The sequence below is a fragment of the Gobio gobio genome (genome assembly GCF_949357685.1).
Source record: "Gobio gobio genome assembly, chromosome: 22".
Classification (NCBI taxonomy): domain Eukaryota; kingdom Metazoa; phylum Chordata; class Actinopteri; order Cypriniformes; family Gobionidae; genus Gobio; species Gobio gobio.
In genome coordinates, this window is record NC_137118.1 from 36,579,584 (window position 1) to 36,640,531 (window position 60,948).

Sequence of the window (60,948 nt, forward strand, 5' to 3'; positions counted from 1 at the left end):
TAACACAGTAACAACAATCAACATTTCCACACAAATAGCCATACAAGCATACAAAGCGACAACACAAAACCTTCAGTAGGTGCATGCAGGAATAAACAATAAACATACATTAAACAGCCAACATTATGTTAATCTCAATAAAATATTAAAAGACGCAGTTACAGGTTAATACAATTGTTACATACACTACATTGTACATACCAGCACTATAGAAGACTGTTAATAAAATACTAATAGAGTATTCCATACATACCCAAGCAACGAGCAAAGGACATGGAACATGTTAGCAGCAGGTTAAATAATAACAACAGTAACAGTTAAATTAACACTGAACTCTATTGCCAAAAGTTTTGGGACGCCTGCCTTTACATGCACATGACCTTTAATAATATCCCATTCTTAATCCGTTGGGTTTAATATGGAGTTGGCCCACCCTTTGCAGCTATAGCAACTCCAACTCTTCTGGGAAGGTTTTCTACAAGGTTTAGGAGTGTGTTTTGGGGAATTTTTTACCATTCTTCTAGAGGTGCATTTGTGAGGTCAGGCACTGATGTTGGACGAGAAGGCCTGGCTTGCAGTCTCTGCTCTAATTCATCCCAAAGATGTTCAATCGAGTTGAGGTCAGGACTCTGTGCAGGCCAGTCAAGTTCCTCCACACAAAACTCGCTCATCCATGCCTGTATTGACCTTGCATTGTGCACTGATGCTCAGTCATGTTAGAACAGGAAGGGACCATCCCCAAACTGTTTCCAAAAATTTGGGAGCATGAAATTGTCAAAAATGTCTTGGTATGCTGAAGCATTAAGAGTTCCTTTCACTGGAACTAAGGAGCCAAGCTCCATCCCTGAAAAACAACCCCCACACCACAATCCCCCCTCCACCAAACTTTACACTTGGCACAATGCAGTCAGGCAAGTACTGTTCTCCTGGCAACCACCAAACCCAGACTCGTCCATCAGATTTCCAGACAGAGAAGTGTGATTTGTCACTCCAGAGAACACGTCTCCACTGCTCTAGAGTCCAGTGGAGAGGCGTGCTTTACACCACTGCATTCGACGCTTTGTATTGCACTTGGTGATGTAAGGCTTGGATGGCGACTTCTGCACACTATGCACCTCAGCATGTGCTGACCCCACTCTGTGATTTTACGTGGCCTACCACTTCATGGCTAAGTTGCTGTTAATCCCAATTGCTTCCACTTTGTTATAATACCACTAACAGTTGACCGTGGAATATTTAGCTGTGAGGAAATTTCACAAATGGACTTGCACCTATCACGGTACCACGCTTGAATTCACTGAGCTCCTGAGAGCGACCCATTCTTTCACAAATGTTTGTAGAAGCGGCTGCATGCCTAGGTGTTTGATTTTATACACCTGTGGCCATGGAAGTGATTGTAACACCTGAATTCAATGATTTGGAGGGGTGTCCCAATACTTTTGGCAATGTAGATTAGAAATGATCACGTCTGATTTTCTAGAAGCCAGGCTTTGAGACTTTGTGTAAAGGAGTGATATGTGGTACAGTTTCTTATTTCAGTTGGAAGTGTGTTCCACAACTGAGAAGCTCTTATGGAAAAGCATGATTGGCTGAAGGAGGTGGACCTAAAGGGATTACACAGTCCCCTCTCTGAGCGGATCTTGAAGATCTTTTGTTTAAAATGTTCTGCTTAGTAAAAATACTAAGTGGTGGAGGAATCTTTCCATTTAGGATCTTAAACAGCAGACAGGCATCAGTGTATTTAGTTAGATGTCATATATTTGCATAAAATACCGCAATGGTGGTAAGTATTGGGTTTTCTGTCTAACACTTTGTAGGCCTGCTTGTACAGGGAGAGAATGGGCTTCAGTTTTGGTACCTTAAGCTTGAGGCCAACTTGTCATACAGTATGTTAAGTGGGGGATAATCATTGAATTTATATTTCATTTTGCTGCTGTAGTTGTTGTTAGGCAGTTTCATATGTACCTAAAATTAGCCAAGTTTTTAGTTATTTGCAATACTTTCTCCACTTGTTTTTTGAAGGATAAGGTGGAGTCTTAGTAAGGTGCAGTCAGTTGCAGAGTGAGTTATAAAATGTGTATGATTTACTTAGTCTGTGCGTCTCTCAACAGTGTGCGGCAGCAGCGTCTCTACAAATAGATATTATATTGCAAAAAATTCAATATAATATCATAGAATCATATAATTTTCAGTGGAGTATAAAGACCTTACATAATGAACCGTTTCGTTTTATTACCTTAGAATGAGCCATTTCTATCTACATACACCGCGGGTCCCCTTACAGTGAAGTCGCCATTTTGTGGCATCATGTTTCTACAGTAGCCCTAAACGGACAAACTGCTCTACAGAGTGCTAACTACTCTCTGCTGTCTCTGATGACGACATCTTTGTCCTGTGTGCTGCTTCGAAAGGGAGGGGTGAGCGGTGGACGGTTGCAATTCGCAACCTCACCACTAGGTGTCGCTAAAATTTACACAGTGCACCTTTAATGCACAGCTAGCCGTGGATTATCCCGCTTATACCATGGTCGTTTGCCAGCAACATTGACAACTTAAAGCTGTTATTGATCTTTTCAGCGCAATATTTGACCAGAACGGTAAAATTGATGGTTATTTTCGTCAGTTACAGCTCGTTAGATCTAGTATTTTGCCCAATTTGAATCAGACACTGAGATAAAGTAGTGCATAAAGGGATAGTTCACCCAAAAATGAAAATTAGCCCATAATTTACTCACCCTCAAGTCATCCTAGGTGTATATGACATTCTTCTTTCAAACGAATAAAATCTGAGTTATTTTACAAAAGTCCAGGCTAATCAAAGCATTAGAATTGGATTCATAGTTGCTCTGTTTTTGAAGTCCATAAAAAGTGCATCTGCCCATCAAATAATGTGCTCCACGCGGCTCCGGGGTGTTAATAAAGGCCTTCTGAAGCGAATCGACGCATTTGTGTAAGAAAAATATCCATATTTAAAACTGTATAAAGTAAACTTTCGGCCGACCGCCTTCCCTGTTCAATTTATGGAAAAATTGATGAAATTTCGAAAGACTAACGCGGCGTTCGCATCATGAGTTTCACTTTCAACACTTTTCCACGGAAGGCGGTTAGCCGAAAGTTTACTTGATAAAGTTTTAAATATGAATATTTTAGCGTCGATTCGCTTCAGAAGGCCTTTATTAACACCCCGGAGCCGCGTGGAGCACGTTATTTGATGGACAAATGCATTTTTTATGGACTTCAAAAACAGAGCAACTATGAATCCAATTCTAATGCTTGGATTAGCCTGGACTTTTGTAATATAACTCCGATTTTATTCGTCTGAAAGAAGAATGTCATATACACCTAGGATGACTTGGGGGTGAGTAAACTATGGGCTAATTTTCATTTTTGGGTGAACTATCCCTATAAGATTACATTTATTTGAATAAATAAATTATAGCGTTTATTTGAACTAATTATTGTGAGAGAGAGAGATTAATTTCTGCATCTGTTGTGTCACAGCGAAGCTGTGAGTTTAATTACTTCAAAAAAGCGGTAATGTAACCCCCTCGTTGCTGAGAAATATTATGTAACAATCCAGTAGCGAAGCTATTTCATTACTAAAAGTTACGGGGCAGCGTTGATAACAAGTTTCGGTGCTTCTGAATGTTTCTGTGTGTGCGCAGTGCAATCTCCGCTCTCTGTGCGAGGAACTACCTGTGCATTAAACGATTTATTGCACACCTTCCAGCCAATCAGAATCAAGTATTCAGACCATGGTATAAACTTTTTAATGGTCACAAAGTAAGTTTCAACCCAAATGTATTAGGTAGTATGACATACTGGACACAGCACAAGACTAATCAATGACAAGCTCCTTTAAAGGTAGTTGAATGTAGAAAGCCAGTTCTTGCGCTATATGTTTTATTTAACAAAACCATTAGGAAATCACAGATAAAAATATGCAACCTAAGTTGAATTGCCTTTTGAAAAAGTTTCTTTTTCTTGCAGGAGGGGAGCTCGTCCACCTGCCTCCGTACCTGCGGATGGACTTTCTTTTGAACCGGGGTGTGTCGGGAGCATCTCGTGAGGCGGCGATGGGCCAGGCCTGTTTGGAGCCGCAGAAGACCCGTTCGCTGAAGCGCCCCGGCCTGCTGGAGCCGACGCCAATGGAGGTGCCGACCAGCAGGGACGTGCAGCAGTGGCAGCCGGGCACGGCCTCAACGCTTCCGCAGAGAGAGGCCGGAACGGACTTGGCGCAGGCTGCCAAAATCAGCACCTCCCAAGAATCACTGCTGGACTCCAGAGGACACTTAAAACAGAACACCAATCCCTACGCAAAGTCCTACACACTGGTATAACAAAGACCGGACAAAATTAAACATCAAGAGCAAAAAGTGAACTCTTCATGCGCGGTTGTATATATATTTCCACTTCTACTCCTAACAGTTTCTTTATTTTAAGCTTTTTTAAACAGTGAATTCACTTCTTAAAGACGACTCCACACCAAGAGATTGCCAAAATGCTTTTATTATTATTATTATTATTATTATTATTAATTACGATGACTATGATGATTTACTAATTTACTTATTTTAGCAGTTAGTGTGCACAAACTAATGACTGGGAACCCCTTTTAATATTTTTTTTACTGAAATTTCTTTGTGTAATTAGTTTAAGATAAAGCGTGAGAGTGATTTCCATTGGTCCACAGTTGTCACCGTTCTGCTTCGGAGAAATCCGTTTCCCGGGAGTGCATGAGAAAGAACCGATTTAAGACGAAGATGACAGTATCGACCGCGGGTCCAGCCCAGAATTTTTTGACTACAAAAATAATCAAATGTGAAGATTTCGTATTCTTATGAGTATAAATATATAAAAAAAATATATATATAAAATGAGATTTTTTTTTTTATTTGTGGGTATTACAGGGAACTTTTTTGATTTGGTTAATAAAGTCCTTTAGTCATGTTTGCACATATCTTGTTTAACCTAGAAAAGCAAGTCTTGATTGATGATTATTTGTGTTCCATTCTCTAAATGGTGCAATATGAAAATCCATGAACCACGTTTGCTTTCTACTGTACTGTATCTCGCCCATGACGTGAGCTCCTGAGAGCCGGAGCGAATGAAATGACAGATTCAGGTGTAAATCAGCTGCAGTGGAACCAAGGGTTGATTTAGCAGGCTGCATGGGGGGAGATCGGACCACCTACTGCACTGACAGCGTGACTCTTTCACCCCCTATGTAGTGCACTAGAAAGGTGTCTTCGAGGGCACGCTCTCTCTTGTCTTCATTAGATTTATTTTTGCTGCATTGCAGAGATGCCGCACTACAGGGAAAACTGAGACAATCTAAAGAGATCCCCTAAAAGAATAACAATTATGATGATATTAATAAAGAACCACAAGCAGTTCTATATGATTATGGGCGTATGGCGGCAATTGTTATTGTTGCCGCCCTGCACCAAACTGTCTTGCAGGGAGAGTTGTGATGAAGAATTGAGATGATATTTCACTATATTTGATTAGATAAATCTATTGTCCTCACTATACTCATTTACAAATGTTTTTTTTTTTTCTTCACCTTTTTTAATTTTTTTCCTTTTTTTCGACAGAGTGCTCACAGTTGTGACACTCCAGAAAAGATTTTCCATGATAATCCTGTCGACTAATAAAAGGTTGATCCCCAAACGAATCTGGCAGTTTGGTTAACGCTTTTCATTTTGCTCTGGGATATAAAGGGATCTGAGTGTGTGTGATGAACGGTGGAAATGAACAGCTTAATATCTATGGGATGGGATTCCTGCACTTAAAGTAATAATTCACACCATTTATGTCGTTACAAACCTTCAACATTTCTCCCTTGGTGTTCTATAGTACAGAGGAAGTCATACAGGGATTGGAATGACATGAGAGTTGAGTAAATGATTTTCATTTAGGGTGAACTATTGCTTTAATCACAGCAAAGACAGAATCGCCGTTTATCGGATCATCTGGATGAATATCCTTCTAGAAACATTTGGTTTGGAAAATCATACTTAAATGAGAGACCGAGAGCTCAGCAGGAACTTAATGAAAGTAAAGCCGCACGTCCTCCTGAGAGGAAGCGGAACTTTCCTTTTCTTGTCCGTGTTCTTCTCCTCAGGTGGCCCAGAAAATTAGCAATGCAAACAAAAGTTAGAAATAGCCCACAATGCAACTGAATTGAAACACAACAGAAAAAGTCCATAACACAATGAAAGTGCAACAGAAATAATAGCTTATTTCCAATTGTCGTGTTGCAAATTATGGGCCCTATTTTAATGATCTAAGCGCATGGTCTGAAGCGCAGGAGCACTTAGGGCGTGTCCGAATCCACTTTTGCTAGTTTAACGACGGGAAAAAAACGGTCGGGGCGCCAAGCACATGGTCCAAAAGGGTTAATGAGTCATTTAGGCCTAACGTGCAATAAACCAATCAGAGTCTCATCTCCCATTCCCTTTAAAAGCTAGTTGCGCTCGCACCATGGCGGATTCATTTTTTACACGGCGGAATTTGTGAGCGGAAACGCTGAACGCTCCAGAGAGGAATCCTTTTATTTTTAATATTTGGCATGTTTGTGTGCTGCTGTCCGTCCCTGTGTGTTTAATAAGCAGAGTGTATTTGCGTTGTGTACCCGCTTATAGGCGCATATTACTAATTAGCCCTTTAAATAACACAAAAAAATACTGCGCTATTGACTTTAGACCAGGTTTTTTTTTTCAACCCTTCATCCGCTGTGATGTGGAATTTTGTTGCGTTTATTTCCATTTTTGTTGCAAAAAGTTTTTTGTGATGATAACGCAAAATATTTGTATTAGGAACATGAAAATTGTTTGTAACACAGCAAGATAAGCTCTAGAATTTCTTTTAAATTTGTTATTATTTATTTATTTTTACAATATGTATAGGCCTATTTGGTCACAGAATTTTCTGATAAAATACCAGTTATTTTCTAGTGTTATTTGATATGATTACACGGCTCTGTGGAATACTTGATTCTGATTGGTCAATCGCCCCATCCAGCGGTATGTTATTCCCGAAGTCAGCGCTTTACGCATGCTAGGAACGATTTCTCCGCATGGAAGTTTTGCATTTGGTGAGCTAATGAAATATGTGACCACATAACCAGTCATAAGTCGCACGTGTATATTTGTGGCAATAGCCACATTGTATGGGTCAAAATGATAAATTTTTCTTTTATGCCAAAAATCATTAGGATATTAAGTAAAGATCATGTTCCATGAAGATATTTTGTAAATTTACTACCATAAATATATCAAAAAATTATTATTAGTAGTAATATGCATTGCTAAGGACTTCATTTGGACAACTTTAAAGGCGATTTTCTCAATATTTTGATTTTTTTGGCAACCTCAGATTGCAGATTTTCAAATAGTTGTATCTCGGCCAAATATTGCCCTATCCTAACAAACTTAACAAACTTTCAGATGATGTATAATAATAAAAGAATAAATAAAAAAAAGAATAAAAACCCTTATGACTGGTTTTGTGGTCCAGGGTCATAAACTTCAAATCAATATTTTGGGTACAGTTTTTTAATGATGTCATCCGGACTCGTTCTCTCTCGTTTACAAACCTCAATATGTTGAAAAAACCACCATATGCTGGTTAGGTATGTTTTGAAGAATGGCAGCTGGTTTGAGCTGGTTTATGCTGGTCCTTGGCTAGTCCTGATCTGGTTATAAGCTGGTCCTGATCTGGTTATAAGCTGGTCCTGAGCTGGGGCTAGTTTCTCATGACCTGTTAAGGACCAGCACTTGACCAGCTTAAACCAGCTCATGACCAGTTAAGGACCAGCTTAAACCAGCTGCCGTGCTTCAAAACATACCTAACCAGCATATGCTGGCTTTTTCAACAGATGTTTTGAATAAACAGAATAAACCCCTTCAGGATGATGATCACTCTATCGATGTTTATTCTGGATAAAAACCGGCTGGATGTTCATTATCCCTTACTTAATATGCAATTCTCCTTTAAACAAGATAAAGGGTTTGATAAGATTTGAATATAATACCACAGTAATATCAAGCAATAGGTTCTGTTTATTAATTGTACTTACTTATTTATTAGGCTCCAATAGTGGGTTTGTGGTTAACGTTACTTGAAGAATTAGTCACAGGAAATTTGTGAGGGAACCTACAGTATGTGGATATTTCTCTTCCTAATGCTAATTCTCTTCCGGACTTTATAGGATTACAAACTCTACCTGAAGGAACATGGAGAAAAACAATGAAGTATGTTGTTTTCATCTTTTGTTTGCCATTTTAATTTTGTTGTGCCCCCTAGACCATGGTACCTCGCAGTCTGACGTTTGGTGAGCGAATTCCCTCACGGCCTTCAAAGAGCGCGAGCAACTCTCTTAAATTGACGTATTGATTCAGAGGCTTTCAGGGAAGAGCTAGAGACAGGGCCGGCCCGTGGCATAGGCGGAATAGGCAAATGCTAGGGGCGCCACTCATCCATAGGGGCGCCAAAATGTATTACTGATACTATTTTATTAATATTAATTTGAAATATTACCAAATAAAGCGCAAAAAAAACGTAACTAAGTCCCCGCATCTTTCCGGTCCGCCTCATCAATCTCCCCCCGCCGATCTACTTGAAGTGCGTCAGAAATACAACGCGCGATCAGTTTATCGTTAGGGGAATTTGTTGTGTCGCGTCGCCTCTCGCCGCATCCAACGCAGACAGGGTTGCTTTCATTTTTTAGGGTGCTTGGCCGTTCGCGCCAGGTGTTGCCTGATTATTTATGACGGATGGCAGAATTGAAGTGTCTAAAAAAAAAGACAGAAGCCCTCTGATGCAGGGAAGATAAGGGATACACTGCTCTTCTTACGTAGTATTTGTGTCTTGTTTCTAGTCTAAATATCTAAAATTCCTAAATCAAGGTTGAAGGTGCGTTTACTAGATAAGTTAAATGACAGAAGATAGTTTTCTTGTTTTCTTGAAAAATAAAATCAAAATGAAGTGAGTTTTTGCTTAAAACAAGCAAAATTATCTGCCAATGGAGTGGAAAAATAATATTGTTTCTGATTGAAATCTTGTTTCTGTCCCAAACAGAAATAAGATTATTTTTCTCACCCCATTGGCAGATAATTTTGCTTGTTTTAAGCAAAAACTCAAGACATTTTTCTTGTTTACTTGAAAATCAAATCAAAATGAAGTATGTCATTTTACTCATCTAGTAAATGCACCTTGATTTAAGAATTTTTAGATATTTGGACTGGAAACAAGAAAAAGATTATAAATAAGAAGAGCATTTTTTGCTGTGTAAAGACAGAAGTAAAGGGATGTAGGCAAATTAGTTGAACAGTTAATGAACAGTTTATTTAATTGCATAGTAGTAAAATACTAATGTTTGCTAATTAATTCCAGTTATTTTTACCTTAAACTTTATGCAAGCAGCTGTTCTGGGTTCTCCAGAGGCCACAGCCAGTGTGATTTTGTAAAAAATAAATAATATAAAAATATTAAACGCATGTAATATCACTTTTTTAATAGCCTAATGTTTTTACTCTGCAGTTGTGCAGTTTTAAGGGGGTGTAGCAATTTTAAAATGTATTTGCCGAAATTAGTAATGATATTTATATACAGGTTTATTTAAAATGGCAACATTTTATGTAAAATTCACATTAAATATCAAAATTTCTCAGTTGAATTCCTGGTGAAAGCATGAATGCTCATAGTTTAGTGGAAGATTGCTGCCATACTGGAAAACAAACACTTTTGCTAGTTCTCAATGAATAGTTTGTGCATGAATGTTAGATGCAATTACTCTTGCTATTTGTGTTTAGGCTGTAATGTGGCATAGGTGTAATATTTGTACAGTTTTACTATCATCAGCCTTTAACAAATAAAAAAACAATAATAATATCATGAACATAATGATGGGGTAGAATGGACTGGACATCATATAAAACAACAACAACAATAAAAATAAAACATCAATGCATTACAAAAATAAAACAGTACGAGTGTTTCCACAACTTAGACTGATAATGTGTAGTGCTAAACCTTGATACAAGGGGCACCAAGTAAAATCTTGCCTAGGGCAGCAAATTGGTCAGGGCCGGCCCTGGCTAGAGACAGCCGCTCTTCCTAGAGCACTTGGACAGAAATTGGTTTTATAGTGCTATGTCAGCCCGGTGGGTATGGGGGAACACGTTCGTCATTGTGACAACTATATTCTCCATCTTCGTCTGAAGTGTGCAACAAATTAAGCGTCGCTGGCACATATTTATAGACGGTCTCGCTCAGCTGTTATTAACCACCGTCATAAATAAAGCTAGAGTGGGCTGAATTCTGATCTCCCTCAGAAACACACAGCTGTCAGCAACACAACACTGATGGCATCACAATCAACAGAACTGGGCAGAGTTCCGCTCTTGGTTGAGAATGCATGCTTACTTAATGAATACTATGCAGAAGCCTATACCGCCTACTATTTTTTAAGTAGCCTATAGTACTGGTAAGTGAAGAAGGCAGTATTCTAAAAAAGTAGTGTGCTATATGACCTCGCCAGGTTGCAAGTGATGTCTAGTCTAGTTGTCATTTTGGGAAAAAAAAAGGTTATTGTGCATTTTTAATAAATGTGAGTATGATGAAATAATAATGATCAGAAACATATTAAAGTGATAGTTCACCCAAAAATGAAAATTCTTAATTTAGGCTTGCATTTACATCTAAACATTGATCAGCTAAACGTACAAAGCACTCGAATTTGGTAATATTTGAGTGCTTTAATGCGCAAGAACCAATGAGGTTCATTCTGGTGTGTCACTCAGCACGTTTGAGCTTCCACAAGAACCAATGAGGTTCACTCTTGTGTTACACATCACGCTTGAGCTTCCCCAAGAAACAATGAGGTTCATTCTCCTGTTACACATCACGTTTGAGCTTCCCCAAGAACCAATGGGGTCATTCTTGTGTGTTACACATCACGTTTGAGCTTCCATGAGAACCAATGAGGTTCATTCTCCTGTTACACATCACGTTTGAGCTTCCCCAAGAACCAATGGGGTCATTCTTGTGTGTTACACATCACGTTTGAGCTTCAATGAGAACCAATGAGGTTCATTCTTGTGTGTTACGCATCGTGTTTGAGCTTCCGCAAGAACCAATGGGGTCATTCTTGTGTGTTACACATCACGTTTGAGCTTCCATGAGAACCAATGAGGTTCATTCTCATGTTGCGCATCACATTTGAGGTTCCGCAAGAACCAATGAGGTTCATTATCGTGTGTTATACATCACGTTTGAGCTTCCACGAGAACCAATGAGGTTAATTCTTGTGTGTTACGCATCGCGTTTGAACTTCCATGATAACAAATGAGGTTCATTCTCATGTTACGCATCACGCTTGAGCTTCCGCAAGGACCAATTAGGTTAATTATTGTGTGTAACGCATCACGTTTGAGCTTCCGCAAGAACCAATGAGGTTCATTCTCGTGTGTTACACATCACGTTTGAGCTTCCATGAGAACCAATGAGGTTCATTCTCATGTTGCGCATCACATTTGAGGTTCCGCAAAAACCAATGAGGTTCATTATCGAGTGTTATACATCACGTTTGAGCTTCCACGAGAACCAATGAGGTTAATTCTTGTGTGTTACGCATCGCGTTTGAACTTCCATGATAACAAATGAGGTTCATTCTCATGTTACGCATCACGTTTGAGCTTCCATAATAACAAATGAGGTTCATTCTCGTGTTACACATCATCACGTTTGAGCTTCCACGAGAACCAATGAGGTTCATTATCGAGTGTTACAGATCACGCTTGAGCTTCCGCAAGGACCAATTAGGTTAATTATTGTGTGTAACGCATCACGTTTGAGCTTCCGCAAGAACCAATGAGGTTCATTCTCGTGTGTTAGGCAGCACGTTTGAACTTCCACAAGAACCAATGAGGTTCATTCTCATGTGTTATGCAGCACGTTTGAGCTTCCACAATAACAAATGAGGTTCATTCTCTTGTTACACATCACGCTTGAGCATCCCCAAGAACCAATGAGGTTCATTCTCATGTGTTACGCATCATGTTTGAGCTTCCATGAGAACCAATGAGGTTCATTCTCGTGTTACGCATCACGTTTGAGCTTCCACAAGAACCAATGAGGTTCAGTCTCGTGTGTTATGCATCATGTTTGAGCTTCCACAATAACAAATGAGGTTCATTCTCGTGTTACACAGCACGTTTGAGCTTCCACAAGAACCAATGGGGTCATTGTCGTGTGTTACACATTACATTTGAGCTTCCATGAGAACCAATGAGGTTCATTCTCATGTTACGTATCCCATTTGAGGTTCCACCAGAACCAATGAGGTTCTTTCTTGTGTTACGCATCACGTTTGAGCTTCCGCAAGAACCAATGAGGTTCATTCTCGTGTGTTACACATCACGTTTGAGCTTCCACGAGACCCAATGAGATTTGTTCTTGTGCATCAAGCATGAACAGTTGAGCTTCAGATTACCATGTTGCCATGTTGGAGTGCTCTATGTACAGTATACCGGTATGTCGGGTTTGGAATGACATGAGGGTGAGTAATTTATGACCGAATTTAAATTTATGGTACTAACTCTTTAAAAATGGAAAAGGTTAAGTTGAGCTCATTGTATCATGGGATACAGTGTTTCGTGAAGTAAGTTCTGTTGTATACTGCACATATTGACAAATGTAGTAGGCCTATACTGTAGGTCATCTCTGTATATAAAATATAGTTGCATACTGTGTACTGCAGGTATAATAAGAGTAGTCTGCTAGTATGCTATTTGGGACCGCTTTACAAGTTAAAATCAAGGCTAATATACAACTTCCTGTTCATTAGCCACACAGGAAATTGAAGATCAAGTCAAGCACTTTTCCTTGGGAGATATTTAGAGATATTCAGAAATAGTATGAACATAAGTTTTGTGTACACACTGCTCACATCATTTCCAGTGTGTATTTTGTCGTTTGGAAGTGAATAATACAGATTAATACACATTTTATCTCAGTGTTTTTCTGTGTGAGCAATAGCTTTGGATCAGTATGAATCCCTCAGTGTTTTCTTTTCTTTCCATGGTACATCAGAGTGTAACTCCCCCTTCCAGCGCAAACCTAATGAACCTGTCAGACCTCAGCATGTGGTTCTGAACAGAAAACTCCCGTAATTAGACCCATTAGGGGAATATCTCTGAGCCTCGTTGAAACATCCTATACATGACTCACAGAGCTCAGCGTTTGCTGCACATACCGGAATGACACCATAATAGAGTCAAACACAGCATTTTATAAGATTTTGGTGGTTAGCAAGCGGTTGATGAGATGGGCTTCTGACTGCTCATTCTATTTTAAATGAGTGTTAATTCATTAAAGTAATTAATTGAATCACTTTCACAGATCAATAAACCAAGATTGGGATCCATAATGTATTCATCACATAATGGCTGTGTCTGAAACAGAAGTAGCTGCCTCATTGCCCAATCGATGACTTAACGGATAGCATTTTGAATGAAGGTACCGCCTGAGGAACTTGTTTCAGATTGGCTTCTAATCTGGAGATAACCAAGCATATATGTAATCGGCAGAAAAGACATGAGACCGTATCATACCATCAGTGTCGATCTATTTGTTTTTTTGTTTTTTTTGTATGGAAATCATAAAGAATTAAAAAATGTCGTGGATTTTCACTAAATATAACTAAATGTTCTAAAGTGAGTCCAAGACATACTGATTCAAAAATGCCTGAAATGCTGCATACTTGACTCATTGAATATTTTTTATAACAATAATTTTAATATTCCCTTACATTTGGATGGCCCCTGAAAATCTTACAGTAAAGACAATCAAGAAATGGATATATTGGCTGAAAAAAGTAAGAGAAGCAGAAATTACATCCAGTAGTAACAAATATTATAAGGGGGGGGGGGGGGAGACAGAAAAAAAATTAGTTGTGGTAACAATACAATATGTTGCAAAATAATGTTAGCTATTACAGTAATACAATTTTTTGTAATTCAATAAACAATATACACTGCGTGGAGAATTATTGGGCACATTGATTTTCTGATCATATTTTTCGAAACCACATTAATCTTAATAACTACTATTAATTTTGTATTTAATTATTTATAAGTGATATATAATTGTTCATGAAGGCTGGACATGAAAAACGCCTTATATTCAGGTGTGCCTAGTTATTAGGCATGTTTTCTTTTACAGATAAAATGAGCCAAAAAAGAGATTTAACTCAGACTTAAAAGTAAAAAATTATTAAATGCCCATGAGAAGGATGCAATATTAATGCAATACTAGAAATTGCAGTTAAGGTATGACCATTGGACAGTGAAAGGCTCATTCGGTCAGCAGGGTCAGGCAAAAACAGATGGCGAAGAAAAGACATGTTAACTGCAAAAGAATTAAGGTGAAGAATTAAGTGTAAATCCATCAGGAACCCTTTAGTCTTCAGCGCCACTATTTTCCAGCCGGCAGATTGGGTACCAAATCTGCCTATCAGTTTTGACTTCTTATATCGTTTTTTCCCTCCCTTCCCTCAACTTTATACAAAAGGAACCTGAGGATGAACCCGAAGAAGTTGGCAAAACTCAAATTGTTTTTGACAAATGTCAAATTTTTTAAAGTTAAGAAATTTAAAGTTTAAGCAAGCAGAACTTGTAGATTTTTATTTTATACTCACATATTTTAATTGCTCTTAAAGGTGCTGTATGTAAGAATGACAGCTAGTAGGCCCAGTTGAAATGGGTACTGCAGTCCAAATTTAAAATATTGTTTAATGTGGTCCCGTTCATAGAGATTTTTAGATAGATGTCAAGGCTTTTTAGATTCTGATCTGCGATCTCTGACCCAGTTTGTTTACTGGCTTCCATGGCAGCAATAAGCTGTGTTTTCCGCCAACTGGCAACCTGTGGTGTCGAAATACTATTGGGTAAACTGGCAAAGTGCGTTATCACACAGGCCAAAACAAAAACAGACATTCCGACAGAGAACGCACATTTCAAAGTAATATAACTGGCTGTAGCTTTTTTTTTTTTTTTTTAGAAATTAGTATGTGAACGTATTAGTATGTGAACGTGAATTAGTATCTGCAAACATATGATATTTGTATGCTTTAGTACAGTCAAAAACTTACATACAGCACCTTTAACTTCAAATATTTCAGTAAGCTATAGCCTACATTTAAATTAAAATAATTAACTTAAATATTTTTATTCATGGAAACTTGCTTAGCTTTGACTAGCTAATTCAATAAATGTTACCTTGCTAAGTGGTAACACAATGCTTTGATAGCATTAGCATAGCATAGCACTTGCTGAATGAGTAAGACAATATAGAACATTTAACATATATCTGTTCTCAAACTAAGCTCATGATCCACTCAACATAGCAAAACATTAAACACTATTAAATCTCCCACTTAACATTAATCTTGCACAAAAACAATTCATTTTAGCATTTACTCTCCCTTTAGAGTGTCATGGCAAAGAGAGCTGGGAAATATAAACCCCAGCCCAGTTTCAGTTAAATTTAAGTTTGTCTAAATTAAAAGAAACAAGTTCAAGCTCATACTTTCCTTATTTCTTATAACCCTATTTCTCACTAATTCTCAAGATTTCCCTACTCTTCTTAATTATCATAATTTCTAGTTCTTAGTGGGAGAACTTTCCATTTTCCCATAACTTGACAAATTTCTCAGTCCGAAGATTCATTGTTAACCTCTCATCATGTGGATTTCGTACACTATTCCCAGCCAATCATTCATTTCCAGTATTTCAGGTTGTAACCATTTAGCTTTTTTGCAAGCTATCAACAGAAACCTAATCAAATACTTATCAGATGTGTCTTCTAATTCAGGATTTGTAAGAGCAAAGTAAAGAGTTAAAAAGCTAAATTGGATGGGTACCTTGAATATACTCTCTAAACACTTATGGATTTATTGCCGATATTTCTGAACTTTAGAGCATTCCTAGAATATATGGCTATGATTGGCTTCATTCGAGCCACACATTCTCCAGCAGATTGCATTTTTGCTTTGATATCTCTTCAGCTCAGGGGATATTTTTCCGAACCAATTCTTTCCTGGAATGCGTTGTCTTCCACTGTGCTTTAAGAATACTTTTCCAATCTTCCTCTAGGATTTCAAAATGTCCCTCTATTTCCCATTTATGTTTAATATATTGGGTATTTTCTAATTTACTGTCTTGTAGACTTTTATATAATTTTGTAATTATTTTAGCCATGTCACCCGCTTTATATATTGAAATAAACATTGTATGAATACTATTGTTTGAATATTGAATATTTTAGGGTCTATTCATTCAGAACTGTCTGAAAATAAAACACGTTTGAGGACAAATTAGACTTTTCAAAGTTACATGAGAGAGAGAGCACTAAGCCATTATATAATAAATTCAATTGTCATTATGACTTTGAATACCATCATTTTGAATTGAAATGTGATCATTTTGACTTTGTTTGTCATAATTATGATTTAGCATGTTCATTTTTGTCAATTTCGATTTAGTATGTCATTATTGACTTTGCCATCATTTCGAATTTGAATGTCAAAATTTCAACTTAGTATGTCATAATTATGACGTCATAATTTCTACTTAGAATGTTATCAATTCGACTTCGTATGTCATAATTTTGGCTTAGTATGCAGTGTTGGGGAAATGTTATAGCGTTACTCTCTAAAAAGTAACTCATTCCATTACTTTTTATCGAATGTAATGCGCTACATCACTTTTGGGTTACTTTTTCTTTCCTTAGCTGGGCTTGCTTGCTTGTTTTTTTAATAACAATAAAACAAAAGTTCTATTTTTTGGTAAATGTAAAGGCCCTTTAACACCAAAAGTGAGGCTGAAGGAAATGCAAATTCACACCTGTACAATAAAGGCAGATAAATGGGAAACTTGCGTTATTTACTTAGTAAAAGTAATACTTTCGTTCAGGGTCCAATTCTCACTGTTAACTAGTTTCTTATTAGCATGCATATTACTAGGATATTGGCTGTTCCCTTTCGTTCAGTCACTACGACGTACGTTAGTGACTAACGAATGGGGGTTTCGCTTAGAAGCCAATCATCTTCATCGTATTCAACAGCGCCCAATGGCAGTGCCAATGCCATGGGCATGCGGAATTTGCATGCGTAACTCCGCCCCACCTCGTGGGTATATAAGGAAGTACGCTGCGAACATCGCATTATGTTTCTGCTTTGGAGCCAAGAGGATCTCTTCACTCCTACAAGCCTGATCTGAGTCATCGACAGCTTTCGAGACGAGCAGCTTTCCAGAGGCGTTGGTGTTACGGCGCGTTCCAGTGATCATCATACTGCCTGCCTGCTGATCTGCGCAGTGGTCCGCTAGACAGCTGGTGTGTGGTCCCTGGGCGCTTCGGCGTTCTCTGCGAGGCTTCCTCTCATAAAAGAGCTTACACGTGACGCGTCCTTTTCAGGATGTCTCGTCCGTGTACTTCTGGGTGTGGTCGGTTGCTTTCCTCTTCTGATGGGCACGAACACTGTCTGATATGTTTGGGCTTTCAGCATGCTCAGACAGCGTTCGCGGATGAGTCATGTTCTCACTGCGGGAACATGACCATCGCAATGTTGCGGTCAAGACTCCATGACCTTCGTACTGAAGTGAGAGTCCCCTCTACCACACCCCGATCTACTGAGTCCCAGAGGCCCAGTACTTCGGCTGGTGGTCAGGGTGACTTGACGGTTACGGTGTGGAACAAAGCCCCGACGCTCATGCCTCGGGCCACACCCCCGTCTTGCACATTGCAACCCGCGAGTGTTCAGATGCAGATCGCGGGGCCGGCTCCGGCCCCCCCGCGCATCTCATTTGGCGCTCCAGAGGAGGATGCGATGTCGATCACCGCATCACAAGGTGGGCTCGAGTCCTCTGGAGATGATGACTCGGCTGTGCTGCCGCCCTCGGGCGTGCCAGCATTGCCCGAGTCAGATCCAGAGCTGACAGCCATGTTGTCTCGGGCAGCCGCGAGTTTAGGGATCGAGTGGAACCCTCCACCCTGTCCCGAACGCTCAAGGCTCGACGATTGGTTTTTGGGGGCTCGCGCTGACACCCGTCAGTCCTTGCCCTCAATACCTTTCTTTCCCGAGCTGCATGAGGAACTCACGCGGTCCTGGAAGTCCCCGTTGTCTTCCCGTGACCGTTCGGTGACTTCCTCCGCCTTCTCCGTCCTCGATGGGGCGGCAGCTAAAGGGTACACTGGGGTCCCTCCAGTTGAACGTTCTGTTGCGATGCAACTGTGTCCTCAGAGCGCTTCAACCTGGCGTGGTGATCCTAAGCACCCCTCCAAAGCCTGTCGATTCACATCAACCTTGGTGTCGAAATCGCACAGAGCCGCGGGGCAGGCTGCCGCTTCGCTGCATGCCATGGCGATCCTCCAGGTCTACCAGGCCAGGATCCTCAAGGACATGCACGAGGGTGGAGTTGATCCGGGGCTCTTAAATGAGCTGCGTGCCGCCACCGACCTCGCTCTCCGGGCGACGAAGGTGACCGCACGCTCCCTGGGTCAAGTGATGTCCACAAATGTGGTCCAGGAGCGTCACCTGTGGCTGAACCTGGCCGATATGCGGGACACCGAGCGAACCCGGTTCCTCGATGCCCCCATATCCCAGGCCGGCCTCTTCGGCGGGGCGGTTGAGGACTTCGCCCAACAGTTCTCAATCGCCCAGAAGCAGACTGAGGCTATTAAGCACGTACTGCCCCGGCGGCCAGCTGCTGCCTCCACCCCGCCGCCGGCGCAGTCAACTCAGTCTGCTCCACGCCGAGGACGCCCTCCTAAGGCTCCCGCCCCTCCCACCCGGTCCAAGCAGCAGCCTTCACCCGGGCCGGGTCGCGGAGGAAGCCGTAGGAAGGCGTCCAAGTCCCCTCAGGCCGCCCCGCGCCCCGCTAAACGCCAGGCCAAGCGGCGCTCCTGAGACGGACGGCTCAGGGATGGGAAATTCTTTCGAGGAGATGGTAGCAGGACCACTCCTTCCCCCGGTGGAGGGCCGGGGGAGAATCCTTTGTTCAGCTGCTGGCCCCCGGGTCAGCAGCACCCTATGTTGGTCAAAGAAAGAATTAACACTCCCATCCCTGAGCCCACAGAGTCCGGTGATGACGGTGCGCGCCACCCACGGGTCCCGCCACTCGCATCCCACTCTGTCGCCAGCCTCCTGGCAGAGCAGACCCCAGTGGAACGCTGGTCCTTCCCTGGTCTCCTCTGTCAGGACGCAGCTGTCAACCGTGCCCCCGCACCGGGACGCCCCACAGCCTCCCATGTCCGGGCCGGTGACGCTGCATCGCTGCAAGCCCACACCGGGTACGTCTGTACACCGTATGACCCCGCTGGTGCAGTTTCTGGATGTCTGGCTTCAGCTTCCAGGGCTGTCCCGCTGGGTCGAGCGGACCGTCAGGCGCGGCTATGCGATTCAGTTCGCACGGGTTCCTCCCTGCTTCCAGGGAGTCCGTTCCACCATGATCGGGGCCAATGCCCCCGTCATGCGAGCGGAGATTGCCACCCTACTGGCGAAGGGTGCGATCGAACCTGTCCCTCCAGCCGAGATGAATTGCGGGTTTTACAGCCCGTACTTCATTGTACCCAAAAAGACCGGTGGGCTACGGCCAATCCTGGACCTGCGCATCCTGAACCGTTACCTTCACCGGTTTCCGTTCAAGATGTTGACAGCGAAACGCCTTTTCGAATGCGTTCGTCCACACGATTGGTTTGCAGCGATCGACCTGAAGGACGCCTACTTCCATGTCTCCATTTTGCCTCGACACAGACCGTTCCTACGGTTTGCTTTCGAGGGGCGGGCATATCAGTACGCAGTTCTACCATTCGGGCTATCTCTGTCCCCTCGCGTCTTTACGAAGATTGCCGAGGCAGCCCTTGCGCCCCTTCGGCAGCACGGGGTCCGCATCCTGAACTACCTCGACGACTGGCTCATACTGGGTCCCTCTCGAGAGCAGGTTTGCGGACACAGAGATCTGGTGCTCCATCACCTAGCCCGTCTGGGCCTTCGGGTCAACTGGGAGAAGAGCAAACTTTGCCCCGCGCAGAGGATCTCTTTTCTCGGTATGGATATCGACTCGGTCGCCATGTGCGCGCAGCTTTCGAGCGAGCGCGCGCAGTCTCTGCTGACTGCCCTTCGACAAGTCGAGGGCCAGAGTGCGGTTCCACTGAAACATTTTCAGAGGCTCCTGGGGCATATGGCATCTGCAGCCGCGGTAACGCCGCTCGGATTGCTTCATATGAGACCGCTTCAGCACTGGCTACGCGATCGAGTCCCGAGATGGGCATGGCGGTCTGGCACGCTCCGGGTACTAGTGACTCGGGCCTGCTTACAGACACTCACCCCGTGGTCGAACCTCAAGTTTCTACGGACCGGAGTGTCCTTAGAACGAGCTTCCAGGCATGTTGTTGTGACAACAGATGCATCATCCACGGGCTGGGGTGCCATGTGCAATGGACAAGCAGCCGCGGGCTCCTGGACAGGACCCCAGCGCCTTCTGCATGTCAATTGCCTCGAGTTACTGGCTGTACGGTTCGCCCTGCACCGCTTCCGAGCGTTGCTGAAGGGTCAACATGTGCTAGTCAGGACAGACAACACGGCCGTAGTAGCGTACATCAACCACCAGGGCGGTTTACGCTCCCACCGTATGTCTCAACTCGCCCGCCATCTCGTTTTGTGGAGTCAGAAGCGCCTGAGGTCCCTTCGTGCTGTCCACATCCCTGGAGACCTGAACTGTGCAGCCGACGAGCTGTCACGGTTTCAGCCTCTCCCCGGAGAGTGGAGACTCCACCCCCAGACGATCCAGCTGATATGGGAACGGTTCGGCGACGCACAGGTAGATCTGTTTGCCTCCCAGGACTCTTCCCATTGCTCCCTGTATTATTCCCTGACCGAGGGCACCCTCGGCACGGATGCACTGGCGCACAGCTGGCCGTCCGGGCTACGCAAGTATGCGTTTCCCCCAGTGAGCCTTCTTGCACGGGTACTGTGCAAGATCAGGGAGGACAAGGAGCAGGTCGTCTTGGTCGCCCCGCTTTGGCACGGCCAGACCTGGTTCCCAGAACTCTTACTCCTTGCGACAGCCCCTCCCTGGCCTATCCCTCTGAGACCAGACCTTCTGACTCAGAGACGGGGCACCTTTTGGCACCCGCGTCCGGCGTTCTGGAAGCTCCACGTGTGGCTTCTGGACGGGACACGGCAGGTTTGAGTAGCCTTCCACCTGCGGTGGTCGCTACCATCACTTCCGCTAGAGCTGAGTCTACACGACGTCTCTACGCGTTGAAGTGGAACCTCTTCGTCACTTGGTGCTCTTCCCGCCAAGAAGACCCCTGGAAATGCCCGATCGGGTCCGTGCTATCGTTTCTCCAGGAGGGGGTGGAGCGAAGGCTGTCTCCCTCCACCCTGAAAGTGTACGTGGCCGCAATATCTGCCTACCACGATCTCCTGGGAGACAAAAAGGTAAGTCAGCACGACCTGGTCATCAGGTTCCTGAGGGGAGCGAGGAGACTGAATCCTCCTCGCTCTCCTCTCGTTCCCTCTTGGGACCTCTCAGTAGTCTTAAGTGCTCTGCAGAGGCCTCCCTTTGAGCCTTTGCGGTCGGCCGAGATTAAGTTCTTGTCTATGAAGACGGCTCTGCTGACCGCATTGGCCTCGCTTAAGAGGGTCGGGGACCTGCAAGCATTTTCGGTTGACGAAGCGTGCCTTGAGTTCGGGCCGGCTAACTCTCACGTGATCCTGAGACCCCGGCCCGGATATGTGCCCAAGGTTCCTACCACTCCGTTCCGAGATCAGGTGGTGAACCTGCAAGCGCTGCCTTTGGAGGAGGCAGACCCAGCCTTGGCATTGCTCTGTCCAGTACGCGCTCTCCGCGCCTACGTAGACATGACGCAGTGTTTCAGGACCTCAGACCAGCTCTTTGTCTGTTATGGTGGAGAGCGGAAGGGAAGTGCTCTCTCAAAGCAGAGGTTGTCTCACTGGGTGGTGGACACCATTGTTTTGGCTTACCAGCAGCAAGGTCGACCATGTCCCCTTGGTGTGAGGGCACACTCCACCCGGAGTGTGGCCTCCTCTTGGGCTCTAGCGCATGGCGCCTCGCTAACAGACATCTGCAGAGCTGCAGGCTGGGCGACACCCAACACATTCGCCAGATTCTACAATCTCCGAGTGGAGCCAGTGTCCGACTTTGTACTCGCCCCCCCGAGGGGCCGGTAATGGACCACGCTCAGGTGTCTTCGCTTGCTCGCCATTCCACTCCCATGACTGGATACGTGCGATATTTTCCTCAGGTGAGCTCCCCGAGAGCCCTGAGCTCCTCCAGCACTGTCGACGCCGACATCAGTTCAGTCTGCCCTTTCGAGCCCAGACCCTCATGTCCGGCCAGGTGCTCCGTGTGCATGGTTCCCCTCTGGCGACCCCCACACGAGTATTCCCACCGTAAGCCTCCTCAGTGAGCAGGTGTCTTTCCCTTGGCAAGTCCCTGCCACCCCTAGGGTTAAAAATCCACCTTCGGCTGGTACCCTAGAGATCTTCCATATGCAACCCTCAGCGGGTCATACACTGTAAAAAATTTCACTGTAAAATAACAGTAAAGAGCTGGCAGCAGAGACGCCAGCAGTATACCGTAATTTTTACGGTAATCATACGTAAAATGACTTTACGGTAGTAGTCTGTAAACCTGGAAAACAGTATATTTCTGTATTTCTATAATTTACAGTAAAGAGCTGGCAGCAAAGACGCCAGCAATATACCGTAATTTTTACGGTAATCATACGTAAAATGACTTTACAGTAGTAGTCTGTAAACCAGAAATACAGTATATTTCTGTAGTCGCACTGTTAAATGATTTCACACTGTTCACAATGTAGTCGCACTGTTAAATGATTTAAATGCAGCATATTTCTGTGAGTATTTGGAAATTACAATAATATTGTTTAGGTTGTTACTTTAACTTCTCACAGTTTACTGTAGACAGGCACAGTAGATGTGCCTGTCTACAGTAATATGTGAGAAGGTCAATTTCCAAATAATTTCCAAATAATCAGAAATATGCTGCATTTTTTTTTTTTTTACTGTATTAGAAATACAATAGATTTAACAGTTTCATATCATTCAATATTGATAGCAATTAACTTTATTATTCTTGGGGCTAATTGCTTAAGATATGCATTATTGTGAATATTATGCAAAATAAGGAATACAAACTTCAAAATCAAATACCTTTATTCCAAAGAGCAATGTCAATGTCAACATGAATACAAAAACAAAAAATATAGAAGAAAATAAACATCAAAGAAGAGATTTCTAGTAGCAAACAGAAACAGCCTAGTGTCTGCTTTAGACTATGGCAATAAACTTAAAGGGTTAGTTCACCCAAAAATGAAAATTAGCCCATGATTTACTCACTCTCAAGTCATCCTAGGTGTATATGACATTCTTCTTTCAGATTCTTCATTTCATTTCATAATGCTTACGCTATGTCTGACGAACGTAACTGGTGTTAGATGTAGCGTAAGCATTTTGAATTGCGAGAGGCACAACACTTTTCCCATTAGTTGAAAAAACAGAAGACGATTGGCCGGAAGCTAGATAACTTACATTTATATATAAAGTTTTAAATATGGATATTTTTCTTACACAAATGCATTGATTCACTTCAGAAGCCCTTTATTAACCCCCTGGAGCCGTGTGGAGCAGTTATATGACGAACAGATGCACTTTTATGGACTTAAAAAACTGAAAAATCACTGCCATTATAAAGCTTGAAAGAGCAGGACATGTTTAATATAACTCTGATTGTATTCGTCTGAAAGAAGAATGTCATATACACCTAGGATGACTTGAGGGTGAGTAAATCATGGGGTCATTTTCATTTTTGAGTGAACTAACCCTTTAAATTTTTAAATTGCTCGTCAGAGACTGATCTTAACCCTAACCAAACGGGAAGGGTTGACTAGATAGTTAAAAAAAATTTATTTAAGACATAAGTTTGAAGACTTTTAAGTCACTATTAAGACTATTTAAGGAACATTAAGACCTTTTTGATTATATGAGCAAGAAAATTCAGCATACAAGCATCGTTGGCACGTTTTAGGGGAAAAAAAGCCCACAGGCTCATGTTTTTCCTCTTAAAATAGTCCTGTGAGTTAGATTAAAAGTAAATTTAGAAGATTTTCATATGTAATCTGCAATGTATTCTCTGCTGTCTGTAAAAACATACTTTCATTTAGCAGAATTGGCAACATTTGGAAAACAAACTTAAGAAGTAACATTTTGAAAATGTGCATTAAGGCCATTTTGAAACTATTAAAGTACAGTAGAACATTTTGACAGTATGCATCAATAAAAACATTTAGGGTTCATTTCATTTTAGGTTACCTCTTCAAATTGTCCTGTGAGGTAGGCTTGTATTTTTACCTCTTAAAATAGTCCTTTGAGGTAGGTTTGTGTTTTTACATTATGGATCCAGGAGAGATGACCATCACTTTAGTAGCAGCTGTTCCTCTCTGCAGCATTACTCCAGTGTTGCCACTGTCAAACAACAAAAAACAATCATAATAATAAATAAACTATAACATCAGGAATGTACAGTATACACTCCAGGCTAATTCTTATAAAGTTAATAATACCAGTTCTTTTGTGGCTTAATTTGGCAAGACTGTCAAAACAAAGAGAGCAAGATTAAAGAGCTCACCGATCTATATGAAGTTCCATTCAAAGTCAAAGAGATTGTTCAGTAGCATGGCGATGTGTATATTGACTGCAGAAGACTTCTTCAGGACGATCACACCTTTCTTCTTGGAGACAACCTTTCCCCTTTTGGCCTTTGTCCCTCTCGCTGGATTTATACCAATAAAGCGCCTGAAATCAAAATAGTCTAAGATCAGAGTGGGGTTGCAACAACATACTGTGTTGTGTACATTAAATTAAATGTCTTTTTTTGTCTTTCTTCATTGCACAAATAGAGTGGACTTGAATGACATATAGAAGTGACATCAAATAGAATTATAATAAAGCCTATAGTCCAACTAAATATCCAGAGTGTGTGTGTGTGTGTGTGTGTCTGTGTGCCTGTGTGCATGTACTAATACCATTTTACACCAAAAAATACAAACATTTTAATTTAATTTAATTTAGTTGTATATATCCATATAATTATGACAAGTAATGAAGGGGTTTTACCTCTGAATGAATTCCAAAGCACAGGCTGCCTGCGCATCTTGATACTGAAGGTTGAATATGTAGTGGCAGACACCTGTAGGGAACAAATACATTATGCTTACCATAATAAGATTTTAAGAAGAAAAATTATAAAAGGTCAATGAGTAAACACTAGGGGAGAGTAACCTAGAGGCGAATAGGCTTATGAAGTACCTACAGTCAAACTGCTAAATAGATTCGGCATTCAAAATTTAAAGGGTAACAATTTTATTTTTACAGATCTTGGGGAGTTCTACTGCAAATGTTACCAAAATTAAACAAAAAAACTACCCAAAAGTAATAATGTTTTGGCTATTCAAATCTAAGCCTCACTGTTAAATGACATGTTCAAATCCCTAGCAAGACAAGCTCCTGAGCATCAGTTTGATATCAAACATTCTTGGCAATAGGAATAAGATTTTAATTACCGTTTAATTTGTAGATGCAAGACCCGATGGATGTTGATAAAGGACACTCAATGATGTGCAGCACGTCATCTAAATTGTGCGTCCTCTTCTGGAAAATCTCCTATCCAAATGAAGGTTCCTGAAGTCCCTCCAGGAGTTAATGGCAATGGCAAAATTATTTCTGTATTTTTTTAAAGAAAATTGACCAAAAGCAGTAGCCTCAATTTAAAAGACTAACGTTGTATCAAACATCTGACCGTGCTCCAAATTCCCCAGTGAACACTCAGTTTCCAAAAAATACTGTAGTGTCCTGTAATTTAAAACATCAGCATACTGTTTAGGGCCTCAGTCCTGTTGCTCCAAGTTAAGCAGCCCACAATGCATTGCTAACTACAGTACTAAACTGTTTAACATGAAAACAGTATTTTAATGTTGCAAATTGGCTGTAAATTTACAGCAATTGCTTACAGTGTATGTGTATTCTCTAAGTCCTCCCTACGGTAGGCACCTTGGCATTCCCTCACTGGGATATGCTTCCCAGTGTACCTTGGTAATCCTGTGATAAGTGGGAGTCCTAGGGCCTTAAGTGGCGGGATCTCACACTTACGCAGGGCACTGGATGACAGCTGAGTGGCGCTGTTTTACAGGTTCCCCCATTCGTTAGTCACTAACGTACGTCGTAGTGACTGAACGAAAGGGAACGTCCGGTTACGTATGTAACCCTCGTTCCCTGAGGAGGGAACGGAGACGTACGTTTCCTTAGCCACGTCAGCTGTGCTGCCTGGAACGCGAGGAGTTCAGTCTTGGCTCCTGCAGCAGTAACATAATGCGATGTTCGCAGCGTACTTCCTTATATACCCACGAGGTGGGGCGGAGTTACGCATGCAAATTCCGCATGCCCATGGCATTGGCACTGCCATTGGGCGCTGTTGAATACGATGAAGATGATTGGCTTCTAAGCGAAACCCCCATTCGTTAGTCACTAACGTACGTCTCCGTTCCCTCCTCAGGGAACGAGGGTTACATACGTAACCGGACGTTTATTAGTCCTTAAGCACATATTAATGCCTTATTCTGCATGACCATATACATCCCTTAGTCCTACCCAATTCCTAAACTTAACAACTACCTTACTAACTATTTATAAGCAGTAATTAGGAGTTTATTGAGGAAAAAGTCATATTTAATAGTTAGTTAATAGTGAGCATTGCACCCTAAAAAGTGTGACCCAAGTAACTTTGAATGCGTTACTTATCTTGTTACTTTAAAAAAGTAATCTGATTATGTAACTCAAGTTCAGTACTGTTAGTATGTCATAATTATGATTTACCAAAGCATGATTTTTTTTTCTTATGTGGCAGAAATAGGCTTCCATATGCTCATCAGTGAAATTGTATGCAGCAAATGTGACAGTAAAGTGAGCGTTTTGCCCTACACCACTAATTGTCGGAAAATGTTGCTTGCTCTAGGTCAGAGTTGAAAGAAAAACATAAATGGTATTAATAATATCCTCTTGGGACCCAATAGACTATAGTCCACTGCAATGGAAATTATATTTTAGTGAATTTCTCTGACATCATGTCACAGTTTTAAGTCTGGATGTCCTGTAAAGAGCACATTCGGGGCTTTACTGAGATTCCAAATGTTTGGAGGTTTCACCAGGACAACAACTTCTTCTTGGTCTTTAAAACGCCTGATATTAATGTTTAGCACTCTTATGGAAATATGATAATATTTTGTCATTATAATTTAAATCTGATTAATTTTCAAATTGTTTGTTATAAATCAACATCTCAGGAAAATGTTATGGGGTTTCTAATCAAAACAGGGCATTGATTTCATAAATGTCCACTGTGGACGACAGGACTTAAATTATGTTTATCAGGCATTTTGAAGACACAACAAGTGAATAAGGAAAGAAATTACATATCAACATTCCTATGAAATATTAGATATTATTATGAAAATGTTGCCAACTATTACTCCCATTATTACACTTCTTTTTTTCATGTTGCACCAAGAACACATTAATATGCAAATTAGATGCAGTGTATCTGCATTGTATTGAATGGGAAAATCCAAGTGTGCCATTTTACCCACATATTGCATAAAGTAAAATGGTATATCAATGCATTTCATTATATCTTTCATAACATAGTTCAGAATCATCTTTAAACAAAGTTTGTTTTTAAAAAATCCTGAATCCTAAAAATAAATCCCATTGTTTTTGCCTATACATGCAATTTTATGTAATTGTATGTCCTGGTGTCAACTACAGAGGACATATCATAACATATGAATAAAAAAATAAAGCAAATTGTCCATTTGTTTCTTATGCTCTAAATCAATGTAATGACATGAAAAAAATACAAAAAAAATTCTGGATCCCAGGAGGATATGTTGAAATAATCAATCAATCAATCTTTGAATTCATCCTAATATTTATTCAGTTCACATATGATTATTTCCAACTGTTTGGTGTCACGAATATTACAACACTGTTTGTTGACAAAACATTGACTTGGTTAAGATGGTAATGACACATCACAAACACAATATCAGTTCAACTATATGCAGACAAAAAAAACAACAACAGAGGTGAAAGATTGAATAAGGCTGTTTGAATCTTAATGCTTTTAGTTTTAGATGCCGTAGGATGTTTCTCTTGAGCAACACTCTTGATGATTTGGCATTAAATACCTGTGGTTTCTGGTCTTAAACACAGGGAAAACACTTTAAGATGGATGTTTTCAAACACCTTGATGTTAATGAGACAAGTCAGTCTATATTTATCAAAAAATAACAAAATTATTTTAAAAGGGAAAGAGAAATTTATTGAAAAAATCTATGTTCTAGGGGGAACCAAAAATATCACATTTTATTCCTGACAGATAATGGCAAAAGGCAAAAATTGCCTCTTCACCTCTCATCTGCCCCCACCCACAACCCAACCACACCCCACCCCAATCAACCCATGACCCCCACATGAGAACAGAGCAGTTTATCTGACATGCAACTCCCTGCCCTAATGTGGCTTTGGGCCCGCATGGGGCCAGGGACGCCCTACATGGGCGTGATTATGATTTCACCGTCTGCTTCTTCTTCTGGAACTTTCTAAACTGCGATTGGATGGCGACGGCAGCCTTCTCCGTCTCGGGGGCGCTCATGTCGATGTCAATGTCCTCAGCGGGGACGTCCTTCTTGGACGGGTCTGTGGAAACGAAACATTGTGTATTGGATTGATATTGTGCACTGCATTTCTGGCTTGATTACATGTTATACTTTATACCTTTGTGCTCTGCAAAGGTTCTATATAGAATCTTAAAGGGTTCTGTCGGGCTTCCCATTATGAGATCATTTTATGAATTTTGTTTAATTCTGTAAATTCATTTTTACTTTATATTTTATTACTTAAACAGCTCATAAACTAGATTTTTTTAGTATTTCGAAATCATTTATTAGCATTTATTCGTTCTTTAAAATTCAGTCAAGATCCCTTTATAGAACCACATTGAAACTTTTTTTCTAAGAGTATATGAAATGAAAAGATTATTAAAGAACTAGTTCATCTAAAAAGAAACATTGATAACACTTTATTTTAAAGTGTTATTGTTACATGTACTTACCATAGTAATAACCGCATAGTAATAGGGTTACACATTATTTAAAAGTGTCTTTGTTACACTTTAATTATACATGTAAGTACATATTATTAAGTAATTACATGTACTTACTATAGGGTTAGGATTAGGGTTTGGTTTAGGGTTATAGTAGGATGTAATTGTGCATACTTTATAGTTATTACTATAGTACTATGTAACAATGACACTGTAAAATAAAGTGTTACCGTAATAAGTAAGTTATGCATAATTACATGCAATTAACCCTCAACCAAACCCTAATCCTACCCCAACCCTGTAGTAAGTACATTACTCAGTACTTAAATATATCATTACACTGTAGCAATGACACCTTAAAGTGTAACCGGAACTTTCTGTCACCATTTACTTACATTGTTCCAAACTCATGACTTTCTAAAGTCAACAAGGAGATATTTTGTAGCGTATTCACTTGATAACTTTCAAATAATACATTTAAAAATTTCACTTTTAATAACACTTTTTTAAGGTGACATAGTTACACGTTACTACATATACTTATTATAGTAATAACAGTTAATCATGCATAATTACAAGTAATTAAACCTAACCGTAATGCTATAGTAAGTACATGTAGTTAATTACTCAGTCCTCACCAAAAAATAAAAAAATAAAGTGTTATCTAAAGGGTTACATTTTATTTTAAGGTGTCTTTGTTACACTATAATTATACATTTAAGTACTGAGTAATATTAAGTAACTACATGCACTTACGTTAGGGTTAGGATGAGGGTTTGGTTTGGTTTAGGGTAAGTTATTATACTTCATGTATAGTTATTACTATACATGTAACATATGTAACAATGACACTGTAAAATAAATTGTTACCAAATACAGTGTAACCCATCATTCTGTTCCTCATACAAAGCTGAAGTGATTGTGATTTTTTCCCCTTCAAAATAAGAAATATAAGTATTGTAGGTAACACTTTACATTGCATTCACACGGGGCGTCAGCATCAACGCTTCTCATTTACTTTGAATGGGTGACGTCATGAATTGCCAAAATTAATTGTGGGTTCCGTTGCATCGTGTCACTGGCGTTGCTTGCGGCAGATTTTCAACTTTTCAAGCGCCAACGCAGGCGTCAGCCAATCAGATCGCCTATGCAAATACCCTAGCGCAGACGCTAGCCAATTGCGTTCATGCAACACCAGAAAAGTAATACGATTGGCTGTTGTCACTATGACGATCACGTCAGAACCAGCTTCAGACACGCCCTCTGTCAAGCCGACGCCCCATGTGAATGCAGCGTAAGTGTTAGACATTAATAAACAATGACATTTTTTTATTCATAAACATTTATTTGAAACTTAGTTTAGAGAAACTTTGTACTAAACTTAGTATTCATTTTGTCATTTACTACATTAAAAATAAAATGTGTATTTGTTAATATTATTTAATAGACCTGATGCTAACATCTAACAAAGAACAGTTGTATTTTTATTAACTAACCTTAATAAATCCCCATAAAATAAGTTGCTAATAATGCTAGTTAGTTTTTTGGCTTTTAGTATGAATATGTTAGTCTTACTGTTATCTATAAGCTAATAAGATAGTGTGCTCCAAAACAATGACAAAATTCGCATTTCGAAGATATAAGCGTTCAAAACTTACAGTCTCTCACTTCCATCAATATGGATCATTGATTTTGATGACATCACTCTGAACATCTCATCAGATTTTCTGATTTTTCTCATCAGAATCAATCATTTATTCACACATTTACTATTTTCTACATGGTGAATGGCACATAGTGCACTTTATAGGGGATAGGGAACGATTACGTGTAAATATGCTTTCCATTGGGGCGGATGAAGTCTGTTTTCACATTATTGTCACGTGCACACAGTCTGATCAGATCATATGCGTGAGTCGGCGCAGATCAGAAAATGTATCGGACCCATTTGAATTCTGCACAGAAAGCAATATGGATGAGGAGGAGAAATGGTTAGAGATTAGGAGGAAACTGTGTCTTTACCAAGCTCAACGGCTCTGACCGAGCTATGATACAATATAAATGATATTCATAGGTAACGAAGATGTCACTTCCGCCATTTCCGTTTTTTGTGTCCGACATGGCAACGAACACAGCACTTTCTAGATGAGACGAAAAAATCGATATTTGGAAAAAAAACATTTGTTATTGGTTATGATCCTTATTTATCACATCCAACTGTGTTTTGTCCATTAAAATCTGTGACGCCAACTTGCTTTTCCGGACATTTCTACAGTACCGCCCCCGAGAATAAGATGGATATATCTTGTATTACATTTTACAAGGAGAAAGTGCTACCAAAAAATCTATTGCCTAACATAAAAATAAAATACAATAAAATAAAATACTTAAATGCAAACGTATCATTGTACAACATTAGGCGACATGTAAAGAAACAAAATGCATCTGCCATGGATAAATAAAATTAAATAGCCTCCGCATGGACAATAAGGAGTCGAGAACAATACAAGTGCTAGTTATTAAAAAAAAGGCATTAATGTTTTTGAAAAAATATTTGTAATATTACAGCAATAGTAAATATCTTTAATATTACTGGTTGAACATGCTCTTTGAGCTGCGCGCACTGAAGCTGAAGAGAATTAGGCTACCACTTGTAAACTGAAGAGCTTGTTGTGGATGCGTTCTTCCCGTAACAACACGCTGAAACACAGCAACTGAGCCTGAATAATTCACAATGTTTTATTACAATAGTGTATACAATTATAAGTTATGAATATGACAGCCCCAATCATAGTTCTTAATGTTTGTGTTGCTGTTTGAACGTGCACGCTCCACTGAAGCTAAAGATAATCAGGTACAAGCGCTGCAGATTATTTACCTCAACAAAACGCATCTATATGAGATTAATCAGATATTTATACTACATAACTTAATATTACAACTTATATCTGCATAAGTGAAACTTGAACGAAGTTATGTGCTAATGTGCAGAATGTGTACGTTAAGCCGGCACGCTCTTCATACAACAGAGCGCTGAAACAACAAAAAAACCAAACCCAGAGAATTCACAACATTTTATTACAATAGTGTCCTCATTATAATGTTATTTATATGACAGTCCAGTAGTTATTAATGTTGTGCATTGCTGTTTGGCTGCCAGTGGTCCCTTTTGGTTGAAGCCAACCATTTATTCTGCAGATATAACTCCTTTGGGATCGAATAAAATTGTAGCTCTGTGTTTCTCAGACGACTGTTGTTACAGCTAACTGCACAACATATCCCGGGCATATTGTAACCTTGTTGTGAACCTTCTGGGATTGTTTTGTTGATCTTTCTCTGGTAGTTGTGGCTGCTGTGCCCATAGACTGAAAGAGGTTGCGCAGCTGAGGCCGAACACAAAAATGGCGGCGAAAAAAAAGGAGACGACGAATTGAATTGGCTATTTTGAAAAGGGGAGGAGCTATTCGTTATGTCCCTGTCTTCCTGTTTTAGTGGCGATTACACACATCAAATAATGCTACATGTTTCAAGGCACTTCAGTGGGCCTTTAATAAAGATTAATAAATATTGTAACAAATACGTTGCTCATTGTTAGCTAATGCATTAACAAACGTTAACTAATTGAACCTCAATTAACGGATTGTGTTACTGTAATATTGAATAAATAAAAATAAAGTCATTTGGTTTAAAATGGCATGAGGGTATATTATGACAATTCTCTTAAAGTTACTTAACCTCTTAAACTCTGCGGACCCTGTACAGGAAGTATATACTTTAAATTTGAAATGTCTGTGGAGGAGCTCTGACCTCATATGTGGTACCATTCGAAAGCTTAGAGTCTCTACTTTCTGGAGACATGCATCACTTTGGCATTTGTTTTACACAAAGTAACTTATTTACACTAAATGTCCGCCTGGATTTGGCCAACCCAAAATGAAAAGCTTCCTATACCCACATACAGCGGTCTAAATACAAAATGTTGGTGTCATTTTACAGGAAACCCTTTGAAGTTACATAAAACACTGCTAAAAGTGATAAACATGTAAGTATATGTTGTCTGAGCTGTAATAAATGAATCTGAATGGAGGAATATGACCTTTTTTATGTAATTTCCATGTAAATTTACAGTGGTGTAAATGCAGAAAACTCTGAAATTACTTAAAACACTTCTGAAAGTGTTAAATATTATAGTATATGTTGTGTGTGATATAATTCATAAATATAATAAACATATACAATATTTAAAAAAAACAGACAAACAAAATAGGAATTTTTGATGTTTTTGGTTATAAATAAATTTTTGAAAGTGTAGATCTCAGGCCCTGTGTGTTTTATCACCCTGCAGACAGTTTTGGTTGTTTCCAGCATGTCAGAAAACACTGGAAAAAAGATTTTAATGACACTGGGATATTGCATTTATACCACTGTATATTGAGGGGGGTCCTCCCTTCAGGTCCATTTGAATAAATCTTGCATACAACATGATACAGACAAAATTATTTTTTTCCAGGATTTTCTGGAATCTAGTAGAAACAGCCCAAACTGTCTGCAGGGTGCTAGAGCACACACATGGCCTGAGTTACAAATTTCAAAACTGAATTTATAACCAACAAAAATTAAAAAGCGCCTCTTTTTTTTGGGGGGGGGGGGGGGGGGTTAATTTAAACATGTAAACTTACACGTTTATCAATTTTAGCAGTGGTTTATGTAACTTCAAAGGGTTTCCTGTAAAATGACACCAAAATTGTGTATTTAGACCCCTGTCTGTGTATGGGAAGCTTTTCAATTTGTGTTGGCCAAATCCAGGCAGAAATCCCACAAATGTGTAAGAGAGAGAAAGAGAAAAAAATGCAGACTTAAAAAACATTCTGTCATGATTTTATCCAGATATAACGAAATGCAATTCAAGTATGGAGCTGTGAGTGACACTATACCTTGTCCACCTGAGGGTTTGATGTTTCCAGCTGATCCGGATTCTTGTCTCTGTAAACAAACAAAAATAGAACTGAGATTAATGTGTGTGGATATCTTCAAAAAAACATCCCTGCAAAAAAAAATTCCATATAGCCAAAGAATGATGAGACGGGCATTGGAGATGTCAGTTTTCTGTCTCATTAGCTGACCGCAATTTAGTCCTTCACATCCTGAATTAATAAGTCAGTGTGTACAATGAATTTCAAACACTTCGGAAGAGCTTTGATGCTCCGACGCTAAAGCAATCTTCCTCAGCGTGTGTGTGTGTGTGTGTGTGTGTGTGTGTGTGTGTGTGTGTGTGTGTGTGTGTGTGTGTGTGTGTGTGTGTGTGTGTGTGTGTGTGTGTGTGTGTGTGTGTGTGTGTGTGTGTGTGTGTGTGTGTGTGTGTGTGTGTGTGTGTGTGTGTGTGTGTGTGTGTGTGTGTGTGTGCGCGCCGCTCGTTTTCTGCTGATGGCATTCTGTATGGGTCTAGTTACAGTGGAAAGCGTGTCATTATATGCAAGAAGGATTATTCCACACACATACACACACTGGCAAAATTTAATCATATTAGTCTCTCTCTCTCTCTCTCTCTCTCTCTCTCTCTTTTCGTCTCCTTCTACCTCAATCAATCCTCTTGAGTTCAGTTCTATCTTTGTCTTACAGCCTCTGATAAACGTGTAGAATTTGCATAAGAATGTTTAGCAGGGGAAATCTGTGAGCCCTTCACGTTGCTGGAGTTGCCAAAGCTTCAGATACAAAGCGCTCGGTTATTGCTTTGCATTAGATTAGATTAGATTAGATTAGATTCAACTTTATTGTCATTACACAAGTACAAGTACAAGGCAACGAAATGCAGTTTAGGTCTAACCAGAAGTGCAATAGCAGCAAGTGCAGGATATACAACGTTTGCATAAGTGCAGGACATGGATATGTACTGAGTATATATAAATATGTCTATAAATAGAGAGATGGTTATTACTATAAACAGAATTTACAGGTGAATATGTACAGTGAATAATATACAGATGGTTAATACTATAAACAGAATTTACAGGTGGATATGTACTATGAATATAATATAATATACAGATGGCTATTACTATAAACAGAATTTTACAGATAGAGGTATACAATGATATGTTAGGCTAAAATTAGGAATATGGCAGTGGATTAAGGTAGTGCAATAAATTATGGACAGAAGCTATCCGAAAAAAAGTGTAAAAGTGCAGTGGAAGTGATTGCATATTACAGTTAGAAGTACGGTGCAAAATACAAATGTAAACAGTAGGTACTGTAAATAACAGTCGGCAGTGCAAATGAGCATAATCCAGTTACGGTGTGGTAGTGCAAAATGAATAAGTAAACAGTTGTTACTGTAATAAAGAGTCGGTAGTGCAAATAACAAAGTGAAGGCGGATGTGAGGTAGGAGAGTTATCAGTATATGAGGGGAGTGGATCAACGGGGGTTTGAGTTCAGTAAAGAGACAGCTCTGGGGAAAAAACTGTTCTTTAGTCTGCTGGTCCTGGTCCTTTAGTCTGCTGGTCTGCTGGTCCTGGTCCATTAAGGAGCCGACGCAAAGAAGTCGTCCTGCTGGATGGTGTAGCGTATAGTTTGTGGCTGTTGTGGGGATGGTGAAGGGCGCTGCTGCATAAATTACAGTCATTTGAAATGTCATACAGCGCAGAGAGTTGAACGCGCAGAGCACTCTGTGCTACACTGCACGATAAAAGCTTGAGAAATTAAATTGATGCTCAAATGTGAGCCTAAAGTCCCAATAGGGAGGAAAGTTCTATAAAAATCAATCACATAAGGAATGCAGGCATTCAGAATGATTAACATGACGTTAGATATTACAGTGCATGCTCATTTTCCCTATTTTTACATTTAGATTACTTTTGCCATAAAGCACTAATAATTTAATAACAATGTGAAACATGTCTTTTCAAAATGTCATGTTTAATTCAATGTGTTAATTGCGGTTTCTTTGCAATTGTTTGTAAAATTTACAATCAATTTCTGAGTGAAAATTGCCCCTTTTATGTTATTTTAAAGGCTCCTAATTGTTTTGGAGGTCTTCTACCATAGGTTTACATGCATCCAAGGTGAAAAAACACATTGCAGCATCAAGTCTTTTTTCAGTGTCTATAGCATAGACTGTATAAAACAACGGACGTAGTGTCCGTGACGTCACCTGTAGGTTTCTGAAAAGCATTTTTGAAGCCCAAAGTAGGCGGAGCCGGCCGTCGCCATCTTTGCTGCGAGTCACCGCGTGTCACTACCGGATAACCAAAAATGGGGGACGTGGGTGGAGCTGAGGTGCATGGTTGACAGTAGGCAAACGGCTAGTAGTGACAGTAGCAGCAATCCACCAGTCACTCAAGTGGCCACCCCCCTTAATTATGCAGAACTTTAGGGCTTAATATAATTTAAACGAATGAGTTAAAAAAAAAAAGTCACCCTCCTCACATTTGTCATGAACGGCAAAATTACCTATATAGACCAAAACCACTTTTTGTACCAAGCTGTAAACATATTTTTTTCTGCTGTAAAGTTGGGCATTTTAACATGGGGGAGATACAGATTTGACTCCCTTTTGGAGCCTGTCTCTGGATTCAAGAGAGAGACCGGAAGGTTGCCGCTTGGTCTAAACGGTTTGATAAAGGACAGTCTCTCTAAGCCCCGCCTTGTCAAGATCCTACTCCGCTCTGATTGGTCAGATGGCCCAGTCTGTTGTGATTGGTCTACCGCTTACAGCACATGTCGGAAATGAAACGGCCATTACCATATTTGAATTTCAGCTCTGGAGGCTTCCTGATATGAACAGTAATGATGCCGTCAGTTTTACCGTCTCGATTCAAGCCCGAGTCCTCATCCTTTTGAAGTGCGAGCAAAATAGTATTGCTTTTGCAGCGCAGAAAACAGCATCTTCAACAACACAAACCAAACTCGTCCAGGCCTCAGCCACAACTACAGTGTATGAGAGCGGGTCAAAGTAGACGTTGTTCACAGGCAGCCAATGAAGATCATAGGCTGGCATTATGAAAATTTGTCACAAACCTATGTAGGTTTGTGCAGGAAGTAAGGCTGGAATTACTAACGATTCATTTCACGTACCGAGACTTGCTACTGCCAATACATTCACAGACATGTTTAACAATTAACCCCCATAGCAGATCTATACAGGTGGAGCTGGGGAAGGTGGAGGGTTTCTGAAAGCGGACTGCTAACAGCAATACTACCGGTATTTGTTTGAATATTGAGCCGCAGCTCATTGGCCACTGATGCAACAGCAACCAATCAGCTGTGCTTTGTAGACAATGACGTGATCGCTACCAAATAAGTCAACAACCTATCAGCCTGCGCCATCTAGAGTTTCATGCCAGAACTAGGTGGTTATTGTGCACTTTGATCCTTGAAACGTTTCAGATCTTTTACATTCACACACAGCTTATACACTACATGAAAGGTAATATCTTAAAAAAGCATAACTGAGGCACTTTAATATAGGGAAAGAATTTGGACCAATGAAATTTTACTGTGGACGGGACTACTCAATGTAACACCACAGATATAGAAAAGCGTCTCACAAAGTGTCCTGTGACTCGTTTGTCGTGGCTGGTTAGGACAAAAACATAAATTTGCACTGCTTTTTATCACTTTATTGTGATGCACCTGGCTAGGACGTGATATAAAGTTCAAGATGAATTAATGCTCCAGCACTTTTCATTTTCAAACACAATTCTAACCTTGCGCAAACCCACAGTGAGACACCCATCCCAGTTCTGTTTTCTGCTTGGAAAAGGATGAAATGAGGGAAATCTCCTCACTGCAGTAGAGCGCGCTCCTGTTTCTAATCCTGTTTATGTGAGGAAACTCTGGAGTAAGGAGCAGAGGGAGACATTTTCCGGCAGCATCAATATCAGCACGGTAACATCCCTCTGTCCTGACAGACTCAAACCACACCGCCTCAGAGCTAATGCCATTAAACTTAGATTATTGCATTGGGCTCCAGGGAGGCACAAACAAACGCATTAATTAGAGTAAAGTGTCAGTCAGTTGTGTGGCATGTGAAGATGCGAGTCTGAGCGTGGTCAAATACGGGGCGAGAGACATTTAATTCAATTTATTTAGCTAATCAGATGGACATCTCATTTTAAGGCCAGTCAGTCCACTCGGACTGAAAAAATGTCCTACATAGACTTGTCGTGGGGGCGAAGTCGGCGTGGGGGAAACCAGTCCATTCCCCCTCACTGGAAATGCATGGCGTTAACCCAGTATAGCGAATAAACGACCCAACGCAATGGCCAAAGGTGTAATTTTCTCGTCAAAATGCATGCTGCTCCCACAAATATTACTTGCCTACTTCATAAATCAGCCAGTCTTTCGATGAAGAAGTTTATTCAGTGTTCCTGAATTTAATGGATTTACAGTATGTATTAGCCTACATACATTTAACGTTTTAAAATGATCATAAAACTTGCTATGAAATGTTTTTCTGAATATGACGTGTGCAATGCAAAGGGCATTTGTTCATGTATTTGTTTGGGCTAGAATAGAAACATGAAATGCGGCAAGTCTAATGTCAAACGTTAATTTACCGCAGTGCCACGTTTAACAATCATTTGTCAAAAGCCTAAAATACAGTTATATGATGAGCTGTTTGGCATCAATTACAGGTTTAGATCAAGTTTAGACATCCATCAGGCTTTATCTGTTTATTTATTCGTTTTTTCTTGTTGGTACAGCCATGCACGAATTAATTAGTTCAGCTTTTACATTTTACAAAGCAAATTTGGAGGTGACATGTCAGTGTCACAATACTATTCTCAAATTACTGACAACAGTAACGTTTTTTGTTTTTTATAGCAACCGTCTTCATCGAAAGACTGGATGATTTATGAAGTAGGCTATTATATCTGTGGGAGCAGCATGTATTCTGACGAGAAAATGTCATTCAAGTGTGTAATGTAATGTATATCAGCTTGTATTGAAGCAAAAACGTGAGCCCAGCCCTTCCCTTAATGAAATAAAGAAGACTTTTGAATGTTTTGTACATTAATAACCTCACACATGTGATAGCTTGCGTGAAAACTGCTTTAATGATAATTTAACTGCTTCCCGTGACATGACTATATTGGTGTTTTTGTTAAACTTTTTCCTTTGCAGTAATGACATTTCTTATGTTTTCATCTTTACAATAATGCATCATCATGTAGTGCATGTTTAATTGTGATGGACGCATTGCACAGGCTTCCGGAATTGACGAACGGCTCCGTCTGTTATTCGGCAGTATAAAACTTCAGAACATTACAAAAAGTAAAGATAAAGCATCTATCAAGGTCTACGCACTTTCATTCGAATGGGTTGTTTTCCCCCACAGCATAAAGGGATAAGATGTTTTTGTGGCCGTTCCCAGTAATGCCGACCAAGTCTATAGGCAACTATTTACTTGAAGTGCTGCTATTACGCTATTTTAAAGGTTCCTAATTTTGTTTTGGAGGTCTCCTACAACAGGTTTACATGCGTCCAAGTTAAAAAAAAAACACTTTAATTTTCTCATAATATTCATTGCAGAATCATCTTTTTTCTCACAGTGTCTGAAACAAGGATTCGGCCTCTCTAAGCCCTGGCTTTCCACGAGTCTACTCTGCTCTGATTGGTCAGATGGCCAAGTCTGGTGTCATTGGTTGAAAGCAAACATCCATTATCCTATCTGAATTGTGGCACTTTATATACAACAGTAACAATAGCGTTGTTGTTCACGGGCAGCCAATGAAGATCAGAGGCTGGCATTATGCAAATTTGTTAAAATCTACGTAGATTCATGCAGGAAGTAGGACTGGAATTACTGACGACTCGTTTCAGTTCAGAATCGGATCTTTCTTTTGGGAGACAATAATAAAAAATGTTGTGCATTATGATCATTTAAACCGATCTTTTACATTTACAAATAGCTATATTACACACTACATGAAAGGTAATATTTGAAAAAGCATAATAAGGGCACATTAAATCACAGAAATCTGTAAATCAAAATTATGTTTTGATCAGTGTTATTTTAGTATTATTTATATACTATTATGGTATTTGTCAATAGGCCTATCTTAAATTAGCTTTGAAATAGCTTTAATTTTTATATTTTCAGTTTTCATTTAAGTTTTAATAATTTTGTTATGTGCTTTTGTCATTTTTAAAGGGATAGTTCACCCAAAAATGAAAATTAGCCCATAATTTACTCACCCTCAAGTCATCCTAGGTGTGTATGACATTCTTCTTTCAGACGAATAAAATCAGAGTTATATTACAATAGTGGCTCTGTTTTTGAAGTCCATAAAAAGTGCATCTGTCTGTCAAATAACGTGCTCCACGCGGCTCTGGGGTGTTAATAAAGGCCTTCTGAAGCGAATCGACGCATTTGTGTAAGAAAAATATCAATATTTTAAACTTTATCAAGAAAACTTTCGGCCGACCGCCTTTCGGTGGAAAAGTGTTGAATGTTGAAACTCAAGATGCATACCTGACGTCATGACGAGCGGACCTGGTCGCGTTAGTCTTTCGATCGGCAGGGGAACTTTCAACAATTTTTCCTTAAATTGAACAGGGAAGGTGGTCGGCCGAAAGTTTACTATATAAAGTTTTAAATATGGATATTTTTCTTACACAAATGCATCGATTCGCTTCAGAAGGCCTTTATTAACACCCCGGAGCCGCGTGGAGCACGTTATTTGATGGGCAGATGCACTTTTTATGGACTTTAAAAACAGAGCAACTATAAATCCAAATCTAATGCTTGGATTAGCCTGGACTTTTGTAATATAACTCAGATTTTATTAGTCTGAAAGAAAAATGTCATATACACCTAGGATGACTTGAGGGTGAGTAAATTATGGGCTAATTTTCATTTTTGAGTGAGTTATCCCTTTAATTCATTTTTGTTTAATTATTTCAGTAACTTGCCATGGCAAATTTGTTTATTTTCACCTTTATTTCAATAGCCGAAAACCATTTTTAATAGTTTTAGTTTACAATAACAACACTGGTTTCAATATCATATTTTAGCAATAAGGCAACAATGGTATCATACCTTTTGCTCATTTAGCTCAAATAGAGAGAGATCGATATTAGAATATCATATTAATAAATGCTGGATGACTTGTGTTGCCCAATGGCATGCAATTCATTTTACAACATATTGTCCCTTGTCTAATAAAACACAGTGTTTCGATGGCTTCTACAAAATAAAACCGGAAATCGAAGGTAACACAGGTATGATGTCATATAGGCGACAAACGGACACGGTCTGTGTCCTGGTTAAAATAGCTTATTTCACTGGATTTAAACATTTGGGATAATGTAAGTACACAAGTCAACAAAGTATATAACATTCTTCTAGTGGTTTTGGATACTTTAATCCAAAAATCTTAAATATTGTGCCTTTATTGGCATAGATATTTGAAGGTATTTGTTGAGTTTTAAGGTTTGTTACCACCTGACTTGATGAATTGAACGGAATGCATCTTTCAAAGGACCTTGACAGCAAAACTTCTCTGATCCTAGCCTTTAACAACAAGGAGGGAACTCAAATGAACCCTGGATCAAGATGTAATAATGCCAGGCTCACATACAAACAACAATTTCAGTTATCCGAAAGAAAAAGCAGGGACACAAAATCACGTTAATGAGAGAATGACTGCAGGAAATAATTAGTTAATGCATAAAATGGAAGTGGCGAGCAGAGAGGTGCCGTTTTGGATGAAGCATTTTCAGCCTCCTCGTTCACTCTCTCTCTCTCTCTTGCTTTCCCTCCACCATATGCCTCCCCCATATTGTGTGTTCATTATGAACAATGATGAAAATGATGATTGTAATCATAAACTTCATTAGCTGCAGTGAAGCAAGGATTGGCAATGAAACCCATGTGTACATCACGGGGCAATTAAAATTTTAAGAGAACAGGATGTTAGCTGCTGCTCCGTGGACAAACATGCTCAGATCCAAAGCGGGTGAGGAGAATTACAGCATGCATAAACAAAACAGAAATATGAATAATAAACCCTTTTACTTGGCTTTAAATGTCACCACTAGCAAATAAATCTTGACCCGGGTGTCGCAAAGCATCCTGGGCTCGCCCTGCTGGCTTAAGCAAATGCACTGCAGATCCGGGCTTCGCAGTGAATTGAACTTGATGCCACAGAGATGCCCTGAGCTCAGCACACCAGTGCCCTTCAGAGCAGCGCTTGGCACTGCCACCCGACGCCACGACAGCTTCCTGCTCCTCACAGTTTGAGCAGCACTGCTGCGACGCTAATGAAGAAACTCATTTATTTCTACTCGCTCTGACAGCTGGATTCACTAATTAATAGAAATGCATTTTAAACCCCATTTACAGACGATCATTGAACCGAACGCTGACAGCTTCCTCCTCAAAGGTGATTTATGGACATTCTTGTGGTTTCCAAAAACCTTTTCCGCAGCTTTTTTTCAGTACAAATCAGATAGTTGTGCCTATAAAATGCTAATTTTAAACCCCTACTAAAAATTCACACTGAAGAAAGCACCAACATTTTACACCTCTCCCAAATTCCTGCCGTGTTAAACGACTGGGGAATTTAGCCAAAATAAATAAATAAATACTGTATTCTGTCTTTTTATTCGAAGCCATTTGGAGAGCTATTTTTGATTCATTTGGCAGCTTGATATCTTGGAAAGGCTTCCATGCTGCTCTCAACGTCTATTAAGAATTTAAGGGAGAAACACACAACTAGGACACAGACGGCTAAAGAGGGGGGGGGGGGGGGGGACTCGGATCCGATGCGTCATATTTGAAGGCTAACAGATGCTTGACTGAATGTAGGAAACAGGCTGGAGGATGGGAGCTCAAACGGTGGCTTTTATTTGAGCTCCTCGCCACCAGAAAACACTGCAGGACGTAAATACTGAACTGATGAATGTGTGACACCACATGCTGGTGAAATTATTATCTCCAAGCAGATCTCACTGCTGGAGCGGTTAGCAACTTATTTTTGGCACAGAAACTTCTCGTATTCCATAGCATTCATATTAAATGCATAAAAATATTGAATGAATTGTGTGCTGGATCGCTAGCCGATAATTGCTAATGGTTAAAGGTGCGGTATGTAGGATTGACAGCTAGTGGTTGAAATCAGGGCCGTAACCACGATAGGCATTGAGGGGGACAAGCCCCCCCCATTAATTGGAAATTAATTGGAATTGATATTTCGCAATGCTGCTCTCCATGACGCACCATTCTGTTTGTTATTAGGATGACAGACAGTTAAAAAGTTACATAGGCTAGTCTGCGGTCTAACAGTGCTGGTCAATGTCAAAATGATAAATCAAAGAAGGCGGGGCTTAATGTTTACTGAGAGTGTGTGCGTGATAAGATATAACAAGCTAAACATTTAATATTTGACAACTGTTTTATGATGGATGTTTAAAGACCCATAGTCAAATACAGTGATGCAAACTACTCAACTGTTTTAACGTAATTTCGCCATTTTGAATTGAAAATGTGCTATCATTTAATGATGATGTCATCAAATGTTTTACATATTAGAAATACAAACAAGAGTAAATGTGTGCATATTTTTTATAAAATATTATTTGCAAAGAGTTTAAATGGATCACTTCACAACTATATAGGTTCCAAATTAGACGTGGAACTTCTTGTATCACTCTTATTTCTTCTTTATTCTGTTAAATCACTTTTAATTGTTTAATGTCTTTAAAAAAAACGTTGGCCCCCCCCAATGTTCAAGACCGGGAGCCTGTTCAAGCTCAAACCGGTGCAACGTTTTACTACAGTTTCTGGGTTGAACGACATGTTTCCTGGAAACGGTGTGCAATGGGTTTGAGATGCATTTTCTACGGTGACGCATTGCTGTCACATACATATTATTTTTTCCACTCAATTATGTCGTAATAACGAGATGATAATAACGTTATAATAGTAATTTAATAGTATTAATAGTAATAACGTTTATCGCCGATGTTTACCGCCTCGTGACAAAGGGCACCAATGTGAGTGTGCACACCGACGCGCAAAACGGCAGCCGTAAAAGCGTAAATAAATAAAAAACGCCTCGGGTTCGTTTTTTTATTTTGACACGGCGCGTTAAAGACTGCCCGACCAATGAGATCGGCGCTTTTGTTCACATGCCTGGAGCTGCTGAAGTGACAGTAAAACACGACTTGATGGCGCTCAAGGACAAAACGGTCTTGCCGAGCACGCATTGATACGACGAAGAAGTAGTAAGTAGACTAAGAAGAAGATTAACAGCTAATGCTGCTTGCCAGTTAGCAAAAAGTGTGTGAATGGTTTTGGACAGACATAATATGTCTATGGTTTTGACAAGCACGTAAATACTGTCTCTCTTTTTCTTCTGTGTGACAAGCGAGCGTCAGAAGCATAAAGTGCATAAACCACCTTGTGTACCAGGAACGCTATCTACTGAATTTGCACGTTCACTCTGCGCATCGCCAGTGAAAATCGCTTGGGTGTGAACACTCAAGACGCGCCGAAAAACGCTGGCGATAAGCGTGCGCGATATTTAGTACATAGTGTGTACAGGCCTTCAGCTGCCATAGTTGCAACTCTTGCGTAATCAGGACAGGGTGTCCAACGCACAACCATTTCTGTTTAAAAAACGTTTTGCAGCGGTTTGTCGGGGGTGAACCATGGTTACGGCCTTGGTCGAAATAGGTACTGCAGTCCAAATTCAAAATATTGGAGATCGTTGCTTCCTCCGCCCCTCCCCCTCAGACTCGACGCTCACACGGGTTGCCAGCTTGAGGAATTGACAATGAAAGCTACACTGTAAGTTGATGAGTTGATTTATCCGCGTTTTGTGTTTCCGTTTATAGAGATTTTTAGAACGATGCCGAGGCTTTTTAGGTCGTTTAGAATCGGTGATCTCTGACCAAGTTTGTTTGCTAGCTTCCGTGGCAACAGTATGATGTGTTTTCCTGGCAACCTGGGGTGTCGAAATACTATTGGGTAAACTGGCAACGTGCAAAACAAAACAAAAACAGACATTCTGACATTCAAAATAGAATAACTGTCTGTAGCATTGTTTTTTGAGAAACAAGTAGCCTATAGGTGAATTTAGCGTGTTTCCTAAATCTGCAAGCATAATATGGTATTTTTATGCTTTAGTAAAATGAAAAACTTACTTACAGCACCTTTAAATAAGGATTTTTGGCACAGAAACTTCTTGTATTCCATAGCATTCATATTAAATGTGGTCAAAAATATTGAATGAATCGTGCAGGATTGCTAGCTGTCAGTTGCTAATGGTTAAATAAGGAACTGAACTGAATGTGTGTAGTATTGCTAATTGCAGTTGCTAATGGCTAACTGATGCTAATTAAAGGAGTCCTCTAAAATCTGCTAAGAATAAACCATTTCTGTTGAACAATATATTAATAATGAAACAATTTTATCAATTTATTGGTCCCCGGGTGAACATAAATAAAAATTCTAGTCATACATTTGATATATTCCTATTGGATATTTTGCTTAAGTGCCCATATATCACTTTTAAAGACAATTCATTGACTAACTATCTAAAGGTCAGTTATTCTTGTGCTGGCTCAAATTTACATATAGATATGAACGCATATATCTAGGCATTTCACTCTGGTATCGTTTGAGCAGCATTTATGACTCAACTAAAATAATATGCCGTACAATGCAGAAGAGTTTATGTGATTTACGATATTATCTCCAGGAATCTCACGAGCGCTGAGGTAACACACTGTTCCAGAAAGCCTAATGAATAAACATTACAATGGGGAAAAGAGAATGAGAGCGAGAAATCAGGGAGAAAACACTGGGAAAACCGAGCAAGACAGGTGAATAGCTAATCACACTTGAGGAAACGAGTAAAAATGATTGACAGCTGCTTTTATTGGCGATCTTGTTACATGTACATCCTGTTTCATTACTTACTTTTTCACCATACATGAATTTTGTGATAATGGAAACTATTTTTCCTGCTGGGATAATCCAAGCAAGACTAATGATGGCGAGTACATGGACTCCTCATCAAAAATTTAGTGACATTAGCGGTGGCAGCAGCCTCTGCCTCCAGGCGCCTCCCACCACGCGCCTCCCTTTCCTCACATAAGAGGAGGACACACTGCAGGGGTATTTCCTTCTGCCCCAGCACGTGAAACGACATCCCCCTCCCCCCGCACAGATTCTTGCACCCTGGAGAAACAGTTTGGAAAATAAAAAGTACACCACAATCGCCTTATCTTATCTTATCTTAGATATATATTATAGTATCATTATAAGTATTATTATTAAGTAAAATTGCATATAAATTGATTAATTGAATATTATAATTAAATTTTGTAATAATTTATAATATTGACCTAATTTATGTCATTATTAATACATTTATAATAAAATATATAATGAATTCTCTTACAAATAAACATGTTTATAATATACTCTTTAAAGTAAAACAAAACATACATATTTACATATAAAATATGTTATAAATATTATAATATATTATAATTTAGATAATTATATATAATCAATATATATATATATATATATATATATATAAAATACTATTATCAATATTAATGGATTAAATGTAATTTAAAATTAAATATAAATTGATTAATTGAATATTATGATTATATTTTATAATAATTTATAATATTTCATTAATTTATGTCATTGTTTATTCATTTATAATAAAATATGGAATGAATTTGCTAACGAAAAAACATCTATAATATATTGTCTTTATTCTATTTTGATATAAAATAAAGTAAAACGAAATCTTTTTTATATAGTATGCACCTGGCTTTAGGGCCCGTTATATGATAGGCTGGTTATATATCATATATATATATATATATATATATATATATATATATATATATATATATATATATATATATATATATATATATATATATATATATATATATATATATATATATATATATATATATATATATATATATATATATATATATATATACACAAAAATAATGACATTTTATTAATGAAACTGCTTACAAATAAACTGTTAATTATATTTGGATAATTATATTTTAAAAAAATATCAATATTTGTTTATTTTATTGCAAATCATTATTTTAAAAAGTATATTTTCTCATCCAAATAACCAAATTCTGTCAACTATTGTCAACCTCTAGCCCATGCTCAGTGTGCAGGAAGAGGTGAACACTGTGTAGGGACTGGAACGCAGCTATAGACTTGAGCCAGACACTAGAAGTGTGGGGTAAAATCTTCTTCATGGGCTCTTTAATGGTCTATTTTCTCTCTCTCCACATCTAATCCTCCTCTTGCACTAATATGCCTTCTTTCATTCATCCCTTTTTCTATCCTGTTCAGTGACATTTCCCTTTCAAAGCGGCTGCAGGGATTACCGCTCAACCGATGAGGTTGGGCAGAGCTGGAGTCGGACTCTCTGTGGCAGTTTAGAGGGATTACCCAGGATCCGAGCGGAATCTGTGTGTGTTGTCAGAATGATTATGGTTTGAGAGGATGGTGAATCACAAACATGACTGTGATAAACAGCAGACATATTACAGTGGACATAATTCATCACAGAGCGGATGCAGGTGATGCATCAGACATTATAAAGCGGGCGTAGAGATACAGGGGCCATTTCGAGAGCTTTAAAGCGGAACGGATCACATCTGACACTGTACCATCTGACATGGTGGGAGATATTTATACAGACTATCATATACAGTGAGGAAAATAAGTATTTGAACACCCTGCTATTTTGCAAGTTCTCCCACTTAGAAATCATGGAGGGGTCTGAAATTGTAATCGTAGGTGCATGTCCACCGTGAGAGACATAATCTAAAAACAATATCCAGAAATCACAATGTATGATTGTTTTACTATGTATTTGTATGATACAGCTGCAAATAAGTATTTGAACACCTGAGAAAATCAATGTTAATATTTACAGTAGCCTTTGTTTGCAATTACAGAGGTCAAACATTTCCTGTAGTTTTTCACCAGGTTTGCACACACTGCAGGAGGGATTTTGGCCCACTCCTCCACACAGATCTTCTCTAGATCAGTCAGGTTTCTGGCCTGTCGCTGAGAAACACGGAGTTTGAGCTCCCTCCAAAGATTCTCTATTGGGTTTAGGTCTGGAGACTGGCTAGGCCACGCCAGAACCTTGATATGCTTCTTACAGAGCAACTCCTTGGTTATCCTGGCTGTGTGCTTCGGGTCATTGTCACGTTGGAAGAACCAGCCTCGACCCATCTTCAATGCTCTAACTGAGGGAAGGAGGTTGTTCCCCAAAATCTCGCAATACATGGCCCTGGTCATCCTCTCCTTAAAACAGTGCAGTCGCCCAGTCCCATGTGCAGAAAAACACCCCATGATGCTACCACCCCCATGCTTCACAGTAGGGATGGTGTTCTTGGGATGGTACTCATCATTCTTCTTCCTCCAAACACGTTTAGTGGAATTATGACCAAAAAGTTCTATTTTGGTCTCATCTGACCACATGACTTTCTCCCATGACTCCTCTGGATCATCCAAATGGTCATTGGCAAACTTAATACGGGCCTGGACATGTGCTGGTTTAAGCAGGGGAACCTTCCGTGCCATGCATGATTTCAAACCATGACGTCTTAGTGTATTACCAACAGTAACATTGGAAACGGTGGTCCCAGCTCTTTTCAGGTCATTGACCAGCTCCTCCTGTGTAGTTCTGGGCTGATTTCTCACCTTTCTTAGGATCATTGAGACCCCACGAGGTGAGATCTTACATGGAGCCCCAGTCCGAGGGAGATTGACAGTCATGTTTAGCTTCTTCCATTTTCTAATGATTGCTCCAACAGTGGACCTTTTTTCACCAAGCTGCTTGGTAATTTCCCCGTAGCCCTTTCCAGCCTTGTGGAGGTGTACAATTTTGTCTCTAGTGTCTTTGGACAGCTCTTTGGTCTTGGCCATGTTAGTAGTTGGATTCTTACTGATTGTATGGGGTGGACAGGTGTCTTTATGCAGCTAACGACCTCAAACAGGTGCATCTAATTTAGGATAATAAATGGAGTGGAGGTGGACATTTTAAAGGCAGACTAACAGGTCTTTGAGGGTCAGAATTCTAGCTGATATACAGGTGTTCAAATACTTATTTGCAGCTGTATCATACAAATAAATAGTTAAAAAATCAAACATTGTGATTTCTGGATTTTTTTTATTTAGATTATGTCTCTCACAGTGGACATGCACCTACGATGACAATTTCAGACCCCTCCGTGATTTATAAGTGGGAGAACTTGCAAAATAGCAGGGTGTTCAAATACTTATTTTCCTCACTGTAACAGGACCTGAAGTCAGGTGCACACTACACATTTTTTGTTTTGTAACAAATTATTAATTGCTATCGCAATAAATCAAATCTGGGGTGCAGAAAATTGTAAGGCCTCTAAATTATCAACATATCAAAATGCAAGTAAAAAGGCAGTGTAACTAAAAAAAAATCACTCTGACTTAAAAGCTACAGAGATTTGATCATAAAACTAAGCATTTAAATATCTTACTAAGAAATAATATTGGGAGATATAGAGTGACCGCTGATATTTGTATACATTGTATGTAAGTAGTCAGCTATACTGTTATAAAGAGCCGACCGATTTACATTACAAGCTATCAGAAGCTAATTTTGGCCATTCAAATATCAGCAACTGCACCAAAATATTGCATGTTTTTGCCCAGTTTGAGACTTTTTCCTCTTTGAGCGCCATATTCTCCTATCATACTCTATGAACCATGAAAGCCTGATGTATCAAATATGATAGTAAAAAAAAAACAGATATTTTTTGTTAAAAGATGTTTAAATATGTGACCCTGGACCACAAAACCAGTCATAGGGGTAATGTTTGAAATTCATCTGAAATCTGAATAAATAAGATTTCCATTATGTATGGTTTGTTAGGAATTAGGATAGGACAATGTTTGGCCGAGATTCTGAGAGTGCAAAAAAGTCTAAATATTGAGAAAATCGCATTTAAAGTTGTCCAAATGAAGTCCTATTACTACTGATAATAAATGTTTGATATATTTACGGTAGGAAATTTACACAATATCTTCATGGAACATGATTTTTGGCATATTGTTGGCTATTGCCAGAGTAACATATGTCATTTATATGCAGATTTAAGTCATTAGCTTCTTCGTTTATAAGTGAAAGGCGGTGTCAGCTGGTAAATGTTACAGCGCCTCAGGTGACTGAGTTGTTTTGAAGGGCGGTTGGCTTAAGAACTAGCCGATTTGTCTTCTGGTGTCAGCAACTAGATCAAATTTGCATGTGACCGTCTGTCTTAGAAATGCTGTATGGTCATATTTGCCCATCAGTGTTCTCCAACGGTGGATGTAATTCACTTATAGACACCTTTAATCTGCAGATCGGGGGATCAAAAAGGTAAGACGCACACAGTCGGCCAACCATCCTTTCTTTTGCTGCTATTTCTACACTGCCGCTTTCCATGAATCAATGTCAAACCCTTCAGACTCCAAGCCTCTACTGAGGAGAGAGCGGTACAAATCCCTTCCTGCCGATAATGGCTCCAGGTTCTGACAGGCGGTTCAATACTGTGTACACATTGCTGATACATCAGGGAAACAAGTGCAGTGCTGAGTTGCAGGAGACTTCCGCAGGAGAGTTTGCTGTTGAGTCTGCTCAGGGCAACCGACCAAGGAAATAAACCGTAAATCTGCTCCCGTGCAATGCGGGATCCGAGATCTAGTGCCGCGCCGTCGGATGTTTAATGCGGCGAGAGGAGGATGAAGACATAAACGAGCAGAAGGAAAAGAACTGTGTGTCCCGGACCGCCATGTACAGTGCGTTTAGGGGGGGCTGTTGTTTATGCGTGTGCAGTCTGGTTCCCCCATGCACACAGCCGAGCGCGCATTTCCTCTTTATCCGTGTGGAAGATGCAGAAGCGCTGGGCCGTAATGTATAAAAATCAATTGTCAGGCCTGATTACATTCAGTGTTTGCACCTTGAGGGCCATAAGTTGCTTTTGATCTCCATCAAGTTCATAGCTGTGTTCACCACAGCACATGGAGCTGCTCAGTTCAGATGTAGCTCCAAATAGATCAAGCACACACAAGGGTAACCAAGATATTTTGTGTGTGGTAACCCTCAATCTGTTAAAAGTTTCGCAGCATTATTTTGAGCCCCGCAGCAACCCTACCACTAATGCCATCCCAATGCGACAGCAGCAAATGCAAATTATTTCGCTTTGACGAATGAGCACCAATAAACTCTTTTGCCATCAACGACAGACTGCAGATATTAGCAGCATGGCCGTTATTGGCACAAAGGCTTGACTGAGTCTCTCTGCTTGCTTCTTGATGACTGGCGCTTCCCCTCAGCACAAGTTTGGTGTCGCTTAAAAGCGCAGCATTTCAACTTTGTGAATATTCATAGCGAATTCTCAATGGCTTTGAACCATTGAAATGTGATTTTCAAACCCATGCTGATGTAAACAAAACGATCTTACTCGTGCTGACTGACAGATCCGACGCGTGCGCACAATCTCCACACATTAACACAGAATTACAGAATTTCAAAATATCTGCCTTGGCGAGTATTCATGCAAACATCATCTGTTATGTCTTAAGTGAATGTTTGGTGAACTGTTGGGGAAAAACATCTGATGTGTTTGCTGTCTGTCTCATTAATGTTAATCAAACAATTGTAGTATAATGGGGGAAAAAATTTGAATATATATTTTCCCTATAGATATTTGTTTATTACCAGGGATTTTAAGGTATGGTTGCTAGATTTTGTTTTGGAACCTTCAGAGAACTTTAACTCGATTTTTCTCATAATTGACTTTGCTGACGACATTGACTTCAAAACAGGCGTAGCTCATACATTTTTTTTATCTGATTCCAACACAAATCATACATAATTTTGAAGGTTTTTTAACAGAGTTTTTGTTAATGAAAATGTTCTCATTGCGACTCATTTTGCCAGCATATATATATATATAAAAAGATAGTATACACACACACACTCCAAGTTCTGTCATGAAACTCTAGATGGCGCAGACTGATGGGTCCTTAATGCTGCGTTCACACCAAACGCAAAATCGTGTCTACCGTGTCTAGTTGGACGCTTGAACATTTTGAATCCATTCGCAGCGAAATAGACGCGCGTATAAATCGAGCGTTTGAAGCGAAATATACGCGCGTTCAAGGCGCTCCAGGAGAAATATGTCATAAAACACCACTCTGCCTCTTTTCATTTTCATTAAAAATATATTTTAAACATTAATAGCCACATAAATGTGGTCCAGACAACACACTACATTATCTTCACTGCATGTATATTTAAATATCCTTAAAAAATAAAGTTATGAAACTTCTCTTTGCCCTCAGTCAAAACGATTGGGGTAGTGAATAACCAGCGCCCTCCTCCAACCTCAATACCACGACTGAGGTGACCCTTAAACAAGGCACCGAACCCTCAACTGCTCCCCGGGCGCCGCAGCAATATGGCTGCCCACTGCTCCAGGTGTGTAGATGCAGAGCACAAATTCCAAGTATGGGTCACCATACTTGGCCACACGTCACTTCACTTCACTTCATTTCACAAGACGAACCACTACAGGACATCAGAGCCAGCGGCAAACGTCAGAAGGACTGGCCGAGGAAAGACTGCTCAGGCCGGGGTTAATGAGCGCTGAGTGATCGCCTGGATCTCACAACTCCAAAAACGCAAGATTATTTTTTTTAAATAGGCGCTCTCTTTATAAATAAACCACAGATTTAAGCTTTAAAGAACTACATTCTCACCTGAAAAAGTATTAAAACTACATTTTATGACACAATAGTAGTATTTTTAAATTATGCAGGGTTTCTCCTCACGTCAATTTACCACGTGAAATCAGCAAGCAGGCTCCTGATTGGTTAACGCGGCGCGAATTGACGGCAAAGTTCAAATTTTTCAACTCGGGCGTCAGACGCAAATAGCTTCAAACGCGTTAATGCACAAAAAGCACCATTCGCATCTATAGCGCAAGACGCTCAATTCGCATCAAATTCTGAACTGGATGCGCGAATAATGCGGAATCGCGTCTATCGCGCCGTGCAAAGCGCGCAGGACCTCCAGATGCGCGTCAACGTGCCTTTCCATTGACTTAACATTGAAATCACTCGCTCCTGACGCTCTATTCGCATTTGGTGTGAACGCAGCATAATGCAACCTGCTGACAATTACATCATTAACTATGTGGCACAAGCTGATTGGTTCCTGTTACATCTGCAGACAAAGAACTAGCCGAACTAGGCGATTTGTTCCATAAGCATTTTTTATTATGCTGGTTGAAAGTATCTTCACATCCTGATAGCAGATGAAAAGTTAAGTGGTCTAAATGTATATATATATATAGTCTATGGAAGGCGTAGGACCATAAAATGTCCGTCTAATCATTGCATTGGGTCCTACCTGGCTGTCAGCATATGTATTTCCAAACCTCCGCGCACCCTGCTCGCGCAGATGTCAGACATCATCAGTGTGTTTCATGCTATGCTGCTTATTCTACGTTCACGCCATACCTACTGTAATTTGGAAGAGATGGAAATTGGAATTTATGCGTTTCAATGGCAACACTATCAACGCCGAAATGAAACTGCAGCAGTCATGTGGTACAGCTCAGTGTTCTTTAAGTTGTTTATGTTCATTATCATTGTAACGTTATGTGCTTTGAGACATGCGGTAGTTTAACGCTTTTGTTTGCTCCCTACTGTATGCGTTCATGTGTTTTGGAGGAGACGTGGCTTTGTGGCACTCTGAAGGGAGGGTGGGATGTCATGATTTCAAAGCTAGCTCGCCATTGCCAGCCTCTCTAAAAGTGACCTACCCCACCTTTAAATAGTTGATCAGTGTTTGTTGTAGCCGTTTGCAGCACGCTTTCAAAGTTCTTCTGAAAACCTCCACCTTCCCTAGCTCCACCTGTATAAATCTGCTATTGGTAAATTTATATATGCTATTTGTGCAGCAGCATGTCTTAGTCATTATGACATGCTTAAACTATCATCTATTTTTTATTTATCTTTTATTTAAATTGTTGTGCATATAAATTGCTTACAAATAAACATTTGTAAAATCTTTAAATATAATAACCTTTAAATATGCTGAGATATATTGTTTTCATTAATATTTTAACCATGTCGAAATGACTAATGACTATGAGTGCACAGCTTGCCAAAAATGCTACTCATTTAGCCTGAAAATGAGAAAACTACATTTCCCATGATTCTCAGCAGCAGATACCTCTTTAGCATTAAAGTCCCAGTGAACCGAAAGTTGCAACTGATTTTATTTTAATGCTGTGATGTATTTCCAAGTGAAAGGTAATATTGAATAGAGGGCAGGGTTTTACTTCAGCGCTCCTCCTCTCCATCTCTCGCTCATAGCAGACTAAAGCTGGGCATACACTGTGCGATTTCTACACGATTTCAACAAAATTACCTACTCACACTGTACGAGTAGATCGCATGCGATGTAAAGCCAAAGCTCACGGTTTATGTGCTCACACTGTGTGGTCCGTTGGTCGAGCGCGACTTGTCTGCTCACACTGTACGAGTGAAATATGCACGATAAAACCCCCGTCCGTAGTTACGACGATTGACCATAGTGTAGGCTACTAATATGGTCAAATCAGCTAACGATATCAAGAGGATTTAGCATTTCCAATTTATGTATAAAAATAATCATTATAATTATTAGGGTAGGCCTACTTTTATTATTAAATTAATATTAGGCCTACATTTAATTTGCCCCGCAACAATTTCATAATGCCTATGTTCAGTCTATAATGTCAGAACAATACAATAATATCAGTCTCAATGAAAAGAGCAGCTTTATTACAAAAACAACTTTTTTAACACGAAATGGGCTTATACTTCTTTTTTTTTTAAAGGTCTCACTAATATGGGCCACAAGAGAAATATTAAGAAAAAGGCAGTTATACTTCATCAGCATAATATAAAAGTAGATTTATCTCTCGTTGTCGCTGTGAGAATATGCACCGAAAGCTCGTCAGATGTTACTTTCACTTTACTGAAGAATTGACTGGGTTTGAGGACTTTTACTGACATTACTCTCGCGCACATTTAAGTTTGCACATTGCGTGATATCCACTGACTCGCCTTCATGATTTAAAACGGGGAAAAATCTATATTGCGAGTTGCGACGTGACTTTTGTGCAAATTATGGACAACGGTTCTAATTTCCTGTGATAGTAAAATTAAGTAAATATTAAATAATAGTAAATAAAAGTAAATAAATAAATAACATGTGAAGTGAAACAAGTATGTAAATCTGAATAAAAGAGGCGCTGGATAGGCTACACGTTTGGAAGACTTATCCATTTTATAACACAAACTGCTCGTCAACTCTCGATGAAGAGGTGTAATTTCGATGGTGTAGATCGTTGCTGAAGGAGATTAATCTGACGTTTTTGACAGTTACAGCGTATTTTATATGCCCCTTTCGCGGGCCTTTGCACTCAGCTTCGCGGGCCCATTGGTTCGCTCAGATTACGTTGTTCTGCCATTGGTTCATGCAGTTCCCACTGGCCAGCCAATAAGCGTGCGAGATGTCTCGACACTGTTTTGACTGGGTAGTAGCACTGCGTGATTTAACAAATTACTTCAGTATATTCGAGAATGAAAATTCCCAGTGCGTCTGTCGACGCAGTACGAATGACCGTTCGAAAGGGAACTTAAAGATCTCCCTCTTTTCGTTTTCTTTCTTGCTGCATTTCTCGCAGGCGCCAAAGCAGGGGGAAATATGGCAATCAGTTCGTAGCTCTGCTTCAGCTGTGCGATAACCTCACGAGGGGCGGCCACATGCCAGAAATTCTTCCGACCATCCGATTGCCGATCTGGAGAGGTTTATCGCGCCTCGTTTCCCCCTGTACACTGCACGAACACCTCACGACAAACGACACGCGACAAACCTGAAAATCGGCCCTACCCAAAAAGAGTCACACAGATCAAAATTTGGCTCGAAATCGGACGAAAATCGCACAGTGTGTGCCCAGCTTCACGGTTGGAGGGGAGTGGTTAAGGATATTCAAACCCAAGCTGTCAAAATGCCGTCATCGTTTCAGATTTTGATTAAAGATTACCACAGCAAACCCTTTTTTTCTGCGTATTAACTTGTACAGATTAATTATTCACCCTAAGACCTGTAATGTGTGCGAACAAAGCAAAAAAGATTGATTTTGATTTCATGAGGACGTTAAAGATACTTTAAGCATTTGTAAGTTGAAACAACAGGGAAAAAAAATATGATACTGCTCAAAAACCACTTGAGTGCACTCCACAGTGCAATTACGACTTCCAGACTCGCATGTGAGAACTTCCCAAGAGCACTTGAAGCCGGCCTTTGTTCCAGGTGTCAGAAGACGACCCCTATTATGGTCTAGATACAAATCCATCTTGTGTTACATAATCCTACACAGCAACAAAAGTCATCTACAAATCCGCTTAATATCTCTGTGTGGACAGCGTTTCAATCTCTGGTCTTCCCTCCAAATCTGGACCTTTTGGATTTATTACTATGGTCTCTGTAGCTTTGTAATGTACAGATTTGCTTACCAATTGAACAGCAGTAGCTTTTCTGGGAATAATGGGAAGGCAACGAGAAAAAAAAAAGTGATTTCTCCACTCTCAAATGTCGGAAAGACCAATCAATCCGTACTGCAGTCAGCAAGGTCACCACTGATTGTGTCCAATCCTGATCTCTTTGTCTGAACTCATCCCGCTGTGCTGTGTTTTTTCAGGGCATATATATTAAATGCCTGTTGAAACAGAATGACTCAGACACCTAATCAGGTAAATGTCCCAGAGAGCACATTTCAGGCATAAGAGATTACACACCAAAACATATCAAATCCTAATGCTGATGCTCACCCACTAATTCAGACATATTCATGACAGGACAGCTGTTCTGTTTTTTGCTAACTAATTGTTCTATATTTTATACTCACCCTTATGTCATTTAAAAGCTGCATTACTTTGTTTCACCTTGAAAGAGGGAATATCAAACCCTAAAATGAAAGTAAATGGTTCATGTGATTCGTGCGACTAAAATGCAAGCTGCTTTTCACTGAAAGTCAGGTAAACAATTCAAGGTCGTTTGATGTACCAATTGTAAATTAAATGTAATTTCAAAATGTAAATGTACGCAAATATGTGAGCTATATTGAGATATGATTGTATATATATATATATATATATATATATATATATATATATATATATATATATATATATATATATATATATATATATATATATATATATATATATATATATATATATATATACACACTATTATATTATGGACACATGGTCAGCTTAACCAGTTTTATCAGCTTAATTGTATAAGAATAATATATATAATATAAGTAATATACATAATAAGTATACACAGAACACACACATATATTATGTAAACCCAACCTTTTTATTTTGGATGTGATTAATCTCGATTAATCGATTGCCCAGCATTTATTTATTTATATACATTATATATATATATATATATATATATATATATATATATATATATATATATATATATATATATATATATATATATATATATACCCTATCACAGAACAAATCGAATCATACAGGCTTGGAACAACATGATGACAAATAATTAAGGAATTGTAGTTTTCGGGTGAACTACTCTTAAAGATAGGATTCTGCCCAGCTGCATTTTCCCTTGTTCCCACCCACATTCTGAAAGTCCTGCAATCTTCCTGTGCATGTAAACACTTCAGCCAATCTAAAAGCTTAATTAGTCAAATACTTTGAAAAATCTTTCCTTTGGCTCTTCAGTGAGAAGAAAGTAGCCTACTGATGGAACTCAAGGGAAGACCTTAAATAATTCAAGACTGTTGTATGAAGTCCATACTCCACAAGCACCTGCGTGGAGGAGTTCCCAGCTTGTGTTGCTCTATCCAGCGTTTCTGGATTCCATGTGCTCCCTCTGTTCATTTAACTGACAAATATGCTTGAATGGGCCAGCAGACTGGTTTGAAAATGAGCAGAGCACCACAAGCCTGATTAAGCTCTTTTGGCAAATAGCCTACATTAAGGCATGTTTTTTAAACAAGACCATAATAATCATTTATATAACATTCCCTGATCCTGCTGTGCGTGAAGCGGCTGCTGCAGTGGGTCGGCGCGCACTATGCACATACGCACGCACGCGCTCAGTATCAAAGACAAGACGCGCGAGCGCGCGCTACGGGCATTTCGAGTGCGCGCAGGGGGGAGTAGTGGTAAGTCCGAATCATTTGTGCGTATCGGTTCTCTCGAATTCGAACACTCAAAGAAAAACCGAATTAGCTGCAATTTGCGTCATCACGTGGTCCCTAATAAACGTTCCAGTAAGTCACAGGTTTGTTTATTACGATTATTGCGATTCAGCACAAAGCAAGAAAGCATTTTGGACCTAAATAGGCAGATGTATGAAGAATACCGAAATGTATAGACCTATAATTATTTATCTATATAGTTATCGTTTTAGACTACACTGTTTTTACTCGATTCGTCATGAGTTCCGTGAATCCCGGATGCGAATAGTCTATAACATGACGATTTCTGTTATCAATGGCGATATCGGGTATGGGCTATGGGTGATATGCTAATTATGGGGATAATAATCGGACAAGTTCAAAACAGTTAGTGAGTTGTTATCCCGGATCATTATGAGTCAGACAAGTCCACAAAAAAACGATGCTCGGTTCAATAGTGTTGATTGTTGATTGTTGACGTTTAGACCTGTTCTGTAAACTTAGACAATTTATTAAAAAATTCCCTGAACGAATTGGTTATAGCCTAAGCTACTGCGATTGTGTGTTTCAAAAGCTCAAATTAAAACTCAAATTTGTTTTTAGCCCCAATTCAAATCCTGAAACCATATAGCACAGGTAGCCTACATCGATGTCTGCTAAAAGCATCTGCTGTGTAAAAACATCTCATAAACGTTAAGCAGTTTTATTCTAAATCTTAAACATCTTAAGGACATCTTCTAAATGTCTATGACATCTAGGATACATCCTAGAGACGTATGAGGATGAGCAAACTCTAAAAAATACATCTTGCCGATGTAAATGCAGGCATCAAATAGATGTCTCCGAGATCTACTTGTGCTGAAAACGTGCCAGTCAGGTGAAAAATGTGAGGTGGCTCCATTGTTAGAGAAAACTGCAAGAATTAAATGTTTCACTGAACCTAGTGTATATTTTACATTTAAAAGCATACTAAAATACAAAATTCGAGTTAAAAAATCATGAGAGCAAATAAGTAGCTTATCATACATAAACTATCTCCGTGTCATCCCAGGTTAGGGTCGAGTCTTAACGGACAGCTGTCATTTGTTGCATCGTTAATCATCGCGTGGTTAATGCTGATTCGACAATCTGCCAGCGCGCGCGCTGCAACAAAACAATATTCACAATCCGTCGCGCTCTGATACATGGTGTTTTGATGGCTGGTTAACCATTTCAGTTTTTAAAACGGGTTTGCTGTTGTAGTGAAGAAGAAAAACGCGCTCAAACTCAGCAAACATGGAAATATGTGACTGCTATCAACGCAAGTTGCAGTCATTGTCTTAATGTGGTAGTATTTTCAGTTGACCCCAACATTGAAAGAGAATTTCCTCCTAGGGAAACCCCGTAAGCTCGTTACAGTAGAGTGATGCATCGTGCATGGAGGGTTATGGTATGAGGAAAGCTCACCTCGCTCATGCTGGATGATAAGTATGATGATGATGGGTGGATTCGGCAGAAGAGCAGCAGTGATGCAGTCCTTCAGTCCGCGCGCTGCGTGGGTTTGTGCGCCTGCTGGAGTTTTATACTTGGAGCTCCAACTCCCTTTCATGTCATCACGTTTGCACTAAACCAATGGAAAGCTGCCGGTTTCAACGCTTCTGATGTCACCACTTTAATCTCCCGAATAATCACTGAAGCGCACTATTGCAGCCTTTAGGGTTCCTATAGAAATAGGGCTATATAATCAACATATTTTGATGCATAGGAAGGAATGCACTGACCATTTGTCTAGTGTGCACATTGCAATGCATTAAACGTATTGGTTATTTCTATCAACATGACATGTCCTTCATTGCATCTTGATAAAATAAAGAAATATAGCCTATGTAACGTATACAAGATACTGTCTGATGCATTGAATGCATGTGGGTCAGCTTAAATAAGGATAATAAAACCTGAACTCCTGAAAAGGCTTTGGAAATAATGTCTTAATGAAAATGCAAAAAGGTGTATGCATCAGTTTGCATACAGACAGTGAGGTTTTAATGTATTCCCTCCACAATCTGACAGCAAATGTGCTTCGCCTTGGTGCAGACAGGGCATCTCCCTCGTAGAGTCAGCATGCAGCCCTCAACTCACTGATTCAGATGAACACCAGTGCAAAAGCCTCACTGCAGCAGTGGATCTTGGCATAAATGAAGTTTGGATCAATGTAATCTTTAAGACTGGAGCAGGGAGATGCCTCATCAGCAAAAGACCCAGTGACGGCCCTGATGAGGAGCACGGTCCTTCATAAGAGAATACATCATTCGTTTATTAACATATGCATTTATTGTGCACGTGAAATGGAGGCAGTTTTACCCTCCGTTGC

The 60,948-nt window shown here is 39.8% G+C and overlaps 2 protein-coding genes across 2 annotated transcripts in view; one reads left to right on the top strand and one right to left on the bottom strand.

Moving 5' to 3' along the window:
* The window catches only part of dscama (Down syndrome cell adhesion molecule a), a gene marked incomplete at both ends in the record, with an annotated part of 120,588 nt that extends 116,249 nt beyond the window's left edge, over positions 1–4,339 (top strand). Inside the window, one exon of the mRNA XM_079803751.1 lies at positions 3,990–4,339. Coding sequence (XP_079659877.1) covers positions 3,990–4,339 — 350 coding nt within the window. The remainder of the gene's footprint in view (positions 1–3,989) is intronic.
* Positions 4,340–27,004: 22,665 nt separating this feature from the next.
* On the bottom strand, positions 27,005–60,200 carry pcp4a (Purkinje cell protein 4a). The gene is made up of 3 exons (XM_079805457.1): positions 60,045–60,200; positions 34,204–34,252; positions 27,005–28,863 (listed from the first exon to the last, which is right to left on the bottom strand). Exons 1-3 carry the CDS (start codon positions 60,051–60,053, stop codon positions 28,730–28,732), a joined length of 192 nt encoding a protein of 63 aa, XP_079661583.1. The 5' UTR covers positions 60,054–60,200; the 3' UTR covers positions 27,005–28,729.
* Between the last annotated feature and the right edge of the window lie 748 nt (positions 60,201–60,948).

Bases quoted from the DNA above. Each gene is read 5' to 3' on its own strand.
- pcp4a (XM_079805457.1), bottom strand. The intron at 28,864-34,203 runs GTATAGTGTCAC...TCGTTTCCACAG, and splicing joins CAAACCCTCAGGTGGACAAG to ACCCGTCCAAGAAGGACGTC.